A 72,089-nucleotide genomic window follows, 5' to 3' on the forward strand; every position below is an offset into this window, starting at 1 on the left:
AGACATATGCATTTAGTCATTTAAAAATACGACTACCTTCAGTGTGCTGGACACTGTTCTAGTCACAAGAAACATAGAGGTGAATGAGTCAATCCCCTGCCCTTACTAGCCTAATAATTCTAGTGGGAAATTTAAAAATTAAATTTATTTGCAATGGCCTGCATCCCTGTTTCTCAGAATTTTGGCAAGAACTTCATACTGAGGCCAATGGCTGCTGAGTATTTCTATATTGCATGGCGTTAGACAGTCACATCCCACCTTCAACCCACGTAAGACAAGCCCAGAGGCTCCTTAAGAGCAATAATTTCTTTAGAGATTACAGAGTTTTGTGGGCTCTTCAGTACCTCAAGCCTGGCCAAATAAGAGGCCTCCAGAGAATCACTGTGAAGAGTTTGGATTGTCTGCTATCAGGGCTGCTGCATCCCAACTGGGTGAGGGCTGTTTTGAGACTTCTGGACCCCATGCCATCTTAGGAGAAGAGCCCCCAACAGTCCTTGAGAGGGTAGGACAACCATCCCCTGGATGTGGAGGAGGGCAAAACAGGAACCATATAGTGGAACAAGGGAGGAGCTGGCACTGCTGGGAGTCTGGTGGGGCAAGAATACAGGTGTTTTCCTGGCAGAGTGGTTCATGATAAGGTTTGTGGAGCCCTGAATGGTCTGGGCTCCATCATGTTAATTCTCTGCCTCTCAAGAGGGCTGCATCTTCAGGTGAGAAGACCCTGAGGTGGGGGTTCTATTCTAGGGCCCGGGGTCATGCAGAAGACCCTCCCAGGAGTTTCCATCCTTGAGTCCCGTAGAGGAGCTAGGATGCTTTCCGTGACCAAGAGCTTTGACAAGACAGAATTGCCCAGAGAGCCAGCACAGCAAGAAGCCCCGTCTCCTTCTGATCCCTCTCCCGTGCCCCAGTCACGAAGGAGCAAGAAGGGGGTGGGGCGAGGAGGAGCCAGAGCAAGGGAGAGGCCATAGGCACATGCACTGCCTGGCTGGCCCATGGACAGGTGGGGAATGGGGTGGGGGGTGGGTTTCAGTTCACTCTGTGATGTCCAGGGCTCTTCCCTGGTCATAACCTGGCACATGGGGTCCCCTGAGCAAATCAGAGCTGCTGAAAACGTGCTGCGATGTGAGATGACTGATGGGACACGGTGTCAAGTGGTGGTTAGTGCTGTGACTCTACCCAAAGCCCGTGAAGGCATGGAGAGTAGCCGCCCTGAGGGCGTGGAAGGCCAGGCAGAGGCTCTCTGGCAGCGGTGAGCCACCGGAAGTAGGAGGGGAGTGCTCCACGCATCCACCCCTCTCTGCCCCCCAGCTCCAGGTGCAGATAAGTAGTCTTCATCTTGTCACCAGCCTGGACCACATCTGGAGCCTAGCTGGCCTCCCAGCCCCATACCTTGCACTCCCCACACTGCTGTGACCCTTCCGAAACACACATCTGAGCACACCACTCCTCCACTCCACCTCTTCAGAAGCTTCGGTTTCACTTTAGAAGAAAGCCTCTAAGTCACTGACGAGGCTAACCAGGTGCCCAGGGCTGGGCTGACCCCTCTGACCTCTTCACTTCTCTCTCAGTGAAGGAGACATAAGTTTTATTGAGGACTTACATATGGGGGCAATCCAGTGGTGGTGGGCTAGGCAGGAGAACCACTAGCAGTTGTAAGAAGCATGCAGTTTATATAGCATTTCCACTTAGCACCCTCCACCTAGCAACCTCCATTTACAAAGAGCCTCTACTTGCATGTCATGTGTTTCAAGGAAAGGCCCAGAGGTTCAGATATCCTTCATGGGAAAGGAGTGAATCCCTGGGTTGGCCACTCTGGATTCCTTGGCTAAGAACTCTGAATACACATTCTTCTTAGACCATAGAATCATTCTCAGAGTATGTTTCAATTATTGCTGTCAGGTGCGTCTGCCATACACTGGGTCTCTTTTGCAATTCCAGAGCCAATTTACACATTAATTTTGAGGACAAGAGGACCCGGATATCTCCAGTCATGTGATAAATGCATCAGAAATTAAAGCCTGAGGGTTAGGTGTTCAAAGCCAGCTCACGGCCTGGCATATTGAGGTGAACAGAGCTGGTCTGCAGGCTCAGAGTTCCGGTCCCCTGGCTTCCCACTGCAGCCTCCAATGTGGGCCCACCAAGCCCTTCTGCAAGACCCCAAGAGGTTCACTTCAAAACAAAAGGACTAGGGACTTTTGGTTTCAGTTCCAACATGTGAAGAGCTTTGCAGTCATCACTCTTGTCCTTATAGCAACAGAAAGCTGGAAAACTGAAAATCAGCAACTTTCCTAGGACCCATCATAAAACTGAGGTTGCAAAACAAATAGATACCTCAAAATCCAAAGAGACAGGTGCCCCCAGAGACAGAGCTGAGACCTGCTTAATCTGGAACAGAAGCTGCTAGGTCATTAACTGGGAGGAACACTTCAATGGTAGTTTTGACAAATTGCTGGAGGCTGAATGTGGACTAGCATAAGAGGGAGAAACTACTGGGGCCACCGAGTTAAGAGTCCCTAAAATGTGTGGACTTTATATCTAGGGATCCCACAATGTTCTCATGGTGAAGATTCTAGAAGGATTCCCCTCCTGGCTCTGGCAGGGAGATGGGAAGAGCAATCATTGTGACATCCGCTCAGGGCCTCCCCCATAATAAAGGTCTACTCTTCAGGAGAAAGGACTTTGCCAGGACCTTATCTATGTTGGGGAAGGGAATTCCTCCCCCTCAATCCTCCCCAGGCTTCCTGGATCACCAGAGAGGGAGAAAACATCGGTCCATAAGAGCCAAAGCTTCTGGGATGTAGATTGGAAATATCTCAGCCAGTGAAAGGTGTAGGGTGCAGAGGAGAAAAAGCCAAACTGTACACCAACTCCTTCAAAGACCACCTCACCCAAGGAGAATGTCATGACCTGAATAACCCTATATCTAGTAAGTAATTTGAGTCAATTATTAATAACCTCATAAAAAAGTACTAGGCCCACATGTCCTTACTGGTAAATTCTACCAACATTTATGCAAAAAAAAAAAAATATTGATTGTCATTCATCACAATCTCTTCCAGATAATAGAAGCAGACAGAGTACTTCCCAAGTGATCTATGAGGCCAGTATTACCCTAACAACAAAATGAGATGTGACATTACAAAAAAAGATAACTGCAGGGCCGGGTATGGTGGCTCATGCCTGTAATCCCAGCACTTGGGGAGGCTGAGGTAGGTGGATCACCAGAGATCAAGAGTTTGAGACCAGCCTGACCAACAAGGTAAAACCCCGTCTCTACTAAAAATACAAAAATTAGCCGGGCGTGGTGGCACATGCCTGTAATACCAGCTACTCGGGAGGCTGAGGCAAGAGAATCGCTTGAACCTGGGAGATGGAGGTTGCAGTGAGCTGAGATCGTGCCTCTGCACTCCAGCCTGGGCAACAAGAGTGAAACTCCACCTCAAAAAAAAAAAAAAAGATAACTGCAAACCAATGTATCTGATTTTTTTGAGCATAAGCACAAATATATCTGAGAAAATATTAGCAGAACAAATTCAACACCGTATAAAAGGAATTATATACCACAACTAAATGAGATTTCTTCCAGGTATCCATGGTTGGCTCAACATTGTTCTGCCAGTCAGGGTTTTGCTGTTTTTGTTGCTAAGGCTGAGCTGGCCCTTGAGGTCCTTGTGCAGTGCCCCCAGTCGGCTGTGCACCTGCTCAAGGGTCCCTCCACTCATGGAGCTTTCACTGGCTCCCTTGCTGAGCAGGCTACACCGTCCCACCCCACGGAGCACGGCAGCCACCTGCTGCACCCAGCAACACGGTGGCCCAGGCAGCATGGCTCCCGACACCCTTTTCTTTTTTTCTTTTTTTTTTTTTTTTGAGACGGAGTCTCGCTCTGTCACCCAGGCTGGAGTGCAGTGGCGCAGTCTCGGCTCACTGCAAGCTCAGCCTCCTGGGTTCACGCCATTCTCCCGCCTCAGCCTCTCCGAGTAGCTGGGACTTACAGGCGCTCGCCACCACGCCCGGCTAATTTTTTTGTATTTTTAGTAGAGACGGGGTTTCACCGTGGTCTCGATCTTCTGACCTCGTGATCCGCCCGCCTCGGCCTCCCAAAGTGCTGGGATTACAAGAGTGAGCCATCGCGCCCGGCCGGCTCCCGACACTCTTTTCATGAAGAAGAAATGTCAGGAAACTTTCCAGGCTGAGATCCTATTCCCCGCTGAGGGTATAAAGGGAGATCCCTTGGCACCCTTGCTATAGAATCACAATCATGCTATTGGCTCGCACTCATGGAGCCCCTGAAGAGCCGTGCCCTGACAGCATCCACCATCCCTGCGACATCAGGACCCACAGCTTCCCTGTACAGATGCGCAGCATGAGTGTGGAGGGTTGAGCTCACATGGCTGGAAAGTAGAGGAGATCCGCTCTAACTCAGTTTTCCCTGCCCTGGCCCACTTCATACCACTCACACACTTCACATCTGCTAGCCCTGACTGGCATCTTCCCCAGTGGTCTCTGGTGCCCAACACTGGATGCTTATCCCAACACAGTGCCCTAAACCTCACAGACAGTAGACGGGGGTGGGTCAGGCTTAATTTATCTACGACAAAGCCTGGCAGTGAAGATGTTACTTTTCTGCAACACACCGTCAAGGAGGCCATGGAGGGACTGACCAATTCCCTTGATGGATGACACCCTCAGAGACCCCCGCAAGCCTCCCCTGGCTGGGATCAGCCTCCCTGTCCTGGGCAGGGCTCTAACCCAGCAGCTGAGCTCTGCGCTCCCATGGCAGTGGCAGCAGACCTGTGGCCAGAGCTCTCCGGGCACAAGGTCCTGTTATAACCACTCAGTCCCACCCCAGTCTCCTGGAAGGGGAGGATTGTTGCTGGCTAGCTTTGCCTGTGAGGCCCACAGAGAAAACCCGGTAGAAACAAATGGATGGGAGACCAGGTGTGGTGGCTCGTGCCCATAATCCCAGCACTTCAGGAGGCCAAGGCGGGGATCACTGAAGGTCAGAAGTTCAAGACCAGCCTGGCCAACATGGTGAAACCCTGTATCTACTAAAAATTTAAAAAAAAAAAAAAAATAGCGGGGCATGGGCATGGTGGTGTGCACCTGTAATCCCAGCTACTCGGGATACTGAGACTGGAGAATCACTTGAACCCAGGAGGCGGAGGTTGCAGTGAGCCAAGATTGCATCACTGCACTCCAGCCTAGGTGACAGAGAGAGACTCCGTCTCAAAAAAAAAAAAAAAAAAAGGAAAAGAAAGAAAGAAATGAACGGGTCGGGACATACAGGCAGGGGACAGAAACGTCTCTGCTTGCCCAGAGCAGCTGCACTCAGCTTCAAGGAAGCTTCCCCACGTCTATGGGAAGTGGTTACATCTTTCTTCAACACTACTTCTAACTACTTGTTTTTCTTCCTTCTTCCCCTCTCCGTTTCCCATAGACATTTTATTTTTGTACAGTCACCAAACTTTTCTAATTATAGCCAATGGGAAAGAAACCACATCCTACAGGTAGAGACACATTTTGTTCATGATTAATTAGAACTAATTGATTGGATACCTTTCTTAATGTGCGGTTTTATGGTCAGGTTGAAATGTAAACCCAATCCACCCAGCAGCACTCTCCGGGAGCAGAGATAGTGTGGCTCAGAGGGGCTCCATCAATGAAGGCATCATAGCACCCAGGCTGCAGTGATAAGCCTGTGCCCTACCTGGGCACCCACCTGCCTGTCCCCCATCACGGGCAGGGGAAGGAGCCCCAGGATGGGGTTGGCACAGCTTAACTCAGTTCTGCCTGTCATTTAGCTGACTTTCTGTCCCAGGCACCCTGCAAGGTCTGGGGTTACAGTGGTGCACACGCCCTCCATCGGTCCAGTCTGATCCAGGGACAGCAAAGCAGGTAAGCAAGTATAAAAGTATGTTTGGTGCTACAGGTGGTGGGAACATCAGCCGAACCTTGGGCCTTCAGGGGCTGGCCCATCTCAGCACTGCCCACACGTGCACGGTCAGTCTTCTCTGCGGCTGCTACTTCTGGCGTAGCTCTCTTCTTAGAGAGTACTTTGCTAGACACACCTTTAACGTTCTTCTTAACTCAGTCTTTCAGGACCAAAAGTGACCCTGCTGCGAGGGGTGTTTGGCCTTTGGAGATGAAATCAGAGAAAGCCCAGCTGGGCCTGTCCACGGCACAGAGGCAGGTCCATCGAGGTTTGCTTTCAAACCCTGCTGGGGCTATTTTGCTTTGGTTTTCACCAAAAAAAACTTTGTTATATTTCACATTATATCCAGGTCAAATTTTTTTTTTCAATCTCTTCACTTTAGAAATTAGGGCACTCAGGCAAAGAGAGGGTAAGATCCTTGCTGCAGGCCCCAGAACTAGCCAGTCTCATGTTTGACGGTAGTCATGGCTCCCTTCTGTCTCAGGTGGGGCTGCCTCTTCCCAAGGACCCCTGGCTGAGAGAAGAAGGCCCTCCTGGAGAGGTCAGCCCTTCCTCCTGCTTCACATCCTCAGTCAAGTCAGCAGGACAGCAGAAGATGCCTTTCCCTCTCTTCACATCTCAAGCCAATCTTGTTCTCAGATTCATTAGAGGTGACTGTAGGCCCAAAATTAATGCGTATTTACATCAGTTTCAATTAATAGGAAGTGCAATTCAAGCTGGCTCAAGTAATAAAAGATCTCTTGTCTCTCATACTGGAAGGGTCTATGGGAAGCATGGGTTCAGCATCATTAAATCAGATTTCTGTCTTCCCCACTACACCCCTCCCAGTGCTGGCTGTTTCCTCAGACTGGCTTCCTTCCAGTCGCAAGAGGGCCACCAGCACACAGGGCCACAGGGAAGCCCCTCCCTTAGCCACCAAACTCAACTCCTGATCTTGATGCTGCCTGGTCACCCCCTGTGGACAAGGGAGCGCCATGTGGGAATTGGCTCAAGCCTAGGGGAGAGGGACACAGATGGCCTGAGCCAGTCTCTACCTTTCAGCCCAGTGGAGACAGGCAAGATACAGGGGCAACCACCATGTCCACCACGCCACCACCTTCCCTGATTGTGGAAGATTTTTAAAGGAAATTTTTCTGATTACACAAAAAATATAAAGTGGAAAATAAAGGTCAATCAACCTCACGTCAAGAGTTTTCTGCTGCAAACACTGAAGTGTTTTCTCCCTGTCTTTTTACAGTTTAATTAGATCCATATAATTCATTGTTTCTTTCTCCAACAGCCCAATTTTATTAGGAGTTGTACCCCTCCCTGGTAGGGGTCCCCCAGGCCTGGCCTGAGCCAGTGTACAGCAGCCTCTGGCCTGGGGCTTGGTCCAGGTGGTGAAGTGACTCAGCCTGTCCCATCAGAGGGGGCCCTGGGCCTATTTCTTAGGATGCTGGGGCAGAGGTTCTCACTCTTTGTGAACCCTAGGACTGCTCTCATCCATGAGAAGAAATCTTGCCTAACATCAGAATCAACACATAGAAAGGGGCCCTGAGAAGTGTAAACCTAGCAACAGAGCCTGGTAACTTTGTAGGAGCCCACCTACCCCAGGAGGCACAGGGAGGTGAGTCTTTTTGCCTAAACGAATTGGGTCAGGCTTTTCACCAAATGCATGAATTTTTCTTTTTTTTCATTGAGATGGAGTTTCGCTCTGTCGCCCAGGCTGGAGTGCAGTGACACGATCTTAGCTCACTGCAACCTCTGCCTCCTGGGTTCACGTGATTCTCCTGTCCCAGCCTCCTGAGTAGCTGGGATTACAGGCACACACCACCAGGCCCGGCTAATTTTTGCATTTTTGATAGAGACGGGTTTTCACCATGTTGGTCAGGCTGGTCTCAAACTCCTGACCTCAAGTGATCTGCCCACCTCGGCCTCCCAAAGTGCTGGGATTACAGGCATGAGCCACTGAGCCTTTCCCCAATGCAAGAATTCTAACTGATACAACCTTTTCCACATGTAGGCTGCTGGGTCCTATTTTTTTTTTTTTTTTTTTTTTTGAGACAGAGTCTTGCTATGTTGCCCAGGCTGGAGTGCAGTGGCGGGATCTCGGCTCACTGCAAGCTCCACCTTCCAGGTTCATGCCATTCTCCCAGCTCAGCCTCCCAAGTAGCTGGGACTACAGGCACCCACCACTGTGCCCAGCTAATTTTTTGTATTTTTAGTAGAGACGGGGTTTCACCATGGTCTCGATCTGCTGACCTCATGATCCGCCCACCTCTGCCTCCCAAAGTGCTGGGATTACAGGTGTGAGCCACTGCACCCGGCCTTGCTGGGTCCTATATTTTTAATGTAAATCTGTGTCTTCATCCTTAATCCTTTCCGTAGGCTATATCCCCAGGCAGAGGACTGCTAAATCAAGGGCTTAATTTTCAAAGCTTTGGATACAGACTCTCAAGCTGCCCTCCAGAAATGTTGGATCTCACAGCAGCAGGGCCATTTCCTCACCACATAATCAATGGATAACTACCACGTTTTAAAAGGCTTTTTAATGCATTAGGTGAACTAATTCTGCATTCAATACATGTAATGAGTATACTTTACAATGCAAGATTAGATGGGTTTTCTCACTGTGCACAAGCTCATTTGGCCACTGTGCTCTGTGGGGCACCAGAAAGAGCCTGTGTCCCGAAGCCATACACACCTGGCTCCTGCCTCTGCCCAGCCGCAAATTTACACATTCACGTGGAGTGGAAATGTGTCATTTGGGGATGGAGGCTGCCCTGCAGCATCTGAATGCCTACTTTTGCAGCGGGTTGAGAGGCTGAATATGTCTCCAGTGTAGGATTAAAGATCCAGGTGTAGCAAGAAGAGCCGCAGACAAAACCCCTCAGACACCGAGTTAAAGAAAGAAGGGATTTATTCAGCCGGGAGCATGGGCAAGACTCCTGTCTCAAGAGCCACGCTCCCCCAGTGAGCAACTCCTGTCCCTTTTAAGGGCTCGAAACTCTAAGGGGGTCCAAGTGAGAGGGTCGTGATCAATTGAGCAAGCAGGGGATACGTGACTGGGGGATGCATATACTGGTAATTAGAACGGAACAGAACAGCACAGGGATCTTCACAGTGCTTTTTTATGCAAATAACTGATTAGGTCAGCCGTTGATCTTTACCAGGCCGAGGGTGTGGTGCCAGGCTGTCTGCTTGGGAATTTCATTTCTGCCTTTTAGTTTTTACTTCTTTTTCCCGTGGAGGCAAAAATTGGGCATAAGACAATAAGAGGGGTGGTCTCCTCCCTTACAGGGACCCGCTTGCTCTGGGCCTACACAGCCACCATGGCCTATCAGAAACAGAGCACTGACTTGGAGTTGGGAGCCAGTTGACCACAGGGCCAGCAGAGGGCCCAGCTCCCAGGACAGGGTCTTTGTGTGGTGCTGCTGGGCCCTGGTGTGTCCTGCCGCCTCCCTCTTCCCTGCTTATCTACCAAACCCTGTTCTCCAGCATTCCTGGTGATTTTTCAAGCCTGTCCTATCTTTGAAATAAATCCATTTCCTGTCTGAAATGGCCAGCCTGTTTCTCTTGCATGCAATCAAGAGCCCTGACTAATAGGGTTCCATAATCGCTCGGAATGTGGGTATCTGCATGTGAGGAGGGCGCGCCACCCACTCTCTGCACAGCAAGACCGTGAGGCTGGACCCCTCCCTCCAGGTTCCATGTCAGTGTCACTTCCTCATGGAAGTCCTCCCCGACTTCAGCCAGGTTCAAACCTCTCTTTCTTCCCCTAGTAATAGTGTTCAAGATTTGAATTGAACCACTTGTTTTGTGTCTTTGTTTTGTGTCAGGTCCCCATTGGCGTGACACATCTGTGAAGGCGGAAAGCAGTCATTGGTTCGCTCCTGCATCCCAGGATCGAGTGTGGTGTTTCGCAATAACTGTTTGTGGAATGAATGAATGATAATATTATGCTGCAGATTTCTTTCTTGAAAAGAGTATAATTACATACTAAACCACATGCAGAAAGATAGAAATGGGAACATTTAACCTTTCATGACTGACCTTTTTAAGAGAAACTGTAGACATATCTCTTTACATGATTGCAGTAAATGTATATCTCAGAACCCATCATGCCTTTTTAACAAGTTAAATCTACTTTTTATCCAGTCATTACTTCTTCCCTCTTGGGTGACTCTGCAAGCCTCTTTTTTACGTAAATTATGTTCTCCAAAGGGCAAAGCACAGCATTCTTAAATGAATTTATTATCCAGAGACTTCACACATTGAGACCAACCTTGCTCTTGGTTACCTCTCACCAGTGAGGTTTCAGGGGTCCCTTCACACCACAATCAATGCCAGGGCCTGGGGAATAGGAGTTGCTGCGTGAGTCCCAGGACAGGGTGTGCGTGGCCAGCAGCACCCTGGAAGCTGCACTGCTGGAGCTCCCATCTCTCCTTGCTGCCCTCAGCATCCCTGCACCTCCACCTGGCACTTGCGTATTTTACCTGTGTATGCAGACTCAAGCTATACTGATCTTTGAAATGTGGGCCCTCTTGAGTTTCCCCTTCCTTCCCGTTCTCCTTGTTTGTTTCTCAGCTCATGCCTGAGCTCCCAGAGCCTTTCTCTGGGAGCTTTCCCAGAGCCACCTGTAGGTGGGCGTCCTTACTGCTGTGCTTACATCATTGTTTGAAATGCTTGTTCTCCGGTGCCATAAATAAATAGCACTTGAACACAAATTTAATTTATTTAGTAAGGCCATTTTTACTTTCTGCAGAAAGGTACACTTGCCAGCAGTTTTGCCCCGAGAGTATGCCGAACAAAGGAGACAGGGTCATTTATAACCTGACGCGTCCACCCTACTGCTTTGTCCGGTTTCCATTGGCTGGAAGGGGACCTCACATTCTTTATTTGTTCCGACTGGTAGTAACTTAGAACTTTTTTAAAGAGGCAAAGGTAGAGGAGAACAAAGGAAGGATAAAGTAACTTATGGAATGCTGAGAAAGGTAAAAACACCTTCAAATAAGAAAGAGGAACAGGCTATGACCTAATGCTTTCTTGGACCAGTAGAAGCAGGCCAGGGCAAATATTTAGGCTAAATTGTGGGAGCTAAGAACATAAAGGGCTAGCAGATATTTAAGAATGTTGGCACAGGTCTTTGAATAAATTTTGCTTTTAAGAGGAGTTACTATTTATTCCTAATAGACGGAAAGGAAAGTCTTTGAAGAGGAACCTCTGTTTTACATTTTACAATCATCCTTGTCGATTTTCACAAGGCTTCCAATTAAAAGAAAACCCCAGCTGGGTGCGGTGGCTCACGCCTGTAATCCCTGTGCTTTGGGAGGCCAAGGCAGGTGGATCACAAGGTCAGAAGTTCTAGACCAGCCTGGCCAACATGGTGAAACCCCGTCTCTACTAAAAATACAAAAATTAGCCAGGCGCAGTGGCAGGTGCCTGTAATCCCAGCTACTCCGGAAGCTGAGACAGGAAAATCGTTTGAACCCAGGAGGTGGAGTTTGCAGTGAGCTGAGATGGCGCCACTGCATTCCAACCTGGGTGACAGAGCAAGACTCCGTCAGAAAGAAAGAAGGAAAGAAAGAAAGAAAAAGAAAGAAAGAGAGAGAGAGACAAAGAAAGGAAGAAAGAAAGAGAGAGGAGGAGGGAGGGAGAGAGGGAGGGATGAAGAAAGGAAGAAAGGAGGGAAAAAGGAGGGAAAAAGGAAGGAAAAAGGAAGGAAAGGAAAGAAAGAGAAAACCCCTGGGCATTGTGAGATTTCTGTTCCTCTGGCTTTCTCCTGGCTTGGTTAGCACTGTATTGGGGAGAGATCCCAGTTGTTTTACTCAGACCCTTTGTTTTCTTTTTCCATTGTTAAATTTTTTATGTTTAAAATAATTACAGATTCACAGGAAGTTTCAAAAACAGTACAAAGAGGTCCCCTGTACCCTTCACTCAGTTTCCTATAAAAGTAACATTTTTCGTAGGACAGTGCAATGTCAAAACCAGGAAACTGACATTACTATAAAGTGTGTGTATAGTTCTGTGCCCTTTTATCACATGTATGTGTTCAGGCATCAACCACCACACTCGAGACACAGAACCACTCCGTCCCCACAAAGATCTCCCTTATGAAACAGTCGCGCCCACACCCATCCCAGTATCCCTCAACCCTGGCAGTGAGAATTTCATTTCAATCTCTATAACTTGGCCAGGCACAGTGGCTCATGCCTGTAATCCCAGCACTTTGGAAGGCCAAGGTGGGCGGATCACCTGAGGTCAGGAGCTTGAGACCAGCCTGGCCAACATGGCGAAACCCCGTCTCTACGAAAAACACAAAAATTAGCCAGGCGTGGTGGCGCATGCCTGTAATCCCAGCTACTCCGGAGGCTGAGGCAGGATAACCGCTCAAACCCAGGAGGCAGAGATTGAAATGAACCAAGATCATGCCACCGCTCTCCAGCCTGGGCAACAAGAGCATAATTCCATCTCAAAAAAGAAAAAAACTCTATAACTTTATCATTTTGAGAATGTTTAATACATGGAGTCACACAGTGTGTAACCTTTTGAGACTGGCTTGATTCACTGAGCCCAATATCCTTAAGATCCATCAGAGTTGTGGAGTGTCTCAGCAGTCAGTTCCTTAGCATTGCCGAATCATTGTGTGGCGTGGATGTACCATAGTTTGTTTAACTCTTCACCTATTCAGGAACCTGTTGGTTGTTTCCAGTTTTTGGCCATCACAAGTAAAGCTGGTTTGAACATTGTGTACAGATTTTTGTGTGAGCATAATTTTTTAATTTATCTGGAATAAATGTCCAAAATTATTGCTGGGTAAATTCTATGCAGTCTTTTTTAAGAAACCTCCAAACTATTTTCCAGAATGGCTGTGCCATTTTCCATTCCAACCAGCAAATGTTAGAGACCCAGTTTCTTCACTTCCTCATCACCATTTGGTATTGTCATTATGTTTTTAATTTAGCTGTTCCAATAGCAAAATGTAAATAAGAAATTAAACAGATGAAAAATAAGATCATCATCATGATCTTAAATTGCATTTCCTAGTAGCTAATAATGCTGAACATCTTCTCATGTGCTTATTGGCCCAGTTTCTCCAGCACCTATCCTTGCTCCATTGAATAGCGTAATAGAAACAACATGAGTGGATTTCAAAAGCATTATGCAAACTGAAAAAGCAGTAGACAAGGCTGGGCGCAGTGGCTCAGCCTGTAATCCCAGCAATTTGGGAGGCCAAGGAAGGCAGATCATGAGGTCAGGAGATCGCGACCATCCTGGCTAACACAGTGAAACCCTGTCTCTACTAAAAATACAAAAAATTAGCCAGGCATGGTGGCATGCACCTGTAGATCCAGCTACTCAGGAGTCTGAGGCAGGAGAATCGCATGAACCTGGGAAGCGGAGGTTGCAGTGAGCCAAGATCATGCCACTGCACTCCAGCCTGGTGACAGAGCAAGACTCCATCTCAAACAACAAGAAAAAGTAGACGTAAAGACTATAACACGGTGTGGTTCCATGCTATGAAATTCCACAAACAGCAGAATTATGGCAATAGAAAGCAGGCCATTAGTTACTAGAGCCAGGAGTAAGAGAGGGGAATGACTGCAAAGGGCATGTGGAAATTTTAAGGGGTGATTAAATGTTCAATATTTTTATTTTGGTGATGGTTATACAACTATATACATAATATAAGACTCATCAAATTAAACACTTAAAATGGTATATTTTTGTTGTACATAAATTATACCTAAATAAAGCTGACACCACCTCCCCCCAAAAAATCAATGGGCTCTACTTGTGTGGAGAAATGTTGGGGTTCTCTGTTTTGTTTCATTGATGTGTTTATCCCTCCACCAAAGCCACATTCTCTTGATTACCATGGCATACTAAGTCCTAAAATCAGGTAGACAGAATCCTCCCATTTTATTCTTCTTTTTGCCAAGTGGTTACCTATTCTAGATCCTTTACTTTTCTTTATAAATTTTAGAATAATCTTTCCTATATTTACAAAAAACTCCCCGGAATTTCAATATGTATAGTGTTAAACCTATATATCATTTCGGATGGAATTGACACCTTAACAATGTTGAATTTTTCAATCTATGGAAATGATATATCTCTCTGTTTATTTATATCTTCTTTGATTTCTTTCTTCAGTTTTATCGTTTTCGGCATACAAAACCCATGCATGTTTGGTTATACCCAAGTATTTCATTTTTCTTGAGCAGTTGTAAATAGTATTATATTTTTATTTTAATTTATACATATACATTTTGAGCATGTAGAAATATGTTCTCTGTGTGTGTGTGTGTGTGTGTGTGTGTGTGTGTGTGTGTGTGATACATTGTCTTACTCTGTCACCCAGGGTGGAATGCAATGGCATGGTCTCAGCCCATTGCAACCTCCGCCTCCTGGGTTCAAGCCATTCATCTGCCTCAGCCTCCTTAGTAGGTAGAACTACAGGCATGTGCCACCACACCCAGCTGATTTTTGTATTTTTAGTAGACACAGGGTTTCGGTATGTTGGCCAGGCTTGTCTTGAACTCCTGACCATGTGATCCGCCTGCCTCGGCCTCCCAAACTGCTGGGATTACAGGCGTGAACCATTGTGCCCAGCCAGAAATATATTCATTTTTGTAGGTTGGATTCATATCCAGGAATCTTGCCACATGTGCTTATTAGGTCTAGGGGACTTTCTACATAGACTGTCATGTCATCTGCATATAGAAATAATTTAATTTCTTCCTTTCTGATCTGCATGCCTTCTATTTCATTTCTTGCCATACTGCACTGGCAAAAAATTTCAATATTTTGTTGAAGAAGAGGGATGAGAGTGAGCATCCTTGCCTTGATCCCAATCTTAGGAGGAAAGCATCCAGTCTTTCACTATTAACCATAATGTTAGCTGTAGGTTATTTGTAGATGGTCTTTATCAAATTTAGGAAATCTCTGTTCCTAGTTTTGTGGGTTTTTGTTTTGTTTTCTTTTGTTTTGGAGACAGAGTCTCACTCTGTCACCCAGGCTGGAATGCAGTGGTGCGATCTCAGCTCACTGCAACATCTGCCTCCTGGGTTCAAGCGATTCTCCTGCTTCGGCCTCCCGAGTAGCTGAGACTACTGGCGCGTGCCACCACGCCTGGCTAATTTTTGTATTTTTAGTAGAGACAGGTTTCACCATCTTGGCCAGGCTGGTCTCGAGCTCCTGACCTCAGGTGATCTGCCCGCCTTGGCCTCCCAAAGTGCTGGGATTACAGACATGAGCTGCAGCGCCTGGCCTCTATTCCTAGTTTTATAGGAGTTTTTATGATTAACGGGACTTGAATTTCGTCAACTGTCTTTTGTGCATCAGTTGATATGACCCTACGATATTTCTGTCATCTGCTAATATGATGGATTACATCCTAACTATTGAACTGGCTTTGCATCTCTGGAATACAGAAGAATTAGTAGCGATCTATAATTCTTTGTATATATTGCCAAATTGTATTTGTTAATATATTATTAAAATGTTTGCATTTACATGCAGGGGATATTTGGCTTTAGTTTTCTTTTTTTACTGCCTTTGTCTAGTTTTAGCATCAGAATAAACCAGCCTCAAAAAGTGCTTTGGGAAGTGTTTCCTCCTCTTTTAATTTCTGAAAAAGATTATATAGAATTTGTATTAATTATTCTTGAAATGTTTGGTAGAATTCTTCAGTGAAATCACCCAGACCTGGAGGTTTTCTGAGGGGATTTTTTTTTTTAATGTATTTCTTTGGCCAGATGTGGTGGCTCATACCTGTAATCCCAACACTTTGAGAGGCCGAGGCAGACAGATCACCTGAGGTCAGGACGTCAAGACCAGCCTGAACAACATGGCGAAACCCCATCTCTACTAAAAATACAAAAAATTGTTGGGCGTGGTGGTGCACACCTGTAGTCCCAGCTATTGGAGAGGCTAGAGCAGGAGAATAGCTTGAACCCAGGAGGCAGAGGTTGCAGTGAGCTGAGATCACACCACTGCACTCCAGCCTGGGCAACAGAGTGAGGGTCTCTCTCAAAAAAATAATAAATAATAAATAAATTAATTAATAATACATAAAATAAAATAAAATGTACTTATTGAATAGTTATAGAGCTAGGCAAATTATTCACTTTATATGGGATGAGCTACCAGAGTTTGTGCTTTGAGGATTTAGTTGACGTCTTCTAAGTTGACAAACTTAACGTCTGTAGAGTTGATTGTAGTATTTCCTTACGATTTTGATACATCCGTGATTATTAGAGATATCCCATTTCATTCATGATATGGATAATTTGTGTATTCTCTTTTTTTCTTTGTTAATCTTGCTAGATGTTTGTCAATTTTATGGAATTTCCAAAGAACTAGCGTTTTGTCCCTTTGATTTTCCCTATTGTTTTTTTGTTTTCAATTTTATTTTTGGCCCTTAGCTTTATTATTCTCTTTTTTATGCTTGATTTTGGTTTAGTTTGCTCTTGTTTTTCTAGTTTCTTAAGGTGGAAATGTAGAATATTAATATATTTTCTCTTTTCTAATGTAAATATTTAATGCTATATGTTTCCCTTAGCATTGTTTTAGCTTTGTCCCGTGAATTTGTATATGTTGTAATTTTTTTCATTTAATTCAGTGTTGTTTTTATTTTCCTTTGATCCATGCTTTGCTTATAAGTGTGATGTTTATTTAGTTTCCAAATGTTTAGAGATTTTTTCCATTATCTTTTTATTATCTATTTCTAGGTTGACTCCCATGTGGTCAGATAATATACTCTGTAAGATTACAATATTTTGAAATTTATTAAGGTTTGTTTTATGTCCTAGGATATGGTCTATCTTGTAAATGTTCCATGAAAACTTGAAGAGGCTGTGTATTCTGCTACTATTGAATGAAATGTTCTATAAATATCAATTAGATCCTGTTCTTTGCTAAAATCTTCTTACTGATTTTCTATCTGAATATCCTATCAATTGTTGAGATATAGATGTTGAAGTTTTCAATTATAATTGAGAATTTGCCTATTTCTCTCTCAGTTCTAGCATTATTTCTTCACATATTTTAGCTCTGTTGTTTAATGCACACACATTTAGAATTGCTGTGTCTTCTTGATGGATTTACCCCTTATCATTACACAATGTTCTTTTCTGTCTCTGGTAATTCTCTTGGCTCTTAGGTTGACTTTGATGTTAATATAGCTAGTCATGCTTTCTTTTAATTAATGTTTGCATGTTATATCTTTTTCTGTTCTTTTATTTTCAACCTACCTATAATATCATACTTGAAGTGAGTTTCTTATAGACAGCATATATTGGATGATTTTAAAATCTACCTGCCAATTTCTGTCTCTTAACCAATATATTTAAACCACTTATATTTAATGTAGTTGTTTTATGTCAGGGCTTAAGTATGGCATTTTTAATTTTTGTTTTCTGTTTCTTTCTTTTTTACTTCATTCTTCTGTTTCCTTTATCCTTCTTTCCTGTGGGAGTCCTTGTATTTTTTTTTTTTTTAGAATTCCATCTAGTGTTTTGAATATGTATACCTGAATAGATGTTTTAGTGGTTGCTTGAGGTATTAATTTTACATACATAACTGTCACCATGTACTAGTGTTGATATGTTACCAGTTTGAGGGAAGTGTAAAAACTTTACCTCTATTTAAATCCCTTTAACTTCCCCCATTCACAATATAATTGTCTTAAATATTTTCTCTACACACTTTGAGAGTTCCATCAGATAGTGTTATAATTTTGTTTCAACCATCAAACATCATTTAGAAACTGAAAAATGAAATCTATTGTATTTACCTATATTTTTACTCTTTCTGTTGTCCTCTCTTCTTTCCTGATGTTCTAGATTCCTTCTTGTATCATTTTATTTCTGTTTCAATAGCTCCCTTTAGTCTTCCTATTAGGGTAGATTTGCTGGTGACAGATTTTCTTAGTTTTCCTTCATCTGACAACGTCTTGATTTTCCCTCACTTCTGCAGCCATTTTCACTAGATACAGAATTTTTTGTTGAAAGTCCTTAAAAGATGTTGTGCTGATTCCTTCTAGCCTCTATGGTTTCTGATGAGAAATCCACTGTCATTCTAATTGTTTTCCTCCCATAAATAAGGTGTCATTTCTCCCTTGCTGTTTTAACGATTCTTTTCTCTGTCTCTAGTTTCCAGGAGTTTGATTAGGATATGTCTTGGAATACATGTTTGGGGATTGTCCTCTTTGGAGAGATTGGCTTAACATCTTGAATCTCTAGGTTTATGTCTTCTGCCAAATTTGGGAACTTTTCAGCCATTATTTCTTGGAATGCTTTTTCGGGCCTGCTGTCTTTCTTCTTTTCTCTGGAACTCTGAATGAAGCAAATGTGATACCAGTTGTTAAAATCCAACATGTCCCTGATTGTCTATTCATTTTCCTTTTCAGTCTATTTTTCTGTGTTTCAGGCTGGGCAATTTCTATTGTTCTATCTCTTTAAGTTCACTGATTCTTTCTTCCATATATTACATTCTGCTGTTCAGCCCATCTACTAAGCTTTTCAAAAATTTTCATGTATTATATTCTTTAGTTCTAAAATTTCCAATTGGGTCTTTAAGTCTACCATTTTTTTTCTGAGACTTTCTATTTCTTTCATTTGTTTCAATCACATTTGTAATCACTTGTCAAAGCATTTTACAATGACTGCTTTAAAAAACGTTGTCAACCGGGCGCAGTGGCTCACGCCTGTAATCCCAGCACTTTGGGAGGCCGAGATGGGTGGATCACGAGGTCAGGAGATCGAGACCATCCTGGCTAACACAGTGAAACCCCATCTCTACTAAAAATACAAAAAATTAGCCGGGAGTGGTGGCGGGCGCCTGTAGTCCCAGCTACTTGGGAGGCTGAGGCAGGAGAATGGCGTGAACCCGGTGAGAGGTGACAGCATGCTGGCAGTCCTCACAGCCCTCGCTCACTCTCGGCACCTCCTCTGCCTGGGCTCCCACTTTGGCAGCACTTGAGGAGCCCTTCAGCCCACTGCTGCACTGTGGGAGCCCCTTTCTGGGCTGACCAAGGCCGGAGCCGGCTCCCTCAGCTTGCAGGGAGGTGTGGAGGGAGAGGCGCGAGCCGGAATCGGGGCTGCCCGCAGCGCTTGCGGGCCAGCTGGAGTTCCGGGTGGGCGTGGGCTTGGCGGGCCCAGCACTCGGAGCAGCCGGCCGACCGACCCTGCCGGCCCTGGGCAATGAGGGGCTTAGCACCCTGGCCAGCAGCTGCAGAGGGTGTACTGGGTCCCCCAGCAGTGCCAGCCCACCGGCGCTGCGCTCAATTTCTCGCCGGGCCTTAGCTGCCTACCTGCGGGGCAGGGCTCGGGACCTGCAGCCTGCCATGCCTGAGCCCCCCCACTTCGTGGGCTCCTGTGCGGCCCAAGCCTCCCTGACGAGCACTGCCCCCTGCTCCACGGCTCCCAGTCCCACCGACCACCCAAGGGCTGAGGAGTGCTGGCGCACAGCGCGGTACTGGCAGGCAGCTCCACCTGCAGCCCCGGTGCGGGATCTACTGGGTGAAGCCAGCTGGGCTCCTGAGTCTAGTGGGGACATGGAGAACCTTTATGTCTAGCCCAGTGATTGTAAATACACCAATCGGCACTCTGTATCTAGCTCACGGTTTGTAAACACACCAATCAGCACCCTGTGTCTAGCTCAGGGTTTGTGAATGCACCAATGGACACTCTGTATCTAGCTACTCTGGTGAGGCCTTGGAGAACCTTTATGTCTAGTTCAGGGATTGTAAATACACCAATCGGCACTCTGTATCTAGCTCAAGGTTTATAAATACACCAATCAGCACCCTGTGTCTAGCTCAGGGTTTGTGAATGCACCAATTGACACTCTGTATCTAGCTACTCTTGGTGGGGCCCTGGAGAACCTTTGTGTCCACACTCTCTATGTAGCTAATCTGGTGGGGACATGGAGAACTTTTGTGTCTAGCTCAGGGATTGTAAACTCACCGATCTGCGCCCTGTCAAAACAGACCACTCAGCTCTACCAGTCAGCAGGATGTGGGTGGGGCCAGATAAGAGAACAAAAGCAGGCTGCCAGAGCCAGCAGTGGCAACCCACTTGGGTCCCTTCCACGCTGTGGAAGCTGTATTCTTTCGCTCTTTGCAATAAATCTTGCTACTGCTTATTCTTTGGGTCCACACTGCTTTTATGAGCTTTAACACTCACCTCGAAGGTCTGCAGCTTCACTCCTGAGCCAGCGAGACCACGAACCCACCAGAAGGAAGAAACTCAGAACACATCCGAACATCAGAAGGAACAAACTCCAGACGTGCCACCTTAAGAGCTGTAACACTCACCGCGAGGGTCCACGGCTTCATTCTTGAAGTCAGTGAGACCAAGAACCCACCAATTCCAGACACACCGCGAGGCGGAGCTTGCAGTGAGCCGAGATAGCGCCACTGCACTCCAGCCTGGGCGACTGGGCAAGACTCCGTCTCAAAAAAAAAAAAAAAAAAACCTTGTCTAATAATTCCAACATCTTTGTCATTTCAGTATTGGCCATCTGTTGACTGTCTTTTCTCACTCAAATTGAGATGTTTCTGATTCTTAGCGTGAAGAGGGTTTTCTATTGTATCCTGGACATTTGGTTATTTTCTTTTTTTTTGAAACGGAGTCTTGCTCTGTCGCCAGGCTGGAGTGCAGTGGCGCCATCTCAGCTCACTGCAACCTCTGCCTCCCGGGTTCAAGAGATTCCCCTGCCTCAACCTCCCAAGTAGCTGGGATTACAGGCACGTGCCACCACACCCGGCTAATTTTTTGTATTTTAGTAGAGACGGGGTTTCACCATGTTGGCCAAGACGGTCTTGATCTCTTGACCTCTTGATCCGTCTGCCTCAGCCTCCCAAAGTGCTGGGATTAGAGGTGTGAGCCACCGCACCCGGCCTGGTATTTTCTATGAGACTTTACATTCTGTTTTAACAGGCCCTCCCTGTAACTGTGCGTATGGTGGAATGGGAATGCTACCTCACTACCACCCAGTGGAGGTTGAAGTACAGATCCCCACTGCCTCCACTGACACCCCAGGGATGGGGACAGGAGAAAGGGCATCTTGTAACTATTGTTGAGCTCATGGTCTTTGCTGGGAGGTAGAAGGTACACTTTTTTTCTGTAGTATTTTACTAGAGTAAAGGTTTCTTGTCTGAAAGTTTTTTTTTTTTTTTCATGCTGGTATGTTCCTTTCTGGTCTTTTAGCTGGAAAGAGAAGGCTTTTCTTAGAGCTGTTTTTTCATTGCGCCCATTGGCATTCCTGGGTTGCTGGCTTCTCCAGAACCCAGTCCAAAACACATGAAAACAAAAGAAAACCCATAGAATTCCCTATCATGTTGTTCTTCAAGATCCCCTGCCAGTTTGCCTTCTTCTCTCAAGCTCTCGGAGTCTGCTTATGTTTACTTTATAATGTTGCATATTTTTAGCTGTTCTTAGCAAGGGAAATAAGGAGAAAAATGCCTCATTGTCCCAGAACCAGAAATGTCACAGCCTTAATTTTGAAAGGTGCCTTCTGTGGATGACATACCCTAAGCCCAGGTGAGCTGCTCCTCTGCCTGATCTGCCTGCTTCAGCTCCCCACTCATCTGGCCTGGCCCCCCGGCTGCCTCCCTGCAGCCACTCCCATGGTCTGCGAGTTCCTTCAGAACAAGATCAATATCGTTTTCATTTTCAATTCTACAGGGCCCAGGGATGAATTAACAGAACAAGGTCACAGCATTTTTGTTCACCATCTTTCTTCATAAAAACTCTGTCCTCCATCTCTTTACTGATTAGAGGGTGTCTGAGGCAGGAAATGGTCCTTGGCTCCAACCGTTTTTTAGTGGCTGATTCTGAAGAAGCTCAATACTCAGAGACTCAGAGAACTCATTTTTGATGGGAACTCCTTAGCCCAACCTGACAGGTTCTTCTTCTCTATCTTTGCTTTTTTTTTTGTTTTTTTGAGATGGAGTCTCACTCTGTCACCCAGGCTGGAGTGCAGTGGTGTGATCTTGGCTCACTGCAAGCTCCGCCTCCCAGGTTCACACCATTCTCCTGCCTCAGCCTCCTGAGTAGCTGGGACTACAGGCGCCCGCCACCACGCCCAGCTAAGTTTTTGTATTTTTAGTAGAGATGGGGTTTCACTGTGTTAGCCAGGATGATCTTGATCTCCTGACCCGGTGATCTGCCTGCCTCAGCCTCCCAGAGTGCTGGGATTACAGATGTGAGCCACCACGCCCAGCCATCTCTTTGCTTTTTAACCAGCATCCCCAGGTGACTGGAGAGACCCTGATCTCAGAGGTCGCCTGAGTGTGAAGGACAAGATTGCATGCTACAGGTGAGATGGGATTCACTGCGTGCTAGTGAGCATCCCAGAGCCCCGTGCAGTGCCACAACATGGTGCAGGTGCCCAGGAAACAGTTGCTGAATGAATTAACAAGCCACATCTTGCCTCCACTGAGTCCAAAAACCTCACACTGCCACAGCAGGTTCTGCCCTCCAAACACAGAGGGAAGAGAGGGTGAGTAATTTGGCCAAAACTGTGTGGATTGGAACCTGATAATCCCATCAGTGCTGCTTCCTAATCCCAAGTATCAACAGAACTTCCCTCACCCCTTCAGACGTGATGATTGTAAGGAAGAGATACACACACTCTGAGTGGACAGAAGTAACCAAGAAAATAAGAAACCACTTTGTTAAAGAGGCTATATAAATCTAAGGCACATTTACAATATTGTAATTATTGTCATTATTATTTTAATTATAACTATGAGTACTGCTAGAAGTAATATACTCATGCCTATGAGAAGTTTGTCCCAACAACACTGTGAAATCTCCCAAACTTCTATTCTGGTCCTCAACTATTACATCCGTCAACATTTTCCCTTGTTTTCTTCCCTGCATCTCTCTCTGAATTCATTATTAAACCCTAAAGTTTTCTTCCTAAAATTTCGCATGATGCTTAATATCTACTCCAAGTCCTAACCATTCTAAATGCAGATTCTCTAAAATGCACAACTTTATTACTGCAAAACTTTCCATAGCATACAATTTTTTATTACACAGCTTTAAAAGTCACTCATATAAATTCATGCTCTAAACTACATTTAGATTTAAAAATTAGGATTAAGAAGAAAATACAGCCAGCCGTGGTGGCTCACGCCTGTAGTCCCAGGACTTTGGGAGGCTGAGGTGGGCGGATCATCAGGCCAGGAGCTCAAGACCAGCCTGGCCAACATGGTGAAACCCCATCTCTACTAAAAATACAAAAATTAGCCTGGCGTGGTGGTGGGCGCCTGTAATCTCAGCTGCTCGGGAGGCTGAGGCAGGAGAATTGCTTGAGCCCAGAAGGCGGAGGTTGCAATGAGCAGAGATTGTGCCATTGCACTCCAGCCTGGGTAACAGAGCAAGACTCTGTCTAAAAAAAAAAAAAAAAAGAAAAAGGAAAAAAAATACACACACACACACACACACACACACGTAATGTCTATGTGTATTCCTCGAGATACACAAGCAATTTTGAATGCTTAACTTAGAGAAACTATGGATGGACGGATGGATGAATTCATTCATTAAAGAACTAACTAAAAGGTTTTATGAAATAACATTGCTTAGGACATAAGGCAGGTCTCTCCCCGAGCTTGCCCACTGTATTCAGTCCAAGCAGTCCTCCCCCACGCCCTCAGTCATTTTCAGAGTGACTCCTAGCCTCCTTCGTCTGCTCCTCCAGCACAGACCACTCTGGCCCCATCTCGAACCTCCATTTGCCTCCTTGGCTACTCCATCTGGGCATCCTACACCACATGAGCCTTGATCTCTGTGCATGCTGCCAGGAATCCCTCAGCAAGCTTCATCACAAACCCGGAGTCACCTGTTTTCTCTGCCTCCTGAAAGTACATCTCCAAATCAGCATCTCTCCACTGCCCACCAGCCTCACCCCAGCCGTCTCTCCTGGGATCCCTTTCTTGCCCCTAGAATCCATTCCCCACACTGCAGCAGGGTGACCCAGCAAGACTAGCACCCGTCCTTTCTCATGCCCTGCTTGGAACAGGTCAGCAGTTCCACGGGCCCTCGGAGAAAGTCCAGCCTTGACACGGCAATGCGGAACCCACTGCAGGCAACACTGAGTGTCCCGGCAGCAGAGCCATCTGCCCAGGTTCAAATATTGCATGGCCCTGGGCAAGTTTCATGGCTTCACTGTAAACTGCGGTTACCAACAGAGCCCATCTTATGGGGATCTTATGAGGACTAAATGAAATAACAGAGGTATGGATAAGTACAGGAAGCCCAGCATCTGGCACATAGTAAGTGCACACTTTGGCTATTAATAGGGAGCAGCCTTTGGCCCTGCCTCTGATGCACAGTCTACCCACAGCTTTCCAGATGAGATGCGGAGGCAAGGTTTTGAAGAGTGAAGAGGAGTTTTCTGGATGGGCCAAGGGTAGGAAGACACTCCAGGACATAAGGAAGATCCAGAACAAAGCACAGAGGCATGAAGCAGCGCCAGGTGGACATTCACTGACCTCCACCAGGAAGAAGCTCACCAAGGCACATACTCGCCTCAGATAGGGATCTGGGGGGACTGTGTGGGCTCAAAAAAGGGTTTCCATGAAAACAATGGTGAAGACGATGATGACAGCAGAAATGAAGGGGAGGGAAAAGTTGAAGAAGATGAAAGTGCAGGAGAAACCATGGGAAAAGAAGCTGAGTTAAAAGGGAGTAACAATCTCCCATGCTGGTCATGTTCCAGCCTCAGGACTTTCACACACGCTGTTCCCTCGGCATGTGCGAGAGTGCTCCCCAACTCCCCAGCCATGTGGATTCCTCCTGTACTTCCCCAGGCCTCTACTCAGTGCCTCCGGATCAGAGGGCCTTTCTTGCCCAACCAATTCGAAACAGCACCATCCTCATTGCTGCATAGCCCTCTCCGCCTCACTTTTTTTTTTTTTTATTGAGACAGAGTTTCGCTCTTGTTGCCCAGGCTGGAGTGCAATGGTGCAATCTCGGCTCACCGCAACCTCCATCTCCCAGGTTCAAGCGATTCTCCTGCCTCAGCCTCCCGAGTGTCTGCCTCACTTTTTACAACCTCCATCCCCACCTGACATATTTCACATTTATTTGTGTGTGCCAATCTGACTCCACCAGGATCTTGCTCCCCCCGCAGAATTCTCAGTGGGGTCAGAAACCGCATCTGTTCTATTCCCAGCACAATCCCCAGGGTCTTCATCAGCATCTGCCACACAGAAAGCTCTTCATAATTTGCACAATAAATAGATGGAAGAGGATGGAGGAGGAGAAAAAGGAGTAAGAAGTGCAGGAGAAGAAGGGGGAAGAGAATGAGGAGGAGGAGAAAGAAGAGGAGGAGGAAGAACGACCATCACCATTGTCATCCAGCAGCCCAGGCTGTGAAGCTGCAGCAGCCATCCAAACCAGACATGGATGCTGCAAAGAGCCGCACTCTGGGTGACAACAGGACAGGCCTTTAGGAGGTGGCTCTCAAGGCTGGCTGAAGGCTGGACCCTCCTGGAGTGCCTGTAAAAACTACCAAGGAGATAATACATATTTGAGATGATGGATTTGCTAATTATCCTGATTTGCATAATATATACATGATTCAAAACATCACACTGTATCTCATAAGTCGGTACAATTATTAATATTATGTGTCAATAAAAATAAAAATAAGGCCAGGCGCGGTGGCTCACGCCTGTAATTCCAGCACTTTGGGAGGCTGAGGCAGGCGGATCAAAAGGTCAAGAGATGGAGACCATCCTGGCCAACATGGTGAAACCCCGCCCCTACTAAAAATATAAAAATTAGCCAGGTGTGGTGGCACGTGCCTGTGGTCTCAGCTACTCAGGAGGCTGAGGCAGGAGAATCGCTTGAACCCAGGAGGTAGAGGTTGCAGTGAGCCAAGATCGTACCACTGCACTCCAGCCTGGTGACAGAGTAAGACTCCATTTCAAAAATTAATTAATTAATTAAAAATACCAATGTCAGGCCCCACCCAACCAGCTGCACCTGAAGCTCTGGGGTGAGGCCTGCACATCTGCCAGTGTCTGTGCCAGGTTCCCAGGGATCCTGATTGTCAGAAAGAGATCCAGACCCTGACCCAGGAAGAGCAGGGACAGGCTAGGGGAGAAAGGGCAGGGCTCAGGTTCACAGAGGCCAGCTGGTCTCCCTCCTCTCCAGTGCTGCCTCTGGGCACCCTTCCCCTCTCCAAAAGGCTTGCAGCCTCCGCTGCCCACACTCTGTCCTTTAAGGAGGTAAGTGACTTGTTGGGGGCCACTTCCCAACTGTTAGCATCCCCAGGACCACCCTCTGTAAATGTCCTACAGGAGAAAGGAAGAGGGTCCTCCCAGGTGGCCTGCCCAAGGCACCTCTTCTGGCATCCCAAGTAGAGGCAGCCTTCGCCCAGCCGGCCGGTGCCCTCCCAGTGGTTCCACCTGGAGGGAAGGAGGAATGAGGGCTGTTCACTGTTTCTTGTCAGTTCTGTTAAAGCTGAGGGAAAAAGCAATAAGAAGGGATGGGCCTGAGAGGCCCAGGACATGGCTGGAGAAAAAGAGAACAGTGTGGACCATAGCAGGCCAAGAGGGCTTCCTGACAGAGGCGGCACTTTAGCTGTGATGAGGAGGCATGGCAGAGTGGTTGAGGATGGGTTGGGGGACAGAGAGGGCAGTCCAGGGCACCGCCTTGCCTGTACTGCATTCTTCAGTTGAAGCCTGGCTGTGTTCCCTGCAAGCTCTCCTGTTACTTCCCTCCTGTGGGTGAATGAGAACAGAGGAGATGGCCTCGGAGGACAGCAGCCCAGCCTCCTCATTGCCCACCTGTGTGCACCCCTCTGTCTGGGGAGGGGAAGGTGTTTCTCCCTCCTCCCACTGCTACCCCAGATGCCAGGCCCTGGGCTGGCCCCAGCCAACAAGAACTGGAACCCTGCAGCCTTGCTACCTTGCAGGAAGTTTCCCCCAGCCCTGCCCTTCTAAACAGCAGGTGGCTTCAGCCTAGAGCAGCAGCAGCCATCTTGTGATTGTGAGATAGCACGCCTGAAATCAGAGGCCACATGCAGAGGGCAAAGGGAGGGGACAAGAGGGGAGGAGAGAGGAGGGGAGGGGATGGGGGGGAGGAGAGGGGAGGGGAGGAGAGGGGAGGGGAGGGGAGGAGAGAGGAGGGGAGGGGAGGAGAGAGGAGGGGAGGGGAGGAGAGAGGAGGGGAGGGGAGGAGAGAGGAGGGGAGGGGAGGAGAGAGGAGGGGAGGGGAGGAGAGAGGAGGGGAGGGGAGGAGAGAGGAGGGGAGGGGAGGAGAGAGGAGGGGAGGGGAGGAGAGAGGAGGGGAGGGGAGGGGAGGGGACGGGAGGGGAGGGGAGGGGACGGGAGGGGAGGGGAGGGGAGGGGAGGGGAGGGGACGGGAGGGGAGGGGAGGAGAGAGGAGGGGAGGGGAGGAGAGAGAAGGGGAGGGGAGGAGAGAGGAGGGGAGGGGAGGAGACGGGAGGGGAGGGGAGGGCATGGGAGGGGAGGGGAGGAGAGAGGAGGGGAGGGGAGGGGACGGGAGGGGAGGGGAGGAGAGAGGAGGGGAGGGGAGGAGAGAGGAGGGGAGAGGAGAGGGGTGGCCCTCCCCTGATCAGGTGCTCCTTGTTGGAGATGAACAGCCCACCTGCCCACAGCAGTGATCCACTTTTTGCTCAACATAATTTGGTCGAGTTGGTTTGATGTTTAAAATAAAATTAAATTTAAAAGTTAGTTTTTTAAATAAAAAAGCTTTGACTTGAACCCCTCAAATACATGACTGGCCCCAAAACTCCTGGGCAGCAAAGTGAGGGAGGATAGGAGATGCCATGGGTTTTCCTGCTAGTTGGAATCCTCATGACAGGTGACGAAACCTGCTTTCTCAACAGGCCCAGCTCGAAGACTCTCATTCTGAGGACTGGCGCTGAAACCCCTCTCTCAAAGGCCACCTGGAACTTTAACTGTGGGATCCACACCTATTCTCAGCTCACATCTTCTGGGGCAGGCACTTCTTTTCTAAAACAAAAACATTTCTTTTTAAAGATATCAGCATGCCCGACCAAAAATACTAACACAGCCTCTCGGGATAGTGCTGTATCAGTTAGCCAGTAAGAAGCAGGCAGAAGTCCTGGGGGAAGGCAGCCTTCCTCAATTAAACAGCAACAGTGCAATAAGAGCAAAACCTTCCTAGGAGAAGCCCTTTACCCCTTCTGCCTGCCTGCTCTTCCTTCCTGGAACTAAGAGGCCACAAGCTGGAGGAGCAGCAGCCATCTCATGACCATGAGACAGCATGCCTGAGATCAGAGGCCACGTGCAGAGGGCAAACAGCAAAAGCGAGGGGAGCACCTGTCTCCCCTGGCATAGTTGAGCATCCCACCTAGCCCAGGATTGCCTGCCATCAGACTTCTTGATGTCTGAGACAGGTAAGACCGTCGCCAGGCCAGCCACTCTTGGGGGCTTTCCTGAAACATGGAGTCTGACACAGGAGTTGCCAGCATGCTTCTCTGGCCTCGCTGCCTCTCTGGAGAGCCTCAGGACTCCTTTCCTCCATGATGCTCTTTCCTCCCAGCATCCTGACTGCCTCCTCATTTTCCCCCAGTCTCTCCTCTCCCTGATTTGCCCTTTATATCATTGATTTTTCAACAGTGTCATGAGCATTCCTCTTTCAGAACCTTCAAATATGCTACCTGGACTTCCCTTCCCCTTTTTTACCTCGGGTACTTTTGGAGAAGCCTTCAAGAGGCTGCCTGTTAGGTCAGACCCCCCCCCCCCCACCACCACATACCTCCTGGAACGCACATCTCTCTCTCCTCTGTGGCCTCACTGTGCTCAGAACTGCTGTTTAATGGAGCTTCCTGAGGGCTTGGAGGCTCCTTGGCCTGGGGACAACGTCTTTGTGTTCCCTGATACATCCCAGTGTCAAGTACAATCTCCAGCACATAGTAGGTGCCCAAGAAATCACCATTGAGTAAATCAACAACTATATCATTACACACACTCTGAAGAAAGACATATCACACAATGAGAGCTCGTTACACAAGCAGATCCACACCTGGTGAGTCTGAAAGGGATCCAGTCTGAATGACAGGTGAACGCTGACAAGGTAGGGTGGGAGCAAGAAAGGCTGCCAGGCCAGGAGGACGGAGCAGCACATCCCAAGGCCCTGTGAAGAGGGAAGAGCAGTGCATGAGTAGAGGGTGGTTTGGATGCGGCGAGCAGGGCCAGGCCACGCAGGCCTTGGGGACCTGGCCAGCTGGCTCTTTGTTCTGGAGACTGTGGAGAGAAACCTACAGTTTTCATTTCCAAAGTCCTTTTGTCTTCAGTGTAGGAGATGCTGGAGGAGGGGACATGCATGGTGAACCCCCCGGTGTCCATCACAGCAGCCCAAGAGAGTGGGTGGACACTCACCTCTGCAGTCTGCTCTTTCCTGAGAGTTTTATAGGTGGTAGGTCATTCAACTCCCAATAAACTTGCAATAAGGAAACTGAGGCACAGGCGGCTAGGGACCTGTCCAGGCCATAGGGCTGGTACATGCTGGGACCTGGAATGAATGACACCTTGGTGTGGTCAGGGCTGGCTGCCAGTGTGGGAGAGAGAAGCAGCAGACCGCGGAAGCTCTCAGAGATAAATGGGTTAGATGAGCTGAGGGAGAGGGTGGGGGATTGCAAAGGAAATCTGAAGCAAGTAAGAAACAATGCTAAGACTTGCTAAAACTGGGTGACACATCCACCCACGTTTTCTATGCTGGAAATGGTGTGAGTGTGCACACATGCACACCACTGCCTGTGGGATTCGGTGACCTGGAGATCATCAGGGTCTTGGTGACAGCTGTTTCCATGTCTTGAGGGGACCAGACACCAGAAGAGAGCAGACTGAGGAATGCCTGAGATTTGAGAACATGGAGACAAAATGTCTAGACTGTGGTTTGGAGAAATTTGACTATAAAATAGGAAAAAGAGGGTCAGTAGCCAGTGATGTGTCCATAGTGGAGGCAAGGTTTTCTTCTCATTGCAGGAATTAGACATTACAGAGATCATCGAAGTCTCCTGCCTGCCTCGCCTCCATCCCACTCCCCTTCCTCTCTCCCCAAAGGTAACTGCTGTCAGGAATTCACTGTCACTGTCGCACATGTTTTATATTTTTACTACATATTGATTTGTCCGGAAACATTTTAAGGTCTCATTTTATTGGTTTTTAATATTTCTGTAAATGATGTGATACCATTCATATTGTCCCAGAACGTGCTCGTTTTCTTCACATTACAGTTTAAAGCTCTGTCAAGGCTGATAAATGGGAATCTCCAGAGCACTCCACGACACTGGTATCCTCTCAGTCCAGTCCTGATCTACTGCTGATGGGCAGGGTTCTGCTCATGCAGTCATGGTGCAGACCACACTCCTGGGCCAGCCACCCCATGCCTGTGCACTGGCTTTCTCTGGGGCAGAGGCTGCAGGTGGGCTGGCTGGGCCTTGAGCACCTTTGCCTTTATGGAGACTCACCAGACATCATGCCAGTGTACACTCCTGCAGCAGTGCAGGCAAGTTCCTCTGCCCTTGCCCCTTCCGCACTGGGTGTTGCTAGATTTCCAGTGGGGAGATGTGGGACTGTACAATCACCCACAGAAAGGTTTCTGTTGAGAGAGAAATTAAATACAGAGCATCTAGAAGTGCATGCTGGGGTAGGGGATGGGGAGAGGCAGCCAGAGAAGGATTCCCCAGCAGACATATGCCCCCCTATATATAGAACTCTTTACAGGTCAATGCGAGGAGCCAGTTGGGACCTTCCTCTTTGCACTTGGTGAGATGATGGATCCCAGACTTGCCCGTAGTGCACGGCGGCCTCACTGCCCGCTCCCCAGCTGACCCCTCCTGCACCCACTCCACAGTGCCCACACACCCAGCAAGGCACTTACACAGAGAATAATTGCCAGGTGTTTAATGAACTGTTTTCCCCCACAAGACTCAGCTGTTCGAAGCAGGGGCTACGTTACTATCTCCTCAACCTCCAGAACTTTTCAAGGGCCTGGCACACAGTTGGAGCTCAATGAATACTTTTTGAATTGCTAAAAGCTACTATTGCAGTGCCCACTGGCATGTGTCTCCTATATACGGTGCTCTGATTTCAGACACATGCACAATTTAAGAGAAATGAGCCAAGTGGGAGCCAGGAAGAAGCAACTTCAATCAGGAGTGTGGACGGCAGACAAGGAGTCCCACCCAGGAGGCTTTCTTCTTCTACCCTCTCTTCCCCACCCTCTCTGGCCCCCAGCTACCTCAAAACCCCGACTTCCTTCCCTGGTTGTAAAATAAGTTAATATGCTTTAGTCTTTCCTATAAAAAACTGATCTTCATCCTCTCACTGTCTCTAGAAAATTCTTATATTAATTTATACTACTTCCAATTTTGTTCTGTCTTACTCAGAAATGAGGAAAAGTCCTGAGACCAGAAAAAGGAAAAAAAGAGAATTCCAAGCCAGGAAAGCACTAAACAAGTTCAAATATCTAAACCGCATGGGTGGGTATTGGGGGAGTGACATTCACACCATGTGTTCAAGAAGTCAAAGCTGAAATCTGGGGCTAATGACCTAACACTGATGGATGAAATGAAGAAAACTAATTCCCTGATTTCTATTTTACTTTTATCATTCAAGGAAAATGGTTTGCAGGTGTTAAGGGGTGGAAAGAAAGCCTAAAACCAGTCTGGAGAGCTTGGAGAGCTGTGATGTGCTCTGAGCATCCAGGTTGAAATGGACACCTCATGAAGTCGGCCTTGGGGGGTTCGGATGAGCTCCGCCAGGTTCCATCTTTGACCCTTTACCTCTTCCTGTTGGCTTCTGAATCATCGACAAGTTGTACAAAGTCATGGAGAGCCTGCTTTCGAGAAATATGTGGGGATGAAGTTGGACGTAAGCTGGGGCTAGACTTTGTGTTCCTTAAGGACTAAAGGAAGAGGGTGGCAGCTGTGGATAAGGAAGGGGAAGTTCTAACACTCGAAGGTAGAGGTCTGGGGGATAAGTGAACTCAAAGGACTAAAAGTCAGCTGGAGATCCATGAAGGCAACTCAGAAAAATCTTCGTGGCAGCTCCTCTTTGACAGTCCCTCCACCATTTTGGAAGTGAAAGAAAATCAGGGAAACACCAGGATAAGCTAATATTTATAGGAAAAACTCAGGCGAATAAAATGGCAAGGATGTAAACCAAAAGTACTGGTTGTGTCCATGAGCCTGGGAGGCCAGCAAGAAGCTGGGGACAGGGGCAGCCTCCGTCAGACAGGGAGCCCTCGAGGTAGGCAAGTGAGCAACCCAAAGAACCTGAGCTGCCCCCTCCAGGCTCCTCCAAATCCGACCTTTGCTACAGGATGGATGAGTCAGCAGAGCTCATCAGCTCCACCGATGTAAAGACGGTGTAGGAGGAAGCATATGGTGGAGGGAAGAATCAGCACCCCGAAATGACTGTGTCACGCTGAAGAAATAGGCCAAATCCAGCTAGGATCGCACTCAGTAAAAATGAGCATCATCTGTGGTCCTTGGGGCTAAAGCCCAACTGCATTAGGAAGGTACGGTTTAGCAGCAACGCGTTTGACACTTAGGAGTTTTATTCAAGGAATCAGCAGAAATATTGACACCCAAAAAGCACAAACTTGGGTTGGCTTCTGGAAGGTTAGCATCTGGCACAGTGGAGGTGTGGTCTTGGTAGACACAATGCTGATTGCCCTTACCTGGAGCACTGGACTCAGTTCATGATGGAGTTGCACCTGGAGAGCGACTTGAGCAGTGGGGACCTAGTGGGATGTGACTGTGGGCCAGGACATCCTGCCGCATGAAGAAAAGTCAACAAATGGATTTCACCTACAGACAAGAAGACCCCCTCTTACTCAGAGGGTAGGTAAGAGCTATCCTCACATAAAGGAAGGAAGCCATGGCAATGAGCATTCAGATGAGCAAGTCCTGTTATAAGAACTAATATTGGGACCACACAGCAGGAGCCAGAGAAGAACGCCTTCAGCCCAAAGACAGAAAGCCCTAGTACCCCCTCAGAGCTGCGCAAAAGGAAAGGGCTGTCTCAGTAGACAGTACACTCTTCAGCTAAGGACAAACTACAGGAGATGCTGCAGAGGTCATCAGATGCAGATTTTCAACTCTAGTGACAGACTTCGGTTTTCTGAAAAATTATCTCTGACTCTATGAGGATGATGTCCATTCTCTGATAATGACAGACAAATGAGGTTACATTGTTTGTAATGACTGGTTGACACAAATCATTTAAAAGAAATCTCATTGGTAAAACATCCTTAATCCACTTCCTTAGGTGACTGAAAGCAAAGGAGAATTAAAATGTGCTCTTTCATGGCAGGCACTATGGCTATCCGTATTTTTTAATCCTTAATTTAATCTTAAATAACAACCTTTTGAGATAAGTATTTCTATTTACCTTTAATAGATCAAAAAACTGGGTCATAGAGGCTACATAATTTGGATGAGATTGGCCAGGCCATAAGTGACCAAAGACTTACAATGGGCTTTATGAAAATTCAATCTTCGGATTCAGATATTAAAAAACTGGAAGGAGCATTGCTCTCATCTTACAAACAAAAAATTTGGATAATTTGCAAATATCACAACTTTTCTTGAATAAATCAGACAGCTGAGATTTCAGGATAAACAACTAACCCAAAATCTAAGGAAAATAGGCACCTCTAAGGAAAGGAGCAGCCACAGACAATGGACACTGTAAAAGAAGAATTTATTTACAAATTTTAATGAATTTCCAAAGATTGAGTGTGCACTAATGTGAGAACCCTACCCTAAAAACAAGATAACAGAGAAGAATTTGAAACTCATATTGCACTGAGCATGAACACAACAATAACAAAACCTAACCACAGCTTAATTTATGACTAGATTTACTCAAATCATTATACTAAAGTCTTAGCCAAAAACAAAAAAAAGGAATACCCATTTCCAGGCATTAACACTAGTTACGTAAGTCTCTGTTGTCCTATTAAAGATATTTGGCTCTCATACAAAAATGTAAGACACACAAAGAAACATAGGGGAAAAAACAGTATCAGCAAGACCAGATTTTGATATGACACAAATGTTGAAGCTATTACATGAAATATTTAAAATAAATATAATTAACACGTTAAAATCTCAAGTGGAAAAGTTAGATAGTATGCATGACCTGATGGAGATCTTCAAGAGAGATATGAAAATTACAGGAAATAATCAAATGAGAACGTGAAAAATGAAAAGCATGATAACAAAGTTGAAAGAGGCTTTATTGGATTCAATAATAGAATCAATGCAGCTGAGGAAAAAATCAGTAAGTTGAAGATAAGTCACTATAAATTATACAAACTAAAACATACACACAAAAAAGTAGTGGTAATAAAAACAGAGTATCCATAAGCTGTAGGATAATATCTAACAGTCTAACATATGTATATTTGGAAGGAGAAGAAGAGAGAAAAAACAGGCAGCAAAAATATTTGAAAAGATAATGGGCAAAGTTCATAACAGCCACTAAGCCACAGACCCAAATTCTCCAAAAACACCAAACAGAATAAATGCATTAAACCATCTCCCCAAATCCATGCATATCATCTTTAAAATGTTGAAAGTCAATTATAAAAAGAAAATGTTAAAGGCAGCCACAGAGGGAGAAAGCATATTACATACAGAGGAACAAAGATAGGAATTGCATAAGACTTTCAATCAAAAAATGTACAAGTCAGAAGACAATAAAGTGGCAGATTTGGGCTGGGCACGGTGGCTCATGCCTGTAATCCCAGTACTTTGGGATCCCCAAGGCAGGCAGATCACCTAAGGTCAGGGGTTCGGGACCAGCCTAGCCAACGTGGCAAAACCCTGTCTCTACTAAAAGTACAAAAATTAGCTGAGCGTGGTAGCACATGTCTTTAATCCCAGCTACTCAGGAGGCTGAGGCAGGAGAATCACTTGAACCCAGGAGGTAGAGGTTGCAGTGAGTCAAGATGGTGCCACTGTACTCCAGCCTGGGTGACAGAGCGAGACTCCATCTCAAAAAAATAAAAATAAATAAAAATAAAGTGGCAAATTTTAAAAACTGAAAGAAAAACAATGACAACTCAGAATTCTAAATCCAATAAAGTATCTTTCAAAAATGAAGGAGAAATAAAAACATTTTTGTTAAACAAAACAAAGAAAGTTCATGACTAGCACATTTGCCCTAAAATAACCGAAAAAGGAATTTCTTCAATTAGAGGAAATATGATACAGATACCCAGGTCTATACAATATAAAGAAAAGCACTGGAAATTACATAAAGAAAATGTTATAAAATTTACATTTGTTCTATTGTTCTAAAAGTTAACTTATGTCTAAACCAGGGATCAAATAAAAATTTTCTGGAAAGGAGATTTTAGGCTTTTGGAACCACGTACGGTCTCTGTCACATTTTTTGTTTTGTTGTTGTTGTTGCATGGTTGTTTGCTATGTTTTGTTTTGCATTATTTTAAAACCCTTTAAAATGTAAAAATCAGAAAAGATACAGTGGTACATTTCTTAGGTTTTCTTTTTGTGTGGTATATCGTAGACTTGTGGCAGGAATAGCTGGCAACCAGATACACAAAAAAGCATAAATTTTTATTTATTTATTTATTTTTATTTAGTTAGTTCGTTTTTTGAGACAGAGTAATAAAAGGCCCAATCAGTGCCTGCTTCTCTAGCCAAAGGACCAGAGAGGAGGCTACCCAGCAACACAGAAAACTCATAGATAATAAGTGACCAACCCCAGCCAAATACTACAGAAAAAACTATGGCCCCACTGACTCTAGCAAGGTCCAGTGGAGAGCTTAGGCTTCAGCCCAGGCCATAAAAAGACACCCAATCCCCTATCAGAGTGGTATCAGGGAAGGCCAAGTCTGAAGCTGGAACTCTCATCACCTGAGCAGTAAGGAGGTCCCACTGCTGTGCCAGTGGAGATCACATGGGAGCCTGGAGTTCCATCTTTTACTGACAGGAACCAGGTGCTCTTCCCCTCCTCTGGGGTACTGTCAGGCATGGTCAAGTGGAGAGTGCTACCACTGCCTAGGAGAAAAGAGGCCAACCCGCGTGGTTAAGGTGAAGGCCACCTGAGCCGCGGCAACAAGGTACTTCTGCTCCTTCTAGCCATTAACAGGGTGCTATTAACAGAGACCTAGTGAAGAGCAGAAGTGCCATGCCCACTCATCAGTAATGAGGAGCCCCTGCCTCTCTAGGGTGTCTAATGAAGCTAGTGGCAAACCTGGACTTGTCTTCTTTTTGGGTTATAATAAGGTGACACCACTCTTTCATTTCCTGCTGGAGTCATGTCTTAAGAAGCCAACAAAAGCAAAAGGTTTGACCAAGATCTAGAGTCTCATAACATATAATACCAAAATTTTCCAGGTTTCAACTGAAAATTACTTGTCATTTAAAAAAACAGTAAAATCTCAACTTGAATGAAAAGAGACAAGCAACAGACACTAACACTGAGATGACACAAATGTTTATATTATCTGGAAAAGATTTTGAGTCATAAAAATCCTTCAATAAATGATTGATTGTAAATATGCTTGAAACAAATGAAAAAATAGGAAGTGTCAGCAGAGAGATAAAAGATGTAAAGATGAAGTAAAAAGAAATTATAGAACTGAAAACTACAATGCCCAACTTAAAAAACTCAGTGGATTGGCTCCATAGCATAATTTAAAGGACAGAGAAAAGAATCAGTGAACTTGAAGGTAGAACAATAGAAACTGCCCAGTCAGAACAACAGAGACAAAACAGACAGGAAAAAATATATATAAACTGAATCTCAGAGACATATTGTATTAGTTCGTTCTTACATTGCTATAAAGAAATATCTGAGACTGGGTCATTTATAAAGAAAAGAGATTTGGCTGGGCACACTGGCTCATGCCTGTAATCCCAGCACTTTGGGAGGCCAAGGCAGGTGGATCGCCTGAAGTCAGGAGTTTGAGAGCAGCTGGGCCAACATGGTGAAACCCCGTCTCTACTGAAAATACAAAAATTAGCTGGGCATGATGGTGGACACCTGTAATCCCAGCTACTCAGGAGGCTAAGGCAGGAGAATTGCTTGAACCTGGGAGGCAGAGGTTGCAGTGAGCCGAGATCTCACCACTGCATTCCAGCCTGGGCAACAAGAGCAAAACTCCGTCTCAAAAAAAAAAAAGGTTTAATTGACTCATGGTTCTGCAGGCTGTACAGGAGGCATAGTAGCTTCTGCTTCTGGCAAGGCCTCAGGAAATTTACAACCGTAGTGAAAGGGGAAGGGGAAGCAGGCACGCCTTAAATGGCCAAAATGGCCAGAGCAGGAAAAAGGGAGAGGGGTGGGGAGGTGCCACACACTTTTAAACAACCAGATCTCATGAGAGCTCTATCAGGAGAAGAGCTCTAGGAGGATGGTGCTAAACCATTAGAAATTGCCCCCATGATCCAATCACCTCCCACCAAAACCCACCTCCAGCATTGGGGATTACATTTCAATGTGAGTTTTGGGTGGGGACACAGGTTGGAATCATATTACATATGATCTAATATTCATGTCCTTGGAGCCCTGAAAGAAGAAAGAGAGTGAGACTGAGAAGTATTTAAAGAAATAATGGCTAAATTTTTCCCAAATTGGACAGAAGACAAGATTCAAGAAGCTTAGAGAGGGTCGGGTGTGGTGGCTCAAGCCTGTAATCCCAGCACTTTGGGAGGCCAAGGCAGGTGGATCACCTGAGGTCAGGAGTTCGAGACCAGCCTGACCAACATGAAGAAACCCCATCTCTACTAAAAATACAAAAATTAGCCAGGCATGGTGGCATGCACCTGTAATTGCAACTACTCAGGAGGCTCAGACAGGAGAATTGCTTGAACCCATGAGGCAGAGGTTGCAATGAGCTAAGATCACGCCATTGCACTCCAGCCTGGGCAACGAGAGCAAAACTCCATTTCAAAAAAAAAAAAAAAGAAGCTTAGAGAATCCCAAAGAGTATAAACCCAAATAATCTACTCTCAAACATATAGTAAAATTTCTGAAAAGTGAAGACAAAGAAAAAAAAAAAAAAACTCTTGAAAGCAGCAAGAGAGTAATTATACCTTACCTAAAAGGGAAAAATAATTCAAACGACAGTAGATTTTCTCAACAGACACTACAAAGGAAGTAGCTAAAAGGAAAAAGTAAAAATAAAAAAACAAAAAATAAAAAACAGAATTCTACATCCAGAGAAAATATCCTTCAAAAATGAAGGGGAATTCAAGACACTCTCAGATGAAGCAAAGAGATTTTTGTCATCAATTGTCCCACCTTAAGGGAATGGCTAAAGGAAGTCCTCTAAACAGAATGGAAACAAGACTTTTAGAATATTAGGTAAGAAGAAGAACAAAGGAAAGAATCAAAACATGGATGAAGAATACATTCTCCTTCTCCTTTTGCACATTTTACATTATGTTTGATAGTTGAAGCAAAAATTTTAACACTGTCTTATATGACTCTAAATGTGTGTTGATTAAATAGGTAAAACAATTATACTATAAATTTTGGAAGGTAAAAGGAACTAAAAGGAGAAGTTATCTACACTTTACTCAAGCTAGCAAAATTTGGGCAATAGTAGGCAGTGATAAGTTATGTATATATAATATAATACATAGAGAAACCACCAAAATATCTATCTAGAAGCATATACTCAAAATCACTACAGGTTAATCAAATTGGAGTTCTAAAAAAAGGTTCAAGCAACCTATAAGGAAAAAAGAACATGAAAATAGAGAAATGAAAAACAGAGAGAACAAACAAAAAACAAAAATTAAAATGGCAGATTTAAACCCTAACATGTCAATAATTACATTAAATATACATATTCTAAATTCAATGATTAAAAGACAAAGACTGACAGAGGGAATAAAAGAATGAATAAGTCAACTATATGTGGTCAACAAGTAATTCACTTCAATTATAATGACACAGGGAGGTTGATATTAAAAGGCTAGAAAAAGATAAACCATGCAAATATTAATCAAAAGAAAACATGAATGACTTTATTAATCAGATTAAGTAAACTTTAGAGCAAAGAAAACTACTAAAGACAGAGCAAGACATTACATAATGATACAAGGGTAAATCCACCAAGAAAACTTAGTAATACTAAATGTGTCTACATCAAACAACAGAGCTGCAAGATATGTAAGACAAAAATTAAAAAAAAAAAATTCTTATTAATAATTGGAGACTTCAAAACCCATCTCTCAACAACAGATAAAACAACTAGACAGAAAATAAGCAAGGAATAGAATTTAACACAGTCATACCTCAAAAGCATCTAATCAAAACTTACAGAAATTTCCACTTAACAACAACAGGATACACGTTCTTTTCAAGCATCCATGGAGCACTTACCAAGATAGATCATACCTTGAGGCATAAAACAAATCTCAACAAATGTCCAAGATTGAAATCCCACACTGTTCTCTGACTACAATGAAATCAAAATAACAATAATAAAAATGTAAAGATAATAGCAGAATCAATGAAATTGAAAACAAACCCAATACAGAAACAAAAAGCTGTTTCTATGAAAAGTTCAATAAAATTGGCAAACCCCTAGTAAGGAAAAAGAGAAGATACAAATTACCCATGTCAGGAATAAAACAGGAGATATCACTAAAGACCTGGCAAACAACAAAAGATAAGCGAATATTACATACAACTCAATACAATACAATACAATACACAACAATTTCAAAACTTAGCTGAAATAAGCCAATTTCTCAGAAAGTACGAACTAACATAACTCATGCAACTTGAAATGGAGAACTTGGGAGATGCTTAACTATTAAAGAAATTGAATTCATAAATTTAAAATACCCCTAAAAATCTCCAGTCCCAGTTAATTTCACCAGTGAATGCCACCCAACATTTAAAGAACACCCATTCTACACAGTATTTCCTAAAAAAAAAAAAAAAAAAAAGGACAGAACACTACCCAGTTAATTTATGAAGTTAGTATTACCTTGATACTAAAACCAAAGAAAAGTAGTATAAAAAAAGAAAGCTACAGGCCGATATCCTTCATAAGTAGAGGCACAAAAATGTTTAACAAAGCATTAGCAAATAAATTCAGAAATATATAAAAATATAGCATGACATAAGTAAGGCATATTCTAGGATAAAAGATTGGTTTAATAGCAATACTAAAATCAATAAAAATAATCCCTATCAGAAAATTAAAGAGGAGAACTTCTTCAGCTTGATAAAGAGCATATAGAAACAAAAACAAAACAAAACGGAAACCTCCAACTACCATTGTTCTTAATGGTGAAAGACTGGTTGCTTTCCCCCAAGACTGGGAACAAAGTAAATATAGCCACTCTCATCACTGTTATTCAATAAGGACTAGACACTGCAATAAGATGTGACAAAAAGCATATAAATTTTAAAAAACAGCTAAAACTGTCACTATATGCAGATGACATTATGATCTATGCAGAAAAACCCAAGGAATCTAAAAAATAATATCCTGGAACTAATAAGTGAGTTTAGCCAAATCTTAGGATGTAAGATCAATATACAAAACTGAACTACAGTCCTGCATTGCTTAGCAATGGTGATATGTTCTGAGAAATGCATCATTAGGGGATTTTGTCATTGTGCAAACACACAGTGTACTTACATAAACCTAGATGGTATAGCCTAGTACACACCCTGGCCATAAGGTACAGCCTATTACTCGTAGGCTACACACCTGTATAGCATGTCATTGTACTGAATACTGCAGACAATTGTAACACGATAATAAGTATTTGTGAACCTAAACATATCTAAGCATAGAAAAGATACAGTAAAAATACCACCTAAAAGATATTTTAAATGGTACACCTGTATAGAGCACTGACCATGAATGGAGCTTGCAGGAGTGGAAGTTGCTCTGGGTGAGTCAGTGAGTGGTGAGTGAATGTGAAGCCCCAAGACATTACTCTACACTAGTCTAGGCTTTATAAACACTGTACACTTAGGCTACACTACATTTATTTAAAAATATTTTCCTTTCCTTAATAATAAGTTAACCTTAACTCACTATAACCTTTTTACTTTATAAACTTTTTTTAACTCTTTGACTCTTGTAATAATACTTAGCTTAAAATACAAACACATTATACAGCTGTACAAAAATATTTTATTTCTTTACATTCTTAATCTTATCTATATATTTTCTATTTTTATGTATTTATTTATTTATTTTGCTTTTTAAACTTTTTGTTAAAAACTAAGTCACAAACACAAGCATTAGCCTAGACCTACACATGGTCAGGATCATCAATATCACTGTCTTCCACCTCCATATCCTGTCCAACTGGGAATCTTCAGGGGTAAAGGCATGCACGGAGCTGTCTTCTCCTAAGATAACAATGCCTTCTTCTGGATACCTCCTGAAGGACCTGCCTGAGGCTGTTTTACAGTTAACTATTTTCTAATAAATAGAAAAAATAAACTCTAAAGTAAGGATAAAACGCATAGTATAGTAAATACATAAGCCAGTAACATAGTCATTTATTATCATTACCAAGTGTTATGTGCTATACATAATTCTATGTGCTATACTTTTATAAGATTGGCAGTACAGTAGATTTGTTTACATCAGTGTCACCCCAAGCACATGAATGATGCTCTGACATGATGATGGCTGCAACGTCACTAGACACCAGGAATTTTTCAGCTCCATTATCATCTTACAGTACCCCATTGTATATGTGGTCCACCGTTGACCAAAACATCATTGTGCAACTCATGACTGTGTATTTCTATATTCTAGCAATGAACACTTGGATAACAAAGTTTAAAAATATAATAGTATTTTAAATCATCCAAAAATGAAATATTTAGGTGCAAGTCTAACAAAACAAGTACATGTGTTGTATGCAGAAAAATACAAAATGTTGATAAAAGAAATGAAAGAAGATCAAAATAAATGGAGAAACATACCATTTTCATACGCTGGACATGTCAGTATAGTAAAGCTGTCAATTCTCCTAAAACTGATATAAAGTTAAAATACAATTTCTATCAAAACCCCAGCAATATACTTGCATATTTTTATAGACAAATGTTTGTGAAAATGCAAAGGAGGAGCATGAAGCATTAAACATTTTTGAAAAAGAAGAATGAAGTGAAAGGAATCAATCTATCTGATTTCAAAACTTATTATATAACCCCAGTAATCAAGACTATGTGGTATTGGTGGAGGAACAGGCACAAAGATCAGTGAATAGAGAACCCAAAAATAGAGAACCCATGCAAATACATCCAACTGATTTTTCACAAAGGTGCAAAAGCAATTCAATCAAGGAAACCTTTTCAAGGAACAATTAGATGTGCATAAGCAGAAAAAAAACAAAAACTCCAAAACCTTGGCCTAAACCTCAAGCCCTAAACAAAACTTAACTCAGGGACTTTTGCATGTAAAATATAAAACTATCAAACTGGCTGGGCACAGTGGCTCACATCTGTAATCCCAGCGCTTTGGGAGGCTGAGGCAGGTGGATCATTTGAGGTCGGGAGTTCAAGACCAGCCTGGCCAACATGGTGAAACCCCATCTCTATTAAAAATACAAAAATTAGCCAGGCGTGGTGGTACACGCCTGTAATCCCAGCTACTCAGGAGGCTGAGGAAGGAGAATCACTAGAGGTTGCAGTGAGCCAAGATTGTGCCACTGCACTCTAGCCTGGATGACAGAGCAAGTCTCCATCTCAAAAAAAAAAAAAAAAATTAAACTATTTAAAAAAAAGAAAGTATTTGGGATCTAGGACTAGACAAAGAGAACTTCACATAGTATAACCTACAAAAAAATGAAAAATTGGACTTTATTAAAGTTAAAAATGTTTGCTTTGAGAAAAAGTCTATTGAGGATGAAAATACAAGTTATGTACTTGTAGGAAATATTTGCAACCCACACATCTAACAAGGACTAGTACCAGACATGTATAAAGAATTCTCAAAACTCAGCAGTAAAAAAATAAAACCATTTAGAATATGGGCAAGGATCTGAACAAACATTTCACTGAAAAGGACATAGAGATGGCAAACAAAGTACATGAAAGTATGTTCAGCATCATTAACCACTGGGAAAATGTACATTTAAACCACAGTGAGATATCACTATATGAAAATAAAAAATAGTGATAACAGCAAATGCTAGTGAGTGTGTGGAGAGACCAGCACACAAACATTGATGGTAGGAGAGTAAAATGGAACAGCAACTCTAGAAATTTGAGTTAACAATCATTTGACAATTTGACAACTAAACATATAGCCACCATACAAACCAGCCACTGCTTACTTAGGCTCGTGTCTCAGAAAAATCAAAACTTGTGTTCACACAAAAACCCATTCACATATGTTTTATCAGCTTTATTCATAATTTAAAAAAAAAAAAAACTGGAAACAACCCAGATATTCTTCAGTGGGTAAAGGGTTAAACAAATTGGTACTCCTTAGGCTGGGCGTGCTGGCTCACACCTGTAATCCCAGCACTTTGGGAGGCCAAGGCGGGAGGATCACGAGGTCAGGAAATCAAGACAATCCTGGCCAACACAGTGAAACCCCGTCTCTACTAAAAATACAAAAAAGTAGCCGGGCGTGGTGGCACATGCCTGTAGTCCCAGCTACTCGGGAGGCTGAAGCAGGAGAATCGCTTGAACCCGGGAAATGGAGTTGCAGTGAGCCAAGATCGTGCCACTGCACTCCAGCCCGGGCAACAGAGCAAAACTCCAAATCAAAAAAAAAAAAAAAATCGGTACTTTCATACCATGAAATACCACTCAGCAATAAAAAGGAGCAAACCATGGATACATGAAACAACTCAAGTCAATCTTCACAGATTTATGCTGAGTAAAAAAAACCCAATCCCAAAACATTACACCCCACATGATTCCACTTATGTAACATCACTGAAATAGCAAGATTAGAGAAATAGAGAATGGAGAATGGTCAGGCTTAAGAACAGGGTTGGGGGTCTCAAGAGGGAAGGATTTCTGCCTCGATCTGGCACCCTCCTTTCTCTGCACCACCCCCTTCTGCATCATGATGGGCATGGGACGGACAAGAGCTCCTCTCAACCGAACCAGACCTGTCTCTGGCCAAAGGGAATTTCCAAAGATGTGTCTCCAGAAGCAGAATAAGAGAGGTTTGATTCAAGCACATAAGTATTTCAGTGAATTACTCTCTTTGAAAATGATGAGAGAGACAGGCTTTTTGAAATTTCCAGGTCTGTCCTAGGATGTAGATTGGGTTCAATAGGCCATGTCCACCAGGAAATTTCTAAAGTCAGGTTATTAAAAGGCTGGCAGGGTGGGAACTCACAGTACTGCTGGACTGCAGCCCCAGACACTGAGATGAGGGCCGAGTCTTTTTTGACAGGAATCTCAGCCTCTCGTGCAGATTCATTTATCGAAAGGAGGTAATGGGAATGGGAAAGAAACACTGCTCTAATTTCATAACATGTAGCTCTCAACATGTTTAAACTCCAGGACCTCCTTTGCAGTTGAGCTTCTCTGGAAATATGCTACTCCTTGAAAGGACATATGCACAGCCATTCTGAGGTGGGGTGGATGTGCTCACCCCAGATGCACGTTCCGAACATGGGCCCTAGAACTGCAGGTTGGGGGCTGCAAGGGCCTCAGGGTCAACGAGTGTCACTCAACCAAGGCGTGCATTCTGTGGATCTCTTTGGACACTTATACTCTCCCAATTCTGTCCCCTATGGGGTGGTGCTGGGCAGCTCCTGTTCCAGGGGATGCCGTCCTCATCCCCACCTGCTGTAGGGCTCAGACTTTGCTAGGCCTTGAAGGAGGTAGTAAGGAGGAAGCAGACCTGAGCTGTGATCTCACAGAGACGACATCTGAGGTGACAGAGAAAACCCTACATAACGTTGTATGTCCTGGAGTAGGACCAGGTGCTGGAATGGACTCCAGACTGCAGGTGCTCTGGGACACCAACCTCATGGGAACTTGCAGTGCTGGCTGCACAGGAGTGGGTGGCAGGTCAACATCACCCCAGCCACTGACGCTCTGTGGTAGGACTGAATCCTGGCACCATTGCTTAATAGCTGGTGATGCTGAGCTGGACATCACCTCTCTGCCTTGGTTTTCTCAGCTGTAAAATGGGGATCATTATACCTGCCTTTCTGGACTGGGTTAAGATTCAACATGACATTAAGCACATCAGCACGGTACAATGTGTGGAAAAGCAGAAAAGAGTGAGGGAGAAGACCCATTGCACTCACCCACACCAGCTCCCTCCCAAGTCCTGAAATTCCCACAGTAGCCTCATTCTTCAAGGGCCTTCTAGAGCCAGGGCCATTTTAACTCCTAGAATTGGTATCCCTTGGGAAGAGAATGAAATGAGCCAGACATTCCTAAATTTGATGAATTAGCCCACAACTCCCCAGAAGCACTGTTGAAAGCAGGGGCCCTCAGAATGAGATGTGTGGGCTCGCTGGAGACCAGGAGAGACCAGGGAGCTGCACCCAGGCTGTGCACCACAGGCCCCGACAGGTGGGCTCAGGAAGCTGCAGGGCTTGGCAGTCTTGCTCTGGACAGTGGAGGGTGCATTCGTCTGCTCACCCCAACTCTCCAGCGGACATTTACTGAGAATGGGAGGCAGGACCATGGAAATTCCATTCCCACACGGCCCATGGGTTTGAGGGGAAAATCTTACCTGGATTTTTATTGTTATGCTGCCATTCCCTAGTTGTGTGATTGCTTTTTCTCAGTCTCTGCTAGGCTCAGTTTCTTCTTCTTTAAAATGGGAATAACAGCTCTCATCTCCTCTCAGGCAGTGAAGGATTAAATAGTACTGCTCCTGAGAGGATCTGTTTCCTGTTGGATGAATGAGTAAAGGGAGCAAGGACACCCTTTGCCCCTGCTGGCCCCCAACCACCCCTGCCCTCCTTGTCATCCTCTCCACGGAACTTCAGACTGTCCCACCGGCCTCTGTACCCCGTCCAAGCCTTCAAGTCCCTCTTCTACATGGCCACCAGATCTGATCGCAGCTCTCCTCCTCAGCTCACAACCCTTCAGTGGCTCCCTGGTACCATGAGGCTAGGGCCCAAGTGCCTTACACTGACCTCTCTGGGAGCTGGAACCTGCCACACTCCTGTGAACTCCAAATACCTGAGACAGGTCTCAGTCAATTTAGAAAATTTATTTTGCCAAGGTTAAGGACACACGCCTGTAACATGGCCTCAGAAGGTCCTGCTGACAGATGCCCAATGTGGGCAGAGCTCAGCTTGGTTTTATACATTTTAGGGAGACATGAGACATCAATCAACATACATAAGAGGAACTTTGGTTCCATTGGAAAGGCAGAGACGGCTTCCAGGTTGTAGGTAGATAAAAGACAAGCAGCATTCTTTTGAGTTTCTGATTAGCCTTTCCAAAGGAGGCAATCAGATATGCATCTATCTCAGTGAGCAGTGGGATGACTCTGAATAGAATGGGAATCAGGTTTTCCCTAAGCAGTTCCCAGCTTGATTTTTCTCTTTAGCTAGTGATTTGGGGGTTCCAAGATTTATTCTCCTGCCACACTCCCCAGCCTCATCCCATATCCTCCTTGACTGGAACCTCCTATTTCCCCAACCCCATGCCTTAGGCATGCCCTGCTCCCCCTGGAGACAGGCACGCACATGCAGACTTAGCTCAGCTCAGGGCACCTCTGACCCCATCTCAGCTACATGTGGTCCTTCCCACTTTGAGCCCTTGCAGCAGCCAAGGAAACACCATCCTAGCACTTACAGCTTCTTATCATGAGTGTGTCCTGCTGTGTCTGCTCCAACTCCAGGTGGTGATCAAGGCTCAAGTGTTATTTATGTATCTCCATAACCTCAGCCAGAGCAAGGCTGGAAGGGGTGGGGAAGCCAGGGGAGGGGCGAGAAGGGAAAGGGGAGGGAGGGAAAGAAGAATGGAAGAGGAGGGGAAAGAGAAAAAAACAGGGAGGAGGAAGGGAGGAGGGGAGGGTAGGAGAGAGAGAGGCAGGAAGGGAGGAAGGGAGGGTGAACTGAGGGAGGGAAGTGAGGTAGACAGGGAGAAAGGGGAAGGCAGAGAGAGAGAAAGGGTGGAGGAGGGAGAGAAGGGGAAGAGGCAGAAAAGGAGGGAGAAAGAAAGTTAGCTGGTTAACTAATTAGTTAGGTAGTTGGTCACTAAAATGAAGCCAATCAAATAGAACCATTCGACCCACAGGAGTAGACTCAAACTTGACATTGTGAGCTTACTCGTGAGACAACCAATCAGACCCTGAGAAGAAAGTTCATCCTTGGGCCATGGTGCCAGGAACTATGATGGCTTCCATCCATCTTGAGCCGCTTTTGTTATCCAAATTATAGCATGCAAGACAGAAGCAGCATAATGAGGCCCTGTGCATTCTCTGGGGGGATGGGGGAAGAGGGGTGGAAGAGGAACAAAGGCCTCCAACCTCCCAGGATGGAGGCTCCCTCATTTTCTTGGGCAGCCCCAGCTTCCTTTGAAAGCAAGAAAGGAGCACGGTCCACTGCCATGGCAACCACCCTCAGCCATCCTGGGACTGGGACGTGACAACTTACTGTGAGCCGTCCAGAGGCCAGGTTTCCCCAGTTTTCAGCCACACAGGAATAGAAGCCCTTTGAAAGGAATGACAGATGACACTTTTTAGGATCTGGCTCAACCATCAGTGACGGCTGGGGAAAACCTCTGTCCTCACCTACCATCTGCTCCATTACAGGGTGTAATTTCCCTGTCCTGAACGCCAATTTGAAAGCAGCCTGTAACTATAAAGCAAAAAAGATGCTAACCAGGGCTTATGAGTAAGTAGAAAAAAGGAGACATCACCTCCTTGCTTACATTGAGGGTTGAACTTGTGGCTGTCAGCAAGAGGCAGCAGATGCAGGCACCTCTGGGTCCTTCCCCCAGAGCCCAGGTTCACTCACAGTCACTGTGACCCACTGGGGGTCAGTCCTGGTGTAGACAGTGGACACTGATCTTAGTTAAAGGTTCCTTGGTACCACCACTGGGATAAGAATTTTTTATGCTATTCTCATTCAGCCAATGCCATAAACCTACAAGGAAGGTATCCTAAGTGAGTTGTGTGCATTCACAAAGCTCAGGTGGCAGAAGTGGCAGTGGGTTCTGCCAAAATCCATTCTTCCCATCCTCTCTAATAATAGGACTGCAGCTTGGCAATGGCTGGAGAGCTATACCACATACCTCAGCTCCCCCTGCACTCAGGTGGGTCCTAATGGGAGCAGAAGAGGTGAGGTCACTTGTTGACCAAAGCCTTTACAACTGGGGCTTGGCTGTTTCTTCATCTGGGTCCTCTTCCTACAAACTTGAGCATGGAAGGAGCTAGGACCCAGCCTTGGTCACACAGATGAGAACAGTGCTGAAGGAGGTGGGGAAGAAACAGTGTGGAAGGAACTCAGGTCTCTGAATGAGCATGTGAAGCTGAGCCACCTGCTGGCCCTAATCTCTGACCTTAGTGAGAGACAAACTTGGCCTCATGTGAGCCTCTGCCCATGGTTTGTACTGGTCACTTCGCTCAGTGTCCTGTCAGATCAACAGAGACTAGGTATTTCAAACAGTAGGAATTTAATATGGACAACCAGTTACAAAAGTTCTGGAAGGTTGGAAAATTAGAAAGGGGAAGCTGAGGTTCTGCAGAGACTATGAACTGTGGGAAGCTGCCATCACCCTTAGCGCTGGAGAAGCAAAAGAGAAAATGGCATATCCCAGAGTCCAGGATTACTGTGCCTCTGAGGCTATGGAGCACATGCTGCTGCTGCTGTGACTGTTGGAACCATCACCACAAATTAGCAATCAACAAGAGGGCTTCCCTCCTATGGACACCATCTGAGCCAGAGTCCATGAGTGAGATGCTGCTGGAATCGGTCATCTTAGGGAGGAACCCAAGAGGCTCTTACAGCTGCAAGAGGCAGCAGAAGAGGCAGGAAGAAAATAAAATGGTTTCTCTCTTCCTCCACCTTCCAGTCTCCTGCGGGGGTTTCCCATTGGCAAGATTAAACTGGAAGGCAAGTTAGTTTGCAGGCTTCCTGCTCCCTGTGACCCAGATGGATCTGGGACCAGAGACCAGGAAGCAGCACACTGGGCTAGTGAAAGGTCTGGTACTGGGGTTGGCAGATGTCTCCACTTCTGACTAACAGTGGCTTTCCAGGATGCTGCACTAAGAGGCTAGAGAAGGGGAGGACAATTAAGGGTCCCTGTCTCCAGTCCGCCAGGGCAGAGACAAGGCCAGAACTGGGAGGGCAGCACGGGGACTGGTGAAAGGGATGTTCTCAGGCAAAGTCAGGCCTGGGCTCTGTAGGAAAGGGGCCTAAAGCGGTTTGCACCACATGGAGGTGAGGGTGGACAGTGGTCATGCATGCACTTTGTATTGGTCATCTGCATTCCAGGGCGTGGACCACTCCCCCAAGATGAAAAAGAAAAACTGATAGAGGATCACATGGTCACCAAATAAAAGTGTTTTTTAACAGAAGCAGTGATCTAAGCCAGCATGCACTCAACAGCTCCTCAATGTCAGGCACCACGCTGCACCCTGCAAATATACTTTCCTCACATGAACTTCATGACGGTCCCATTCAAGAGACATTTTCACTCCATTTTACATTGAGAACATTGACATTTGGGTTATGTAAACTCACTCAAGAATTAAGTGGCAGAGGTGAAATTGTCACCCAAATCTGACTCCAAGCTTTTTGACTTTGTCTCAGAACATCCCTCTCACCAATTCCCCTGCTGCCCTCCCAGTTCTGGCCTCGTCTCTGCCCTGGTAGACTGGAGACAGGGACCTCTGAGTGTCCTCCCCTCCTCTAGCCACATGACTCCCTAGGCTAGGCCTTCACTCAGTCTGGATGATTCTTCTGAAACTAGATCTGGCCACATCACTCCCAATGGAACACAGATGCAAATGTCACCATCTGACATTGTCCCCAGACTCTTCAGGGCTCACCCCAGAGATTCTCAGTCATCAGGTCTTGGGGGAACCTGTCAATCTAACTTGGGAAAGTCCCTGGGAACTCCAACTTTCTACCCACTCTAGGAAGCCCAACCTTGGGTAAAGGTGGCCTCAGAAGGCCCCTGGTCCATACTCTGCCTGCCCACACAGCCTCGCCACTCAACCCTTCAGCCTAGAATGTCAGTGTCTTAGCCTACTCAGGCTGCTGTAAGAGAATGTCACAGACTGAGTGGCTCAGACCACAGACATTTGTTTTTCATTTCTCAAAGCTCGAGAGGCTGCAAGCTCGCGACCAAGGCATCAGCGGTGTTGGTTCCTGCAGAGGCCTCTCCCCGGCTTATAGACAGCTGCCTTCTAGCTGAGTCCTCACATCGCCCTTCCCTGGTGCCCCTGTCTCTCCTTATAAGGACACAAGTCAGATTGGAGTAGGACCCCATAGCAGGACCTCGTTGGCTTTAATCATCCCCTTAAAGTCCCGTCATCTTCAAATACCAGAACCACATTGGAAGTTAGGGCCTTCAGAAAGAAATTTGGGGTGGAAACAATTCCATTCCTAACAGTTGGGTAGAGGCCATGAGCATGAGTCTGGACCTGAGATAAGCCTGTTTTTGAAGTCCCACCTTTGCCATTCACTTGCTCTGTGTCCTCGGCAAACCTCCATCTGTTTCTGAGTCTCGTCTGAGAAGTGGGAACAAGATGTCCTCAAACACAGGAAGGTAAAAGATTTAAAGGCGGCAGCATACGGAAAGCCTCAGGCACTCAGTGGGCCTGTGTAATGGAAGATTGTCACGAGCCACGTCTCCACCCTCACGAATGCCCTAATTACCCACCAGTCTCTCTCCCCTTCCCCTCTCTGTCCAGCACTTGGCATTTCCCCAAAGTGGCACAAGACCTTCAGCAATTCTATGCATGAGGTAGGCAGGCCCTCCTGGCCCTGTATGCAGATGAAAGAGAGCGATTGCCTGGCCCAGGGCCACCTGCAGATGTGGATGCTCAAGCAGGGAGAGGCCTCATGTCTTCTGACTCCATGCCCCACGCTGTTTCATTCACTAGGGGGTTTTCAAATCCCACAGTGACTCAATGTAAGTCTTTAAAAACCAAAGGGTTCCTTGATAGAACCTGTTAAATACAGTAAGAGGGAGAAAGAGAAAAGAGACATTCTCTCTTTCCAGAAAGTCTTGGACAGCAGGTTTTGGTGTGAAAAGTCAGCACATCAGAGCCATCTACACAGCTGGACACATGGCAAGGAGTGGAGCAGCATTGAGTCTCCATCACCAGGAGGCACCTGGATCCTGGATCATGGGGAACTCTGTGTGATGACATTGCTGCATTTGTTCACCAGGAAAGTAAAAGAAACATCCTTGATGCTGGAAACATCTGGGACCAGCTCTCAGAGCACAGAAATCTGGCCAACCTGTCCATCATTTGGCAGAGCACTGGTCAGAAGCCCAGGCCTCTGGGCTGGTCCTGACTCTGACATGGAGCCTGTGATCTCAGGGAAGTTCTGCTCCATGCACAGCCTGACTTCCTGGTCAGCAGAAGCAGCCTGTAGTACATGGCCAGCTGTGCAGGCGACCTGTCCACTCGACTAGGCATGAGAGATACCTTGCCTGCTCATGGCAGGGGAGGACAGGGCCATGGCATCAGGAATCCCTGCACTGGGGTCTCTGGGTCACAGAGAAACTGGCAGGCTCAGAGTCCAAACTCACCACCCACAGCCTTGCATCCTATCAAAGATTTGCAAGGAAATGTGGATGGACATGCAAGCATGGCTCTGGGGGACCACGGGATGTGTTGACTTTCCACACCAATACCTACTGTCCAAGACTTTCTGGAAAGAGAGAATATCTCTTTTCTGTCTCTCCCTCTTTCTGTATTACGGGTTCTATCAAGGAAGCCTTCGATTTTTAAAGACTTAAACTGAGTCACTGTTGGACTTGAAAACCCCCTAGTGGATAGAACAGCACGGGGCGTGGAGTCAGTAGACACAAGGCCTCTCCCTGCTTGAACATCCAAGGCACAGGCCTGGAGGAAGGGGCGGAGAGCAGAGGATAAGCCACGGCCAAATCTGTTGCCCCCACACTGGCTGTCAGTGGTTGGCTGTCAGGTGAATCCCACAGGATCTGTTGGAGACGGCACCCCAGCACACCCCTCGGCAGCCCTTGCTGGGTGAGACCAGCACTGATGAGCACTTCAGACGCCTCGTGCAGTACTCCACACGAGTACTCCACGCACGCTGCTGGAGGAAGAGCTATCAGCAGCCCCCACTAATTTTCCAGGAGGAAAATGAGGCCCTAGACTCTCAGTGACATGCCCCAGGTCCCTTGCTAGGACAAGCAGAGAAGATGCTCAGGCCACTGTTCACGTCAACATAAAATAAACATATAGAGAGATGAATCTCCAAGCAAACAGTTTATTTGGGAATAATGTGCAAGAATTGCCACTCGGGACTCACAAATTGGGGTGGCCCCTAGGTGTGTTCAAAGAACAAAGTGAAAGCCTGGGGTTTCCTTGCCGAAGAGAGGAAGGTTCTGTAAAGCTGTTCTGAAAGCTCTTTCCTTGGTGGGGGTGTCCTGCAGGAGTCAGCGAGTCCTGAGGGAGAATGGCAGCAGTTACCAGTAAAACTTGAAAGCTTAGGGTCATAGCAGGCCCGCGCGGGTTTTGGACTGGCCTTGAGGGACAGTTCCGGGAGTAGGCGTTTGTGACTTGGGTGTTTTTCCCTAAGGCCCCCAACTCTGTTTTAGTTAGATGTGATAAAATTGTCTCCATTTTGTATAATCAATTTTCACATCCCAAAGGCAGTGCAGGGGCTGAGATGTGGGACTAAAGGACAAAGAAACATCCTGCCTTCAGGCCCTATTGTCCTAGTTCCCAGTACTGGAGCCACATTCCAGGGTCCCTGCTGTGAGCTGCCAGGCTGACTCATGAATTATTCATCATCCCATGCTTCACAACCAATCTGTGGATTGTGTTTGTTATTTACTGAATTGTGTGTAGAGCTTAGCGCTAGGGTGCTTTGAATTGGCCCAAACCCACCAGGGCAAGGCTGCTTTGCTCAGCCCCCACCAGGGCCCTGGCTTCACTTCCTGTAACACTGTCATTCATCTGTGTTTGCTCAAAACCTGGAAATGCCCATCTCAGCTGTGGGTTTTAAAGGCATGAAAACCAAAATTCTATTCTAACTTTGTGGGAAATGAAGCTGCATTTGTTTCCTACGACAAATGTAACAAATCACCATGAACTCAGTGGCTTTAACCAGCCCACATATATTATCTTACAGTGCAGGAGGTGAGAAGTCCAAAACAGCCCTCACTGGGCTAAAAGGAAGGCATCAGCAAGGTCGCATTTGTTTCCGGAGGCTCTGGGGGAGAATCTGTTTCCTGCCCTTCTGGCTTCCAGAGGCCACCCATGTTTCTCAGACCAGGGGCCCTGCCTCTTCCAAGATGGCAATGGCTGGCGGAGCCACTCTCGCGTTGCAGCACCCAGCTCTCACCTCTCGCCTCTCTCTCCACTTGCAAGAATGCTTGTGATTACACAGGGCCCCCTGAGATAATCTGGGGTGAGCTCCTTGCCTTGAGGTCAGCTGATGAGCAGGCTTCATTCCATCCGCAACCTTCACTTTCCCTTGCCGGGCAACCTAGCACATTCTCAGAGACTAGGATGTGGACATCTTTGGGGCCATTATTTAGCCTGGCATAGAAATGGAAAAGAAAGCTTGGTCTGGGAAGGCTTCCAGGGGCTGTTTCCGTCATCCTGCAAAACCCAAAACCCCCTCCCCAGTATTCCCAGTGAATGCTCATCCAGCCACAGCTTGAACACTTGTGGGTGGCATCCTCACTACCAGAGTCCACCTCTCCAGCCCTTTGGGTGCTCCTGAGCCCATGCCTGCCTCTTACCACTAGATCCGAGCTCTGCGCTTTGGAAGGATACAAGGTACATCTGCAAAGTGCACCTGATCCCTTATCCTAACGTCAGCACTTGGTGTGTTTGAAGAGCCGCTATGGCCCCTACCTCCTCTCTGCAGCTGTGGAGGCCAGCATGTCCACCCCAACAACCTTCCACCATTCCAGGCATCACTCACCAGCATAGCTCCCACTGGCAATGTCTCTTCTTAACCATGGCAACCAGACTATTACAGATGATACTGAGCTCCTATATGTGCCTAAACGGAGCCCAAGTGTCAAGTAATATCCATATGAGCCTATGAGGTTGACATGGTCATCCCTTCTGCAGATGGGGAGACTGGGACTCATACAAAGTCACTCACCCACGATCACACAGCCAAGTGACTCAGCAGAGGCTGCATCTAGATCAGAGCCTGTGTCTGTCCCCCTGCTTTGGTGCTCCCATATCTAGTCTAGCCCACGCTTGCTGCTGAGAAGGACACTGAACCAAAAGGCAGGGATGTAGGGGTTTTTTGGTTTTGTTTTATTTGTTTGTTTGTTTGTTTGTTTGAGATGGAGTTTGTTTGTTTGTTTGAGATGGAGTCTTGCTCTGTCACCCAGGCTGGAGTGCAGTGGCGCCATCTCAGCTTGCTGCAACCTCCGCCTCCTCGTTCAAGTGATTCTCCTGCCTCAGCCTCTTGAGTAGCTGGGACTACAGGTGCATGTCACCATGCCTGAGTAGTTTTGTATTTTTAGTAGAGATGGGGTTTCACCATGTTGGCCAGGCTGGTCTCTAACTCCTGAACTCGTGATCCACCTGCCTCGGCCTCCCAAAGTGCTGGGATTATAGGCGTGAGCCGCCGCACCAAGCCGGGATGTAGGTTTTATTCCCAGTGAAGCTATTTGTAATTGTGTGACTTGAACTTCAAATTTCCTTATTGTGAATGGGACTGCCAGCAACCCTTCAAGGCTGTGTGAGGATCGGACAGACCAGCTGTGAGAGAGCCTGGGAGTCTGTAAGGGGCCCTGGGAAGAGGACAGGTCCTCCTGGCTTCTGTGGTGTCACATCCTGTGCTCCATTCACACACATTCCCTGGCAGCACCCTCTTGCTCCTGGCCTCTCCCGAGCTGGCTGTCCCTGAAAACTCTCAAGCTGTCAGACTGTGCACCTCGAGGCCCAGAGGAACATTCGATTGCAGTGGGGAGGTGTCAGGGTCTGGAGATCCTCTCCAACCAAGTGTCAACATTCCTGGCCCTTTAATGTCCTATTTCTATACAGCAGAGCTGACGTGTGTCCAGCACTGCGGAGGCACTGGCACCCCTGGAGGCCAGTCCTTCCTCCAAGAGGGGAGACAGGCATGTGGACAGCCTGTTCCAACAGAGTGCTGACGCAGGGGGTCCCGACATGAGGAGGTGCCAGGTGCCACCCAGAGGAGAGTGGTGGAGTAGAGCCTGAGAGGACCAAGGAGAGCAGCAGCAGGCCTGCATCCCAGCCAGGAGGAATGGCCTGGAGATGAGCTCCATTCAGGGTGTCTCTGAGACCCAGAGAACAGGCAAAGGAAAAGGTGGGATGTGAGGCCAGGAAAGAGATCCGCATTGGATGAGGAGGCTCTTCTGGGCTAGTATTTATTCCCCCAAGTGTGGATTTGTATGCAAATCTCAGAAAATACAGAACACCACAAAACTTTTGTCTCCGTAATAAACCCACTTTAAATCTGTCTCAAAACAGGATTTTCTTTTGTCCCAAACCAAGTAAAATAACTTGACTCTGATCTTAGTCCACATTCCAATATCCTCCTTCTCCGTAGAAACTTTAGAAAGCTCTCCACGTGGCCGGACGCAGTGGCTCACACCTGTAATCCCAGCACTTTGGGAGGCCGAGGGGGGTGGACTACAAGGTCAGGAGATCAACACCATCCCGGCCAACATGATAAAACCCCATCTCTACTAAAAATACAAAAATTTGCTGGGCATGGTGGCACGTCCCTGTAGTCCCAGCTACTCGGGAGGCTGAGGCAGGAGAATGAGTTGAACCTGGGAGGCGGAGGTTGCAGTGAGCTGAGATGGCACCACGACACTCCAGCCTGGTGACAGAGAAGGAAGGAAGGAAAAGAAAGAAAGAAAGAGAGAAAGAGAAGGAAAGAAAGAAAGAAAGAAAGAAAGAAAGAAAGAAAGAAAGAAAGAAAGAAAGAAAGAAAGAAAGAAAGAAAGAAAGAAAGAAAGAAAGAAAGAAAGAGAAAGAAAGAAGGAAGGAAGGAAGGAAGGAAGGAAGGAAGGAAGGAAGGAAAGAAAAAAGGAAAGAAAGCTGTCCACTTTCAGGCCTGAGCCTGGGATTGGCCACTGCTGCCCTTGCTGTTGTTTTGCTTCTCCCCCGGCACTTTCTGCTCTGAATCACTAGGACCCAAAATGAGAGGCGGGGCTGTGACCAATCCAGGGTAGGGAGGGGCTAGGCAGGGAGGGGGAATGCCACGGGGCTGGCATGTCCTTCTCAACTCACCATGGCAGGCAGGGCCTTATCAAAGCCTTTCAAGTGAGAATATTGAAAGACTTTTTAAAGTGCTAACACATACTAACACCAGAAGAGTGTTCTAATCACCACTCCCGCCCCCACTCCAAGAAACAAGAACTGGATTCCTGTCCACCACCGCAAAGAACCCCAGAGAGACAGTCTTTGGAGGCTGAGGAGGTGAAGAGGCAACCGCCGTGGAGGGACGATTCACCTGGATGTCTACAAACTAGCAACATACAATTGGAAATCAAAATATATATTTTCTAAAATACGGTTTATCATAGCATTAAAAGAAATCAAACACTTAGGAATAGATCTCACAAAATATATGCCTAATTTGTATACTAAAAGTTCTCAAGCATTGATAAGAGAAATGTTAAAAGGTCTAACTGTGTGGAGAAGTATTGAACGCATGGGTTAGAAGGCTCGACATTGTTAAGATGGCAGTTCTTCCCACACTGATCTATAAATTCAAGGCAAACCCATTAAGAATTTCTATAGATTTTTGAGAAGTAAATTAACAGGTGAGTTCTAAAACTTAAATTGAAAAGCAAAAAATGTCAGAATAGCCAAAACAATTTGGAAGAAAAAAAGAAGAAAGTTGGAAGAATCTCACACCAGACCTAAATACTAAATAAAAAGCTACAGTATTCATAATAGTGTGATATTAGAATAAGGACAGGCATAGAGATTGATAGAATATAATTGAATTGAGAGTTCAGGGATAAACTCACACATATATGATCAATTAATTTTCAACAACATGCCAAGCAATTCAACAGGGAAAGTTCACTTTTTCCAACAAAGAGTCAGAAACATCAGGACATCCTTATTTTAAAATGCACCACAACCCTTGCCCTGTACCTTATCTCAAAAACAAAAAACAAAAAAACTAACTGAAATACAGCATAAGCCTAAATGTAAGACCAAAGCCTAAACCTCACAAAAGATAGGAGAAAAACGTGTGTGCTTGGATTCGGCAAACATGCTTCAATAGGACAAAAAAGGAACAAAACTACAAATGAAAAAAATTGATAAATTGGACTTCCTCAAAATCAAAACTTCCATTTTTTGAAAAACACTGTTTTAAGAAATGGAAAGTCAAGCCACAGACTTGGAAAAACACATTTTCTTTTTTTGAGACAGGATCTCAGTCTGTCACTCAAACTGGAGTGCAGTGGCACGATCTCAGCTCACTGCAACCTTCGCCTCCAGGGTTCAAGCCATTTTCCTGCCTTAGCCTCCCAAGTAGCTGGGATTACCAGCACCTGCCACCATGCCCAGCTATTTTTTGTATTTTTAGTAGAGACGGGGTTTCACCATCTTGGCCAGGCTGGTCTCAAACTCCTGACCTCAGGTGATCCACCCATCTCTGCCTCCCGAAGTTCTGGGATTACAGGGGTGAGCCACTGCGCCCAGCTGGAAAAAAAAAAAAAAAAAACATTTTAAAAACATGTATCTGATAAAGGACCTTCCTGAAATATTGAAAGAACATTTATAACTTTATAATAAGAAGACAAACAATTCAATATGTAATATAGACAAAAGATTTTGGACACTTCACCAAAAACAATATGTGAATGGCAAGTGCATACAAATGCACAGTACTATTAGTCATTAAGGAAAGAAAATTAAAATTATAATGAAGTATTGCTAAAATTACACACCCCCAGAATTACTAAAATTACAGTGACCACACCAAATACTGGCAAGAATGTGGAGCAACTGAAACTCTCATCCATTGCTGGTAGGAGTGCAAAATGGTGCAGCCACTTTAGAAAAGAGTTTAGCAGCTACTTATAAAGTATAATACACACTTATCATGCATCCCAGCAATGCCTCTCCTGTGGATTTACTCAAAAGAAAGAAAAACATATGTTTGCATGAATATCAGCTTACTCATAATAGCCAAAAAGTGAGAACAACTAAATGTCCATCAGACGATAAAACCAAAAATATGTGTGGTATAGGCAAACAATGGAATTCTACTGAGCAATATAAAGGAATGAACTAGGAACACAGGCAGTGACGTGGATGAATCTCATAGACGTTATTGTAAATGAAATGAATCAAACACAAAATAATGTGTAAGTTTACACTTATATTGCACTCTAAAAAAAGCCAAATTCAGGGAAAAAAAATCAGATCACAGATTGCCAGGGGCAGGCTGGAAACAGGGCACTGACTGCAAAAGGATGAGGAGGAAACTTTTGGGTGATGTAAGTGTTCTAGATCTTGTGTGAGGTCGTGTTTACCAGGCTGTTGATATTTGTCAAAACTCAGTGAAGTGAGCACTCTGCAGGGATACATTTTACTGTTTGCAAATTGTACATCAATAACTGACTTCTAAAAATAAGCAAGTTGAAGCAGGAGACACTTGGTATGTTACCATTTGTATAAAAGAATAATAAAAATAGCTACAAATTTAATGAGCCAAACGTCCAACCAAAGAGGTTAGAAAAATAGCAAAAATATACTCTAAGAGGAAGAAAGGAAATAAGAGCAACAATTGCAGAAATTAATGTAATAGAAATTAAATATAAAACAGAACACACAATTTTTTAAAAGCCAAAAGTTGTTTCTTAGAAAGAACAAATAAAATAGCCAAATATCTTGCAAGCATAATCAAGCATTTAAAAAGAGGAGGATTGATAATGGGGCGGAACTACAGATACAGCAGAAATTTTCGAAATAGTAAAGCAAATGAACAATGTACAAATTCCCAGAAAAATAAAACTAATTAAATAGACACCAAAAGAGAGACCCTGCATCACTAAAAAAATGAAAACATCAGTTTAAGATCTTTTCCTAGAGAAAACCAGCAGTCCCAGATGGCCTGAAAGAGTCCCTAACACAAAACTGCCAGTTTCATCCAAATTGATCTAAGGATTCAACATCATTTCAATCCCAACAATGATGTCTGTGGGACTCCACAGGGTTATTCTTAAGTGGAAATGCAGATGCCCATAGGGAGCCAGAACAACGCCAGGGGTGGGGGGCGCCGCGAGCTGACCTTCCAGAGACCAGATGTCCAAGTCTGAATAATTAAGATAGATGCTATTAGTGCAGGGGGAGGCGACTCACCAATGGACAGGAACCAGAGGGCCAAGAGTCCCCAAGCAGGTAATGAAGTTATTTCAGTGCCCGGAGCCTTTGGGTGCAGCAGGGAGGCCATCACCTCTGGATTGGAGGTGACTGCAATCCCAGCAGGTTTGGGGGAGTGGAGGGGCAGGATTCCTGATGGAACAGGCTTAAGAAGGAATGAGAGAGGGAAGCTGGAGACAGCAGCAAGGGCCAGAGCTGCTCCGAAGTGTTGCTGCAAAGGGGAGCAAAGACATGGGTGACAGAGCAGGCCTGGGAAGGGCACCCAAGAGGGTGGCTTTGTCTGTTTGCTTGTGTGCTGGTTGGTTTGCTTTAAAAGAGAGCAGCAGAATGTGATGGTGTAGAAAGAGGGGAGAAATGCTGGAGAAGGTCCTGGCGCTGGTGGGAGATGATGAGAACAGACATGGAAAGGAGCAGAGAAGGCACAGCCCTCAGGGTGCAGGTGCGGGAGGAGCAGGAGTGCAGGCAGATGTCATTGTAGGAAGGTGGAAGGTGCGATGCAAGCTGCTCTGGGCACTCCTCTGATAGGGAGAGTGGTTTGAGGAGCAGAGAGATAGCAAGGAAGTAGCCTGGAGCATGGGCACCCATGCAGGAAAACAGGCACACGGGCTGGGCTGCCCTGGGTGCTGCCAGTGCAGCTGTAGGCTTTCTCGGCCCTATTCTTGCAGGGGCGCAGAGCCTAGCCTATGGAGAGGTGCATATCCTGGGTGAGAGTTTGCCAAGAGACAGGGTCAGAGAGCTGGAGGTGCACAAGGAGTGGAGGTGACTGTGAAGCAGCGAAGGGATGGGCTGGCCTGGCTGTGGCTCTGGAGCTGGTAGCAGGTTCAGGAGTATTTCATGATTATGATGCGGAGTCTACACAAACACGGTGAATACCCTTTGGTAGGTGTGAGACCTTACAAAATGCTAAATTTCTAAGAAATGAAGTTTGGGTTTTAGTGAAATGGGGGAGCAGGGGCGCCACATCCGTGGTAAGTCCATGTGTGGAGAGGCAGAACAGTGAGAGGTGGCAGGGGCCACCAAGCTCGGTCCCCACAGCCTCACAAGCCTTGCTTAGCATTCTGGTTTTGTCCCTGGGAACAACGAGACCACGGATCATTTTATGCACGAGAATGAGGTGCTCAGGCTTGCGGTGCAGTGCACAGAGAGGCCTGCCCCACTCTCCTTCCTGAGGAGCCCACCTGCAGTGATGCTGCTGGATGGGGCCAGGCCCGGTGGACAGCATCTGGGTGTTCAGGGGCAGGGCCTTCCTTCTGCCTCCCCAGGAGTAGACCAATCACCAGCCACCTCCCAAGATGGGTGAAACATGAGGCAGACAGGCATGGCCAGTGGATAACAAGAGCATTGGATGGCCCAGAAGTGTCTCCCAATAGAAGTACAAGGCACCGTCCCCTGCACACAGTGAGCATGCACTATGTGTGTGGGGCTGCTGGGGTTAGAGAGGAAGCCACAGAGGGAGAGGTATGTGCCCTCCATATGGGCAGGTCTAGGTTTCCTTACTCTCTATATTTCTGACACTTACCACAGGGCTTGGAACATAGAAGATACTAGATGATGAGAAGGCCTTCTCCCCTCCTTCACGCCTGCCCTGGGCCAGCCGTGCGTGATGATTAATGCATTCCACTAATGTTTATCTGAGCCCCAATCCCTATGATGACCCTGTAAGATAGGTCCCCCATGTTCCAGGTGATAAAAATGCTCCAAGAGGCTCAATGACTTGTCTAAGGGTCTCACATGCTGAACAGAGGAACTGAAGGTCTCATTTGAGTCCAAAGCTCTTTCCATTATATTACACCGTGTTAGGGTTCTCCAGAGAAAAGAACCAATAGGATAGATGACAGATGATGGATAATAAATGGATAGATAGATGGATAGATAGGATCTTATAAGGAATTGGCTTGCACAATTATGGAGGCAGGCCAAGTCCAAAATGTGCAAAGCTGATGTCTCTGTTTGAATCTGAAGATTGGAAGCTGCTGTGAAACAGAAGGAGCCTTTATCAGCTATGCACGGTAGCTCACGCCTGTAATCCCAGCACTCTGGGAGACCGAGGCGGGAGTATCACCTGAGGTCAGGAGTTCAAGACCAGCCTGTCCAACATGGTAAAAGCCCATCTCTACTAAAATACAAAAATTAGCCAGGTGTGATGGCGGGTACCTGTAATCCCAACTACTTGGGAGGCTGAAACTGGAGAATGGCATGAACCCAGGAGACGGTGATTGCAGTGAGCTGAGATTGCGCCACTGCACTCCAGCCAGGGCAGCTGAAATATAAAATAAAATAAAAGGTTATCAGGCAGGAAAAAAGCTAACATCCCTGTTTGAAAGGCATCAGGCAAGATAATTCCCTCTTTCTCTGGAGAGAGTCAGCTTTCTGTTCTGTTCAGGCCTTCACCTGATTGGGGAGGCCATCACATTATGGAGAACAGTCTGCTTCACCCAGTCTACCTACTTAAACGCTCATCTCATCCAAAACACCTTCATGGAAGCACCCAGAATAACATTTCACCAAATATCTGAGCACCCCATGGCCCAGTCAAGTTAACACACAAAACAAACCATCACACATAGCCTCTCATAAGCATTTTTAAATTAATACCAGAAGCATTGCTCATGTGGAAAAGTTTCTATAATTTGCAAAAGCTGCATTATTTCTCAAATAATAGTCACACTTTTGGAAGTCTTACACTTATTTCCATTAAAACTTTACCTATTCAAGTTCCTAACAGTTTGAAATCAAAGGCTAGCTCAACTAACCCTGCGCACTGATCTCTCATTGCTCCATCCAGGAAGAGAGTTTCTCCTCAGGAGAGAAATAAGAAGACACTGTTTCTAAGCAGCATCAGCCCTTTGGCAGCATCAGCAAACAACTTGCTAATTACATACTCTTTATGGTGTCTTTTTCAGATCCAGGTGGTAGGACTGTGGTTAATTGCTGGCCTTACCTGCCCTGCCCGTGGCACCCTAGAGACAGGGACAGGCCCTGCTCATCTCCATGGGCTCCTGCCTGCTTGGTATTCAGAGACGGCACTTGTGCTGAACACGCCGGAAAACACTCATCCCAGCACCCCAGTAAATGAGCTCAGCTCTTCTTCTAGGTCATCCTGTAAGCTGTGCTGGGTCCCTGTGGTCACCTACAAATGCTACAAAAAACCCAGCATGAATCACGAATCCTAGAAGAAAGGGAGCTGTTTCTGTTCATGGCCATTGTAAAGACCCCATAGGGAGGTGAAACACATCAGGAGGCTGAGCAAGGTCTGAATCAGTTCAGATCGTGGCCACTGAGTCGTGAAGAAGGAAGGCAAAGGGGGTGGAAGGAGCCTCAGAAGGTGCTGGCAGCGTGTGGGAGGGAGGTGGGCAGAGCTGGTGGCAAGCAGAAGGCCCGTTATTAGGATAATTAGTATTATTTCTTAAACATCTAGGAAGTGCCAGCCATGTGCTAGCTATGGTCGCAATCCAAATCAAAGAATTGGACCCAATGCCTCTGGAAAATCTTCCTATCAAACTGGGCAGGATGAAAAAAAAAAAAGCAGGCAAAGGAACTGTGCTAAGGAAATGTTTTAGGTGAAGAAAAGAGACCCCTCTAGAAAGAATCCAGCCAATGCTAGGTGCGGTAGCTCACGCCTGTAATCCCAGCACTTTGTGAGGCTGAGGTAGGCGGATCACCTGAGGTCAGGAGTTCAAGACCAGCCTGGCCAACATGGTGAAACCCCTTCTCTAATAAAAATACAAAAATTAGCCAGGTGTGGTGGCAGGTGACTGTAATCCCAGCTACTCAGTAGGCTGCCGCAGGAAAATTGCTTGAACCCAGGAGGTGGAGGCTGCAGTGAACCGAGATTGCGCCATTGCACTCTAGCTTGGGCAACAAGAGGAAAACACCGAAGAAAGGGAGGGAGGGAGGGAGGAAGGAAGGAAGGGAGGGAGGGAGGGAAAAGATCCAGCCTCATAGCACCAGGCAGCCCCTCTCCTCTTCCCAAGCACCCAGAGATGGTGACAGGAGGTTGGGCCACATGGGGGCTGCTTTCTCCTCGGCTTTGGCCAAGGCTGCCACCTGCCATAGTCATGCAAACCAGTCCTGCTTTGTGATTCTGGCCATCAGACAACTCGCACCTGGCACTTCTGCTCCAGGGCTGGCAGTGTCCAGCAAGCAGCAAGGCTTCCCAGGATATCCAGGGCTCAGCACGCCGTTCCTACTTGCCGGACACCCGGGGTTTGGAAACAAAGATGAACAGACCAACCTGCCCCCAAGAACCTCACAGCCTGTGGAGGAGCTTTCAGTCTGCCCTCGGGAGAGGTTATGTTTGATCCGTAAGCAAACTGACATAGGAGTCAAGGGGACGCGTGTCCTCACTGAGTGGGGGTGCAAGGGGTGAGCTGTGATTCTAGCCATTGTCTCAATGGCCATGTCCTCTTCACACATTTAAGGACTGACGATGCTCAGTGAGGTCTAATGGGCAGCTCTTCCTAATCCTCCCACACCCAAAAGAGCAGGCTGTTTGATTTCCAACTCGTTAACACAGATAATGCTTGAAGATCTGTGGCTCTGATGTGACATTAGCTCGTTTTCCAAGTTTAGCTGTAAATCACAGGCTGAGTTACGGTGTATGAGGTCTCAAGCAAATTCACACTGGCCTCTATTAAATTGTATGAGGTTAAGAAATATATTGGATTCTGGATTCTGGGGACATATATTCTGCTAACCAAAATTACACACCAGCCATTTGTCATATTCGCGTGGGTGTCACTAAATCAAGACTCTAAAGGTGAAGGCACAGGTTGGAATTATACCATCAGTGTCTGCTACAACACAATCAGTCTGGGGTAAGGAGGAGGCTCTTGATGAGTGTGGACTGCGAGAGGATGGTCTCACTCATCTATGCACGTGTCTGTGGCACTCAGGTACCTGTCGCACGGGAGCTGACAGCAAACAGTTCCCTTTACGGTAAATCACTGTATCAAATGGACCAGGCAGACCTTGGGATACCCCATTAGAGTTACAAACGTATTCCCTGGAAAAGCAGAAGGTGAGCTGGTTCCCAGAGGAAAGTGGAGCTGCTCAGTAGGCCGAAGAGCAGAAGGGAGGCATGCCCCGCCCAGACTTTACTTCCCACTCTCAGAGCTGCGTTTGCTTTCTCGGCTTTGCAGCCCGTTTCCCAACACACACAGATCTCCCCACACCCACACAGCCGTCACACCCACCATATGTTCAGAATGTCAGAGCTAGGAGGCAGCCCCGCCCAACCCCCTGATTTTTCAGATCCATCCGCTGGGGCATTATGATAGGGGTGTGGTCCTCAGCCTCTCTCGCATGGAAAATGTCACACGATGTGTCATGTGTCCCCTCCCTGCATCCCTGTTTATCCACGAAGTCAGCCAGAGGGGCTGGTTCGGTCAGCTTCAGAAGAAGAGACCAGCGATTCTTGGGAAGAAATGATTTTTACCCGGGGAGTACAGGAACTGCCCATGACCCCCTCCTCCTCTCCCTCCCTCGCTTGGGGAGCTCGGAGAGATGCATCAGGACCAGGCCCCTTGAGTCAGGCCTGTGACACAGCCCACAGAGAGGGCTCAGGAGCCAAGTTACAAGGCTCACTATGGGTGCCCGCTGTGTGCACAGCTAGGAAACAAACACGTGCACACAGGCTCTCTCCCAGGAGCGTCTCTCAGAACGTGGAGGGAAAATGGAGCCACCGATGTGGCACTGGGATCGTCTATTGCCTGAAATTTTCTTTAACGTACTTGAGAAGAGACAGTACAATTTAGGTGTGTGCCAGAAGCCGCCCTCACTCAAACTCTTGGAGTGGACAGGGCACTGGAAGGACCCTAACCGGGAACCTGTGCCTCAGGGACAGCCGCTGCAAGCTCTCCACACACTACTAAGCCTGCTCCAGAGGGCCCCTGGTTAGCAGAGTGGATGTCCGAAGGAGGTTTTCACTGGAGAGATGAAAGAGTGGAAGATATGGGATTGGCTGCCACACATGCCCAGGTGCCACTACCTCTGCACATGAAGGACATGAAAGGCCAGTGTGCAAGGGGGAGATGCGGGGGTTCCCACTAGGCAAAGGGAACGGCCAAGCAGTAGGAGGCCAGCTTCCTGGAACAGTGACAGGGGCAGGGAGGCTCTCAAAGATGTAGGCAGCAGCAGGGCTTTGCTGCTAGAGTGAAGACCAGACCTAACAGGGCAGCTGTCTGTCAGGGGAGGAAGGCGGCATCCTGACCCACCATCGACACCTCTGCCAGAAAGAGGCCTTAAGGTAGCCCCCAGCTGATTCACATGGAGCTCTGGGAGGCCCCTCTGCTCAGGGAGACCAGCCTGCAGGGGGTTAGCCCGGAGGGTCACTGCTGACCTCTTGGGGAGGAGGAACAGAGCAGAGTGCTGCAGGAAAGAACAGGATTGGAGAGTGAGACTGGCCAGGGGCATGTGCTTCTTCCAGTGTTTTTAGCTGCTTTGGGAGAGGCACAGAGTGAAGTGGGTGGAGAGTTGGATTTCATCAGGGCTGTAGATTTTCCAAGCAGTAGAAGGGAATCATTGACGCAATGTGTGACAGTAGGGAGGGCATTGTGAGCAGAGGGTTGGATGGTTCATCTCCCAGTGATGGCCATGACACTGTCCCCCACCCCCACTTGCTCCTCAACAGTGTCTCCTGGACACCTCTCCATGGAGAGCTGGGGACGATGGCCCTTCCCTTGTATTTTGGAAGGAGTGGGGCTGAGACTCATCTGCGATTGACAGAATGTAGCAGATGTGACTTCAGAGCCTCACTCATATAAGGGATGGGCTCTGCCTGTTCAGCTGGACACTGACCGTGGAGACCTCAGGTGCAGCCGTGTGAAATACCAGTCATGGGAAGTCTGGGTCTTTTCCAGCTTCTCCTGGTGGCCTCCAGATGATTCTGGTCCCAGCCCCAGAAGGTGGCATGGCCCTCACCTTTGGCAGGGGCCCAGGGCACTGCTGGTGTCCTCCTGGCATGGATGCTGGGTCCCTTGCTGGCACCTCCCAACATGGACCCCTTTGAGAACCAAATTGCTGGGGCAGAAGAAAGTAATGCGAACAGATCGTGGTAAGTGCTTTGCTGTCGTCGTCCTAAAATGCTCCCTTTAGAGGCATCGCCACATTTGCCTGGGTGCTTAGGTGTCAGATATCTTGGAAGGACAGGTCTGCAAGGGTGGCTGGTGCCTGACTTGGGTCCAGATCAGACCCAGGCTGGTGGCCTGCTGCAGAGGCAGTGAAGCGCCACTTTCGTCTACCTGCTCCCTCCCTGCTCTTCCTTCCACACAAATAAGTTCCAGAGCAGCCCCAAACGAACACACACGCCAGGCACACGATGACCTGGCTGTGCCCATTCTGGGCTCCATAACCTGGATTCAAGTCATCAGGCCCAAGTGCCAGCCAATGATAGTTCCAGGGCAGGGCTGTTTGTGATGACAAGACCAAGATCCCCCAAGCGACAGAGCCCCACATGGGGTTCATTCCTTGTTCTCCTGTACAAAGAAATCAGAGGACGCACCTCGGACCCATGCTGGGCTCCAGCTCTTTGTCACCAAAGAGCAGTGGGGCAAAAAGCGGGTCTTGTCTGAAATGCGTTGATCTTCTCTGCCTTGTCTCACCCAGCCCCAGGATATCCACCTCTGCCATCAGGATCGTGGCTACCACGGGAATGAAGAGGTGACTTTTGAAAGTCACCAGTACCTTCTTCCTTCAGCAGGGAGACTGGAATGAACCTCCAGAGACGGGGAGCTGCCCCTCTGTACAGGGAAAAACCCCTAGGCAGCTCTCTTGGTTATGCGGGGATGCAGCTGAGGCTGTGAACGTCCACCCACTGCCCCAGGAGGCTTAAGGCAGAGACTGTTCTGACTGCATGTGGATGTGTGGATGGTGTATGTGCATGCGTATGGTGTAGGTATGCTGTATGTGTGTGTGTGTGTGTATGGGCGTGTGCACCCCCCCACCTCAGGCCACAGTGGGGATACAAATTGACTAAGCCACTGCTGGCTGCACTGAGGAGATTGGAAACAGGGAAAAGGGACAGGGAGGGGCTGGATGTGCCTGGGATGGGGTGGTAGGGAGGGGAGCTGGGGTGCCTTGGGAGAGCCTACGTAGACACAGAGCAAGGACTTGTCTAACTTTCAGTCAGAGGCAAAGAGCAAAACAGCCAAAGAGAAAAAGAAACAAAGCGGAGATTTCCCATCTGAGCATGCAGGCGCAGAACCCACGGTGATGAATGATGCAATCAGACCACAGAGGCTGCTCAGGTTTCTGTGCGAATGAAGAGAAAAATTTGAAAATGTGGCTGAAACCCAAACCCCAAATGTCAGTGTAATCTGAGGAGTGTCTGCTCAGAGCAAGAGGAAAATCAGCCTCTGGGAAGCAGCTCAGGCCTCCTCTCCTGCCCAGGCTTGGGCTGAAGTGGGGGGCTTGCAGAATGGGGATCCCCTACCCAAGGGCCTGGGCAGCTGCAGGGCCTCAGCACTTCCTGCCACAATGGAGATGTGCAGAAGCCACGTTAGGACCAGCAGGACTGACAAAATCACGGGCAGGCTGACTCCCATCACGGGTCTCCAGACGATGCAAAGTCTCCCTCAGACCCATCACCATGGCCCCTGCTAAGGGAGAGACCCATACACTACTCACACCCAAATGTGCCTTGTAAACGTTTTGATGACTGCCTTTCTCTATAATTGGCTTCTTCCATACTCCTAATGGCTTTATTGGATGCATCGAAAGCCATTATTCTGAGAAGGGTACATAGGCTTCACTGAACTTCTAAAGGGGCTCCAGGTACACATGTGGCCGGGAAGCCTGGCGGGCAGTGGCGCTGCCTTATCTCATCCCTGTGATTGTGTCTCAGCCAGATGGGATCAAGGAGGCTGCCCACAGCCAAGGGGTGGGATGCAGAGGCTCGTTCTGGCTCTCCAGCCCCAGGGACGGGGGCCCCCCAACTTCCAGGTGCCTCCCCCGACCCCTGGCCCACTCTGCTCCCCCAAAGACCCACTGAGCTCGGTGACAGATCAGCACAGAGCTGGGCAGGGCATAAGGGAACGGCGGCTTCAGTGAGCTGAGGACCTGGCTCACAACCCCTAGGCTGCAGTCAAGGCAGGACCTGTTCTCATTCACTCTTTACTTTCATGGGCTACGCTGTAGCTGGCACAGAGCAAGAAAGTGCCTGAGCCTGATGGAGGCGTGTAGAAAGAATGCACGAGTGAGAGAGAGAGGGAGACAGAGAGAAAAAGTGAGAGAGGGAGGGAGGGAGAGAGAGAGAGAGGGCACCGATCCTCCGTGGTTTCTCACGCCTGCCCTGTGGGAGAGGCCAGTGAGTCTGCACAAGTTGACGCCCGGCCCTATCCTTCAAGGTCCTCTGGTCTAATGACTGGCAAACCAACGGAGATGGGAGGATACTAAAACCTCTGGCTAGGTCTCGTTTCAGGAATTCTATAGCCTTCCAATCAAAGCCTTTTAGAATGGGTGGGGTTCGAGAGTGGGGGAGGGGAGGAGAAGAAATCTGCCCACACCAGGGCTTGCACCACCCTGTTTATGCTCAGCCCAGTAGACTAATGGCCCAGGATCTGTGTCCCCAGTGGCTAGCAGGAGTTTGGCATCCACCAGGACCTTGGATGGTATCGTTGTTGAATGAATGGGTTCATGCATGGGCACTGTGGCCGATCATATTTTTGTTAATGGCACCACAATCTCTCCCATCCCAGGTCCCTTCTCCCAGTGTGACTTGGCCCTCCTCCGATGGGAAGGCAGGGTGTGTTCCTTCACCTTGAATCTGGGAAGGTCTGTGACTGCAGGGAAGTGGCACTGTGTGACTTCCAGGCCAGGTCATGAGGACAACGCCACTTCTGCCTGGCTCTCTTGAAATCAGCACTGTGCTGTGAGGAACCCAGGCCAACCACATGGAGAAGTCACACACAGAGGTCACCAGCAGAGGTTGAGGAGCTCCTGGTTGACAGCTTGCATCAACCACCAGGCCCACAAGCAACCAGCCTTCAGATAGCTTCAGCCCTAGACTTCACCTCTTCCCAGTGAGACCCAGACACCACAGAGCAGAGACAGGCTATCCCCACAGTGTCCTGTGTGAGGTCCTGGCCCACACAATCCAGGGCACAACTGATGGAGGCAATAAACAAGAAATTATTCAGTGATGCATGTTAGGGATGGTGAGGAAGACTTCACTCATGACCACTGCGATAGGTACAGGCACCACGGCAATGGCAGCTTGCAGCTGGGGAAAGAGGCTGGGCTCAACTCCAAACACAGCATGGTCAAGAGGGAGTTTATAACCGAGGCGTAGGGTAGGGGCCAGTGGATGGAAAATAACAAAGAGGATCTATGAGGGGTAAGGGGACTTCAGGCTAAACCGACCCCACAGGATTTCTGGTGAAGACAGGCCAGGATGGTCAGACCTCCCCTGGGGGACGGTGGAGGATGAGGAACCCGATCAGATATGGAGGGTGATGAGTTATTGAGGGTAAAGGCTTCTTGCTAACCTGACCTAGCAGGGTTCTTGCTGAAACTGGAATTTACAAGGACATGCACAGATGGGCCTAGAAGGAAGTTCAGGAGCTGGACCAGACTCACATTTGACCAAGCAGAGAATCTTTCTCAATCCCCTCTGTCATTCGAGGGAAAAAAAAGACATTCTTCTTTCCTTTGCATAATGTAAGTCCATTTTCTTGTTGGGCCACCTTTTGTTTATTAAGGACAAATGAATCATCTGCTGGGACTTGGTAGTAATGAGCGGAGTTTAGTTTCTACGAAAATAAAAGAAAAACAAAGAGTAATTGTTGGAAGAGCATAAACTCAGTTTCTGAGTCCAGAAGGCAGTCAGCCGGTCAAGAAGATTTCTAGATGCTAGGCCTGAAGCCCCTTCAGCTGGAGCAGGCAGCGGCAAGTGACAGCTCTTCCTGGTTTGCAGCTTGGAGGTCACAAAGGTTTTCTATGCATGAGCTGTTGAGGTGGCTTCTCTGAAGCTTCTATCAAGTAGTCCGGCTTCAGCTTGCTGGGCTTTGGGAAAACAGTGGCAATTCCAAGCCAGAAGGATGAGGAAAATTGGAAACGGTCATTTGGAGAGTAATAGGCAGATAATGGAAGAAACTAGAAGAATACATGATCCAGTCTAGATTACAGGTAGATCATACAAACTCAAAGACCATAGACAGGGCCAAGGCCTAATACTGGGTAAGGAATTGCTGTCAGGGGTCATGAGCCTCTCAGTGAGGGGGCAGTGCAGATAATGGGCCCAGGTTCAGAGGCAAGGACTGCAGCTAAGAAAGAACAGGGAGGGATGACCAGAGGTGTCCAGGGGCCAGAACACTGGGGACTCCTGCCTGCAGCCACATGGCCAGGTGCCCAGGGATGGTAGAGGAGTGGACCAAAGGGGCCATTCTGAGGAAGAGAGGAGGAGAGGCAGGGGGAGGAGACAGATCCACCTCCATGACCAAATGCCTCTCATCAGGTCCCAACTCCAAGATTGGGATGTGTAGGGCAGGCCAGCCATGTCCCAGTCCATGTAAGCTGCCAGAACAGAAAGCCATAGACGGGGAGGCCAGTGAACTACAGAGATTCCTTTCTCACGGTTGTAGAGGCTGGAAGTTTGAGACCCAGGTACTGGCGGATTCCAGTCTGTGAGGGCCACTTCCTGGTTCACAGACAGTCATCTTGCCATTTCCTCACATGGCAGAAGGGGTGAGCGGGTCTCTCTGGGACCTCTTTTGTAAGGGCACTGATCTCATTCCAAAGGCACCGCCCTCATGACACAATCACTTCCCAAAGGCCCCGCCTCCTAATGCCCTCACAGTGGGATTAGGTTTCTTTTTTATTTATTTATTTTTGAGATGCAGTCTTGTTCTGTTGCCCAGGCTGGAGTGCAGTGGCACAATTTCGGCTCACTGCAAACTCCCCCTCCCAGGTTCATTCCTGCCTCAGTCCCCCAAGTAGCTGGGGTTACAGGCATCCAGCACCACACCCAGCTAATTTTTGTATTTTTAGTAGAGATGTGGTTTCACCATCTTGGCCAGGCTGGTCTCAAATTTCTGACCTCAAGTGATCCACCTGCCTTGGCTCCTAAAGTGCTGGGATTACAGGCGTGAACCACTGGGCCCAGCCAGGATTAGGTTTCAACACATGAATTCTGGGGGGACACAAACATTCAGGGCCCTGCCTGTGCCCTCCAGGACAGGGGAAGGACAGGGACCTGAGCCCAGAGCCCCCATGGCCCATGCCCTGCAGCTTGGAGGTGGGGGAGAAGGCTGTCAGGCCCAGGCGGACATGGCATTGTGGCTCCTGCCCCACAAGGAGGGGTACTCAGTATCTAAACAAGTGCACTGAGGGGAAGGGGGAAGTCTCGGCTCCCCCAGGCAGGCAGCTCTCTCCCTGGGAAAGCACTCAGCCCTGCATCAGGTTCCACCCCCAACTTCCAGGACCCAGAGAGAACAGCAGGGTGTGTGGAGATGGGAATAGCCCTGGGACAGTCAGGGGCAGCAACCCCCACTCAAATCCTGGCTGTGTCATCCTGCCCACCCCAGGCCTCAGTTCCCCCACTGGAGGGGTGGTCCTGCCTCCTTGCTGAGGGTAGAGAAGGTGTTTCTATGGTGGCGCCATGCAGGCCTGCCAGGCTCAGTGGTCTTTCTCCATTCTCTTACGGAGAACCAGATGTCAGGGAAGGAGGAAAGCACCGCGCCCAGGACAGG

The 72,089-nt window shown here is 46.8% G+C and overlaps 1 long non-coding RNA gene across 2 annotated transcripts; it reads right to left on the reverse strand.

Moving 5' to 3' along the window:
• Positions 1–17,274: 17,274 nt before the first annotated feature.
• On the reverse strand, positions 17,275–47,283 carry LOC129057933 (uncharacterized). 2 transcript variants are annotated; one of them, XR_010135954.1, is made up of 3 exons: positions 46,698–47,283; positions 45,622–45,782; positions 17,275–18,252 (listed from the first exon to the last, which is right to left on the reverse strand). It is a non-coding gene; the product is annotated as an uncharacterized LOC129057933 (long non-coding RNA). The 2 variants fall into 2 exon arrangements; XR_008522699.2 differs by lacking the exon at positions 17,275–18,252 and adding an exon at positions 42,745–45,287.
• Positions 47,284–72,089: the final 24,806 nt, after the last annotated feature.

This window comes from Pongo abelii, chromosome 11 (genome assembly GCF_028885655.2).
Source record: "Pongo abelii isolate AG06213 chromosome 11, NHGRI_mPonAbe1-v2.0_pri, whole genome shotgun sequence".
Lineage (NCBI taxonomy): Eukaryota > Metazoa > Chordata > Mammalia > Primates > Hominidae > Pongo > Pongo abelii.